The 72,089-nt window shown below is 35.2% G+C and overlaps 4 protein-coding genes across 7 annotated transcripts in view; 1 reads left to right on the forward strand and 3 right to left on the reverse strand.

The window, feature by feature from the left end:
- The first annotated feature begins 1,418 nt into the window (after positions 1-1,418).
- LOC132696268 (netrin receptor UNC5C-like) lies at positions 1,419-9,170 on the forward strand. The gene is made up of 3 exons (XM_060661007.1): positions 1,419-1,476; positions 3,403-3,660; positions 3,716-9,170. Exons 1-3 carry the CDS (start codon positions 1,419-1,421, stop codon positions 5,107-5,109), a joined length of 1,710 nt encoding a protein of 569 aa, XP_060516990.1. The 3' UTR covers positions 5,110-9,170.
- Positions 9,171-22,093: 12,923 nt separating this feature from the next.
- Positions 22,094-45,826, reverse strand: LOC132696640 (uncharacterized). Its single transcript, XM_060661589.1, has 4 exons — positions 45,387-45,826; positions 34,552-34,998; positions 25,781-25,919; positions 22,094-22,824 (listed from the first exon to the last, which is right to left on the reverse strand). The coding sequence occupies exons 1-4, from the start codon at positions 45,594-45,596 to the stop codon at positions 22,526-22,528; spliced, it is 1,095 nt and encodes a 364-aa protein (XP_060517572.1). The 5' UTR covers positions 45,597-45,826; the 3' UTR covers positions 22,094-22,525.
- An 11,806-nt stretch (positions 45,827-57,632) lies between these two features.
- LOC132696269 (uncharacterized) lies at positions 57,633-66,602 on the reverse strand. The gene is made up of 11 exons (XM_060661008.1): positions 66,481-66,602; positions 63,579-63,677; positions 61,697-61,914; positions 61,348-61,644; positions 59,248-59,455; positions 58,892-59,194; positions 58,519-58,839; positions 58,166-58,469; positions 58,037-58,111; positions 57,807-57,953; positions 57,633-57,752 (listed from the first exon to the last, which is right to left on the reverse strand). Exons 1-11 carry the CDS (start codon positions 66,542-66,544, stop codon positions 57,746-57,748), a joined length of 2,043 nt encoding a protein of 680 aa, XP_060516991.1. The 5' UTR covers positions 66,545-66,602; the 3' UTR covers positions 57,633-57,745.
- A 220-nt stretch (positions 66,603-66,822) lies between these two features.
- The window catches only part of LOC132697214 (uncharacterized), a 26,200-nt gene continuing 20,933 nt past the window's right edge, over positions 66,823-72,089 (reverse strand). For all 4 annotated transcript variants that reach the window (XM_060662526.1, XM_060662525.1, XM_060662527.1 and 1 more), the window contains 9 exons: positions 71,694-72,011; positions 71,256-71,573; positions 70,212-70,538; positions 69,873-70,154; positions 69,505-69,817; positions 69,090-69,161; positions 68,833-69,033; positions 68,607-68,771; positions 66,823-67,077 (listed from right to left, as the gene is read on the reverse strand). In XM_060662526.1, the coding sequence (XP_060518509.1) occupies positions 66,867-67,077; positions 68,607-68,771; positions 68,833-69,033; positions 69,090-69,161; positions 69,505-69,817; positions 69,873-70,154; positions 70,212-70,538; positions 71,256-71,573; positions 71,694-72,011 (2,207 nt within the window). In that variant the 3' untranslated portion in view covers positions 66,823-66,866. The remainder of the gene's footprint in view (positions 67,078-68,606; positions 68,772-68,832; positions 69,034-69,089; positions 69,162-69,504; positions 69,818-69,872; positions 70,155-70,211; positions 70,539-71,255; positions 71,574-71,693; positions 72,012-72,089) is intronic.

Here is a 72,089-nt window from a genome sequence, read left to right on the forward strand (position 1 = left end):
ATCTCTTCGATTAACAAAGTTGAGACGGATAGCGAATTATCAGGAAACACCCTGCTCACAGTATCACATAAAAATTGCGATATACATCATAACAACCTAAAGCTGCCAAATAGTCAGTCAGAGCAATATTCAATTCAATTCAATATTTAGTCTATTTATGGGGGGTAACAGGGTATATTAAATATAAATCTGAACAAAACTAACCAACCATACCGTTAAATGTGTTGTTAAGGACTTGGGGAATGTTTTCTTCACAAACTTTAAGTTAATTAATAACGAGGAGCAACAATTTTGGGTGGTTATCTCACAATCTGACGGCAACCATACTAATAATCAGAAAAGAGTCAAATAAAGATATTCCAATTGCAAGAAAAATAGTAAAAAGAACAGTAATAACTAACCCTTGATACTATATTCCATTTGCAGGAGTAGTCAGGATTTTAAGTTAGTTTCATGGATAAAACTAAATGATATTTCGTTACTTATGTTGATAATAAGAGAGTATTAATAGGCATTTTTCTAAAACTACTGTTAAGGTGACAGGGAAGCACAGTTGTGTGTTATTAGTCAGAGCGATACTTGTCTCGCCATCTATAGTCCAGAGGATGAATTATCATTTAGTAAAGTGCCCATGCCCTGATTTCTATCTAGAAATACTTGTTAGATGCCCATGCGAAAGATGCGGCGGCATGACAGTGATTTTACACCAAATTTTTAGGTTAATATTAGGCAGCAATCGTTATAATGAATATTTCCCAGATTTGTTTCTCGACAATAAGATTCATTCATTAAATTAGATGATGTCATTATAATTACATTTTGTAGTTGCTGTTTAGGGTAATTTTAGGAAGCCTATCCTCTAGAACACTAGGTTTCTATCTAATAATAATACTAACCATGATGAATGATGCTCTTGTATAAAACAATTACCGTAGCGATAGGGTAAAAACTAACTGTCGTTAAAATAACTTCCATATAGTCAAATCCAGTCTTAATATATGGTCACTAATCATAGTATGCTATTATATTGTATTATATATTATATATTTTAAATAATATACCAGAAGAAATAAGAAGTTTATTAGAATTAGTATTATTTTATCTAAGTATAGTCTTGTGATAGCCACATATCGTTATTTTTACAAGAATATAAAACAGTAGGTGTTGAAAAGTTAGAAAAAAATAGTATTGATTATTTCGGTAACTTAATAATAAAATGAATTTTATCTTATCGGTAACAATATTAAACAGTTCAATTTATTTTAGCATCTATCTACAACAACTGGTATTTAATCATAATAATTATTTCAAGTAATAAAAAGAGAATGAAAATTTGGTATCCAGTCCCCGGGAAGCAGTTGCGAAAACAGTTGAAGTCCGTTTAAGGACTCTACAAGAAATTATGTATAAAAAAAGTCATGACGAATGCTATTAACGTCGTCATTGTGGGCCAATACAAACCGGTTCAAGTTAGTAGTAAGGAACTTGAAACAAAACATTTGAATACATTGTGTTGTATTGTCTACTATCTAATTGTAATTATATAAATAATAAATACGTATTCAATAGAATTAGTCGCCAGATTTGTCAGACTCCTCAATTAGCTTACGTGTCATGTGTCGATGTCATCCATGTCTTGTGTAATAACCACTTGAACATCCGCGAATTATTCTGTTTTTTTGTTAATTTTTGCATATATTCTACTAATGGAACTTGTAACCTCCATACCCCGATAATTGTCACAATTGCTCTTGTGTCCCTTTTTTATGCATGGTTGGCAAGACAGTTTTTCGCTTCCGTATTTTACAAGTTCACCTGGGGCCGGAACTCTGCCATTTTTTAAAGTTTTACACACTTTCTTAATCTTTGCTAATGTTGGTCTTATTGAAGACGTTCTTATACCAACATTTGTCTATACCTTCTGTTTCAGTTCTATTGTCATGTTTCTAAGGAATCTCCTACTTTCTGTACGTTTTCTTCTTCCTTTTGGTTTTTTCGATTATCATTCTTCGTACTCTGGCTTGCGATTATTTGTACCTTAATTTGTCGTTTAAGGTTTTTGAGCTTAAGTATTTGTGGTAATTTCACCTTTCCTCTGCGGCTGGATGTATTTGTATTGCTTTATGTATTTGTATTCTTCTTCTATATCATTGAATTCCACCTTTTGTATTTTCTGACCCAGTAGGGTGTTATACAGTATTTTTGTACTTTCGTTTTTCAAGCTAATCGTGTTAAATATTAGTAGTGCTTCCTCGTTTGCCGGTTCTTCGTCTCGTTAAATATTGTCTGGGTTTTCTTTCGATTTATTAATTAAGGTTATTTTTCCTTTATCTTATCTTTCCTTTAGGTAGTGGTGACTCCCACAAGAGGGCACCTATTTGTACTTAAGGTCTATGCATGTTAATCGAGATTTTTGTCTTGTTATAATAAAGTCGATAATGCGTAATAAGTTTCTTGGTGACTGTATCCATGTGTATTTGTCGATCTCTGGATGTTGAAAATGACCATTTAGAACCATCAACTGACTTTGTTCGCATATGTCTCCCTCATTGCCTTTTCCTTTCTTCCCATTCTCAGTGTTCAAAAAGTAAGTCTTTATTATGGACTAATCTTAATCGCAACATTTCTTCCCAACACTTTGAGATTCATTCTTTTCATTTTTTCGTTAATTGGTTCCCATGTGGTAATGTACTTTCGCAACTTCCTGATGTCTTTCGTTACTCCATGTAGTACAATTCGTTTTCCTTTTTCTATGCTTGTTTTGTCCTCGTGGTTTTTCCATTGTGATTAGGTTTTTTAGGAAAAATCTTTTTTTTTACATAGAGCAGGGGTCCGCTGCTACAACCCTCCTCTTTTGCCCGGTCTTGGGATCAGCAAAGACAGCTTGAGGCTACTCCAGGCTGGATTAGTAATGTTGATAATGTTTACAATGAATCGTTTACAATTTCTTTCAAAATTGGAAGTTACATCGGTTGTCACATTTTCAATGAAATCTTTCATTTCTGTCGTTTACACCTTTTGTCTTGTTCTGTAATATACCTGTGTTTTTTTAATGCACAATTTTCTGCAGAATTCCTAAACAATTTCGTAGATAATTTCCACTTTCTATTTCATTTTCAAAATAGTTTATCAAATTTGAAATCACAGTTTTTGCTCTGTGACGCAAAAAACCAGAAAATTGCTTTTTATTGCTCATATTTCCCCTTAAAATTGTCGAAGTCTCAAAACTCGCAGCTCAAAGTCAAAGCTTTTAAGCCACTATAAATTATAAGCTTATCCTTTTTTCACGTCAAGATAGTATACGCCTGTAAAAGAAAACCAAAATAAGATCGGTTTTGACTATAGATATGTATCGTTAGACTAACATTCTCAAACGCATACGCTCTCTGTTCGCCTTTCCAGACTACCACCCAGAATTTTTTCCCGAACAGGACAAGAAGTCCTTGAGTTTGCAACCAGACTTGACGCAGACGGTACCCGCCTGTTACGAGTACCCTTACACCACCCCCGCCACGTCGATAACCAAATCGGCGTCGGAACATCATTATGACGTTCCCCATTTGGCTTCCGCTTCGGATATCCAAATGTCACCCGCGACAAGCTCGACTCTGGAATCGTCTAGCGGGAAACGGAGTCAATTGAGCGGGTGCACCAATCACTGTGAGTTATCTCAACATTTAACGAGGACGTCGCTTCACACTACGTTCTGTTCCAGCGGATTCTACGTACGAGGTAGCGACCGATTCCGTAACTCTGCCGCTGTCCGCTTTGCCGGCCGCTTACGCGGTGACACCTACGACCAGCGGCAACTATACCAGCGCAGCCGTGACTCACGCGGGCGCCTTCCTCAACCTCCCCGAGTCCGGAGTCAACCTCTTGGTCCCGGAAGGAGCGGTTTCCAGGAGTCGCAAACAAGAACTCTTCCTGTCGATACTCAACGAGGACTGCTTCAGGCCTAAACTGGCCGAGCACCTGACTCAACTGAGTCCGGTGGTCTCGTGCGGCCCCAACGTCTCCCTTAACAAGGCGGTCATCTTGAAACTACCCCACTGCGCGGAACTAACGAAGAACAACTGGTCGATCAGCGTCTTGCAGAGCGACTGCAGCGACTCCCAGTGGCAGAACGCGGTAACCCTCGGCCAGGAAACGATCAACACGATCGTGTTTTGCCAATTGGACAACGACGCCGCTTATTTGGTCACCGATTGCCTGTCGCGTTTCGTCATCGTGGGCAGATCCGTGAACGGCAACGCCATCAAGAGACTGAAGCTGGCAGCGTTCGCGCCGAAACTCTGTTTCCAAACCACCGTCGATTACTGTGTCAGGGTGTACATCTTGGAAGACACCGACAGTTCCATGGAAACCGTCTACGGGCAGGAAAGACGTCTGGGAGGGTACCTACTGGATGAACCGAGATCGATGCTGTTTCAAGACGGTGGCAACAACCTTTGCATGACGATGGAATCGGTATGCGACGGTTGGAAATCTAAACCGGGCTCAAACTACCAGGAGATACCGTTCATGCACGTGTGGCAAGCGAACAGCAACAGTCTCCATTGCTCGTTCACCCTGGAATCGTACGAGGTGAACCGGAATCTGAGTTTTAAGCTGAAAGTGAACCAGAAAAACTTCGAGTACCACCAGGTGTTCGACATCACGTGCAGAGACGACGTGTCCGATTCCAAGACCAAGTTTAACCACAACGAACTAGTGCCAAAAATAGCGTTGCAGCACGGTAGCGAGACGAGCCGATCGAGCGATTCGAAGAAGAGTGCCAAAAACTTGATAGTGACAGATAAGGGCGTGTCGACGTGCGACGACTTTACGTTTAGGTTATGTAAGCAAATTAGGAAGCAACTGTGCCACTGTCTCGACACTCCCGTACAAAGGGGCAACGACTGGAGAATGTTGGCACACGCGTTAAACGTCGACCGGTATATAAACTTTTTCGCGACAAAACCCTCACCGACAGACTGTATATTGGACCTGTGGGAGTCTAGGAACAGGAACAGTAACGCCTTAACCGAACTTAAGCAGATATTTAGCGACATGGAGAGGTACGACGCTGTGAATATTTTAGAAAATTGTTTGGGACCCAACTGGTTGTAAATCGTTAGAGACTGTATTTCCCTTTGACTTTCACGAACGACGCCGAGTATAACGAAACACACCGAAGCGGCCTAAAACAGGCACACGAGTACCGACAACGCAATGATTTACTTCTCGTTAACTGCCCAAGCTTACAAATAGATTATAATTGTGAAGCTAACCGAAGCGGTAATACTAGTTTTACACTGACAATAACTTCATGAAGTGTAAGGGTTTAATTCCTTGATAAATATGGAGGTTATGTTTTACTTTGTCAGTTGTTTTAAAACAGTTTTTATTCATAACAGTCCTTAGTTGGTTGAAATGTTTAAGCCCCAGTCTATTCCACAAAATTCTATAAGAATTAGAAAAATATATGCTGCCCTTGCTCTTATTGTTGCTGGAATTTTTTTTGTACCTATGTAACATCGAAAGAAGATAATTAAGATAAAAAAAGAGGTTCAATTTGGCCAAGAAGAGTTTACAAGTAGGGATGAACAGTTTACAGTAGTTTTTGAGGATATCAAATAAATTACCGTACCGTGTGAATGCTCAGATCGAAAAAATGAACATAAAGTTTCGACGCGTGAGACTTCTAGGCATAAGATTTCTAGTCACAGGTGAAAATACATTATACTGGGGGTCTCACACAAGGTGTTACCAAGAAATTTGAAATAGCATATTCTATTTATCTACTTGTATTCTTAACATGTATTTATGATAAAGCCAAATGCACTCTACTGGTATATGTATTTATATAATATATATGTTACAGTTAATGCGCAAACTTGAGTAGTTTGTAAACTAGCTGTGCAGTTTACAGTCTAACCAAACTGTTGGCTATTTTAATAGAAAACGCATTTTCATCCAACTTGGCTAATTTAGTTGAAATTATTTAGAAAACTATATTACCTGGTTAGTTTATAAACTAATCGTTACAGTCTAGCTAATATAAAACCATAATTTATAGTAATACAATATAGCCGAACATTAGGCTACTTTAGAAACTTACCAACCATGGTTTATGATTTACATACTAGCTGGAATAGTTACCCACAAAATGCTAACCTTTGTTTTAAATTTGTTTATTATATAAAAATTTGTGTGTTTCTTAAATTATTGTATAGCAGGTAGAAAGATTGTTTAGATATATGGCACATCAACTAAGGCGCCAAACAATTAAAAGTATGAAGCTAGCACTAATAATAATAATAATAATAATAATTCGCTGTTACAGGTGTATCCCAGAGCAATGCTTTTAATTTTTTTGTTCATTCAATGTTTTTTACACTGACGCCTTACATAACCTTGTGATGAACCTGAAACTAATCAAAAGCACTACTAATGCTTATTTCTGTGTCTTTTTTGAAATAATCGGGAAACAAGAAATTTTGCTTCCAAAAATCAATTCGTGAAAATATTTTTTCCCAATTACTTCCCGACAATCTTTTCTTATCTTTTCTGTCCTTTGTTTGTTGTGTGTGTAATGTGTAATGTAAACATAAATCATCTTCTTTGCACATTGAGCAGCTCTGTAAGCTTGTACTGTTTTCTATTTCTCCTATTTTATTTGGTCATTAGAAGGACTAGTGCTGTTAATATAGGAAACTCCCATTTGCAGTTTTTTCTTACCTTACTTTTTTCTTTTTTAACTGGCATTTCTTACATCCGTCAATAAACAATATTACAATTTATTGAGATATATTTGAACATTTTTGATTCATTAGCTTTGTTGTAGCTTGTCTTTCACCGGGTCCAGTTGACTGATGACATTCTTTAATAATATCAACCACATCATTCATGCAAGCTGTTATTTTGCCAGAAACTCGTTTTAAATCAAAATGCTTATTCCAATAATAATCAGATTTTTGCATAGTTGATAGTCTAGTGACACGTAAGTTCATTAATCTTTCGACACCACTTTTGTATAACTGCTGTCATAATGAAGTTTGGAATGATTTGCTTCTTTACAATTCAGATTTAATAACGTAGCGTTAAATGTTTCTTTGTGGTCCATTTTAGTATACTAAAAGTACGTTTAAAATGTAAACAACACACCCTCATAGTATAAAAAAAAGAAAAGTACTAACATAACCTAAATTTATTTCTCCATTAGCCACAGAATTGGTTGGAAATGGTTTGGCTATTTTGTATTATTATAAATTATGGTTCTTATGTTAGCTAGACTGCAACGGATAGTTCATAAAGTAACCAACTAATACAGATTTCTAGTAAATTTATATTAAACAAACTCTTTATTAGTTTATAAAATAGCCGATAATAGAGGTGAAAAAGCGTTTTCTATTAAAATAGTCAACAGCTTAGTTACCTTGTAAACTACACAGCTAGTTTACACACAAATCAAGTTTACACGTTAGCCGCAACTTATATAATACTTAGTACAATCTAGGTATATTGTTGGAATGTGCATAATGGTACGGATCTTCTACAGGTGTTGTACTAATCAAAACCTTATTTAGATGTTTTTAACAAAGTTTTGCCGAAATAAAAGTTTTAGATTTTCACTCACTATTTGGAATTGACTGACATTTAATTGGCAATTTTATCTCTGCTAGATTGAGGTATTTTGAAAAATTGAAAATAATGAGTTTCTATAATTTATTTATTCTTGAATATATTCAATTCTTGCTAAAACTTACGTGGATAAACTTTTCATATAGGAAATGCTTGATAGTCATATTTTATTTGTAACATTTGAAGCTATTTTAAGTTTGTCGAAGTTTACTACTTTTTTGAAATAAACATCAAAACCTTCTTTGGAAGAAAAATGTCTTTCAAAGCCGGACCGCGAACGTACACACGTCTTATACAAAATTGAAGTTACAACCATCGACAAATTATAACCTATTGGTTAGTTGCTATGCCCTTTGAATATAGATAAAGCAGATCGGTTATATACTATGGTTATTTACTAGAATTATTTATCCAATTGATTGTTAATCATATATATTTTTTTATTCAGCTTGAAGTTGTTTTGAGCGTCTTGTTTAGTAGTAGCTAATAGCCGTGTTTTGAAAATTTATGGAATTTGAATCATGATATAATTTTATTCGCTCCCAAATGCATTTCATCTTGGAGGCTTTTCCACCCACGATTTTTAACATCACATGAGACTTTTGTAATGTAATAAAAAAACTAAGTGCTAAAAATCTACTCAAAGAAATTTTCTTAGTAGAATATTTGGAAAATATTCCGAGTATATGAATAGGTGGAATAGATTATGTATAAACTTTTTAGGGATTTTTTCAGAAGTACTATCATTGCTGATAAAAAATATTCGTTTCTTGTATATTATGCGAATATACTTAGCGCGTTCTAAGACCTATACACTGAAAAGTATTTTAGCAGCATATGTGACGTATACGTTATATGTTATATGGAAATGTGAGACACCCGGTACACCTTTCGAATATCAGAGTCTCCTACTACCTATTTGTAGCAAAAGTTGTAATTATGTTTTATGTAATTATGTTTTTTGTAATTATGGTTTATGGTAAAAAAATGGTTACATGCGTGGGATTGACGTAAAAAGTTCGCTAATTTATTTGACTACTGTTTGATATCAAAGTGGTTCATTGCACTTGTCAAATTTGTTTGTTTGAACCAATTTCAAGAATTAATTCATGAAGAAATTGTCACTGTAAGCCTAGTATAAGTAAGGAGATGCTGTGCAATCCATTTATTTAATAACGAACTGTATTTGTATTAGATGTATAGTGGAGGGAAAAATCTTTCCTGCATACCTATAGTCACTTGTTAAGTATAGGCACTAAACTGCGAACATCTGCTTAAGGAATGTACGAAGTTATAAGCGGTACGATAAAAAAAAGCATTTATATACATATTATACATATACACGTAGAGTTTTATACAAAAAAATCAAAAATGTAGTTTTCTAGGTATTTTAGAAATGTTTTGTACAAAGCAATCACATGAATATATATATATATTCCTATGTATTTATAACTAGAAAACAGTTCTCCGTTGACATGTAATATTATGTATTTTAGATTCTAAAGGTAATGTATATAATATGGTCAATATATAAGATTTTTATGTAAGTTTGGTTTTTTATTTCTAGCACACCTATACCGAAGCTGGGGTCAGTTGCTTATTTTTTTGACCTTAGAGTTTTTAGAATTAAATAATATCTTTTATTACAAGTATCTTTTATAAATTTGCGGCTTTAATCATCATCATTGTAATTTGTCGTTTTTTGTGCACTGGCCAATTAAAGATTTTGCCGCTGTTTTACTTCGTTTTTCTTTTCTATTTATCATATAACTCGACCCATCTCTCTTATCATCTTTTTTTTTTATTTTCACGCCTATTTTCTGTGCTTCCTCTTCCCCTCTTCAGAAGAAGGAGATCGAAATCTCGTAGAAAGCTCGAAAGGCAGAGAGCAAATCTAACTTGTACTTTCTAACGAATTATATTCTCGATCCAGTAGTGTTCCTTTTAGAAAACATTTACTAATGCATAAAATACCTTATAACATATTAAACAATTATCACTATCCTAATGTTACAATATGGATAAAGACTTGGTGACATTGGTATAACTGATTCTATACTTTGCTGTGGACTTACAGGAGCAATCTTTAATCATATAAATGTAATGTTGATATAGCAATTACCTTTTAATTTTATTACCACATAGCAACAAGTGAAGTGCAGGATCAGATCATTTTTCTCTTAGGACTAACAAGAAAAATAAATAAAAAAAAGTCAAAATGTTATACTTTTTTTTGTCCACAAAGTAGCTAATTGTGACCCAACGTTGTAAAACTGAGTCCTGTTTTAGTAAGATATCATTAAATACATGCTTCATAGCATACACCAGAAGTTAAAATATATATAGAAATATAGATATTTTTTTAAATAAAACTTTTCTAATACTAGATGTTTGATTGTTGCACATTAAGGATTCGAAAGAAAGTATTTTTCACACCGAAATTCTTGTTTTACGTGACTTTTAACAACAGATAGGTTAACCTCCGTTCTGCATGCATCATAGAAGTTTTGTTATATCTTTTCTTTTATTTGTTATTCAATTCTTAAACGTTTTATTATGTTTCTGACATAAATTTTATTAAACGTGAAAGTGTAGTGCGACGAGTTGTGGTTTCCACCAAATCCCGCTACATACGTAATGTCCCAACTTGAGCCTGGGGTTTCAGTATGTCCACTAACTCATTGGCTTTTAGATTGGAGTTAGTGCTTTTGTGATCATTAAAAATTGTACTTTTCTGGTAACATGTGAGTGTAGCGATATCGAATGACGTAACTCGGCATTACAGTTTCCTGCAACAAGTTTCTGGACATTTTAAGATATTTCTAAAAGTTAAAATTTCTTTTCTGGTAAATACGGACATTCCAGTGGCCTGGTGTTAAGATTTACTCATTTTTTCTGGTTTTCAACGCAACGTGCCCGGTCCTTAAACGAAAAGTGTTATTCGAGACATCACACGCATTTAAACTGCCCGTCTCTTATTTATGCCTTATAATCTTCGATCGTCCAAAATGACTCTAGACAAAATTGCTGACCCTGGCCAATTTCTCCAAATGCGGCTCACAGGTTTTCTGGCAGGTCAGAAGAAGACGCCGAAGCCATCACTGTCTACAAGGATTGTTTGAACATTAGTGACGACAATGCTGTGAAAGTTTTACGCAAGCTACTAGATGGCTCAGCTGCATCTAGTAGCTGGTATCAAGGTACTAATAAATCAAACATCTTATGGGCTGAAGTTTCGGATGCATTACGTGATGCTCTTGGCTTTAACAAACCAGTACAACAAAGAATAAACCAACAAATCTGTTCCTAAACCTGACCTGTGCACTGCTTTTGAAATTGTACTCCTTTGCCGAACGAGCACAAGTTAGAAATGGTTTATAGAGCTGCCTCGATACAGTTTTCGTGATTTTCTAAAAATGATCGACAAGTGTAGAGCAATCGAAGACAGCCTTGCTGAATTTAACCCGAAGTTGAATTCCCCATCCTAAGTCCAGAAGCCCAAGCCCAAGCTTATGGACATAGTTTATTTATTTATTTATTTATTTATTTATTTATTACAAAGGTGCCCTAACATGAAGAACTAACTTCACAATTTACAAATACACACTAACAATTATACCATTATTTAATTAACAAAGTAAAACTTATAAGTAGGTACCTACCTATATCTACGATAAGCAGAAAATAATAACAACAGTAAAGGACAGTCAATCCTACTATTAATAATATTATGCAAAAATATAGCACTGGAGATAATTCTTCTAACAGATAACTTCAGTACATGGTAGAAATTAAGACTAGCTTCATACGAATGAGTTAGTAAGTTACGGTTAAATCTAAAATTTAAATGGAAAACAAACTTTTTTTGTATTCTCTCGATTCTGTCTATATATTTATGATACTGAGGACTCCATATCACACCGCCATAGTCAAGGTGAGATCGAACGTAGGAATTGTATAGAATGATAAGCGATTTGTGATCCTGAAATTCCTAGCTAACTCTTAATATAAAACCTAAATTTTTATAATGTGGATATCAAAACTTAATTTTACATCTATAGTTATTCCAAGATCCCTAATCTGCTCTACTTTTTTTATTTTTACACCATTGAATGTGTAGTCAAAGTTTATATCATTTATCCGCCTGCTGAACTTAAGACAGCAACATTTATCAATATTTAAAAATAGACGATTTTTCACACAGTATTCATAAAAACGATCAAGATCTTCTTGAAACTTATGACAGTCGTTGAGGCTTTTCACGGGCGCGTATGATTTGTGATCATCTGCGTATGATGCTGATTTAGCAAAAAGAAAACATTTACTGACATCTGCGATAAACAGTGAAAATAACAATGGTCCCCCTTGAGGAATTCCAGATGTAATGCGGGTCGTTTGGGATTTTGCAGAATTCAATTCTACAAACTGAGTCCGAGGACTGATGTAGGATTGAAGAATTTTATAAAGACAACCGTGTACACCGAAATTTTTTAATTTGATCAACATTGTTGGGTGGTGAACCTTATCAAAAGCTTTTGAGAAGTCGGTGTACACAGCATCTATCTGCACCCTATTATCTAACGCCTCAGAAACATCCTGGACATATAGTGAGAGATTAGTAGCAACCGACCTACCCCTAAAAAAACCATGTTGTGTATCTCCAAGAACATGTTTTAATTTGAAAAATAACTCATTGGTAATTATAGCTTCCAGCATTTTCCCTGGAACGGAAAGAATAGATATAGGTCGGTAGTTTCTGACGTCAACCTTGCTGCCACTCTTGTGCACAGGTATTATTTTGGCACACTTCCAAATAGTTGGAAACTGCCCTTCAGATAAACTTTTATTGTAAATAATAAAATGTGGCTGCACTAAAGATTCAGCACATGATTTGAATAATATCGGGGGTAGGTTATCAGGTCCAGGGCCTTTATTTATATCAAGCTTACTTAGCTGGATCCTGATTTGGTCCTCGGATATGAAATTTAAAACAACAGTGTCACATGGCGGTTCTAACAACGGGATTCTCGAAGGAGTTGTATCAGGTTCATAGACAATCGAAAAAAAATCAGAGAATGCTGCACAGATATCCGCATTAGCATAAAAACTACGATTTTGATACGTTACTGATTTTGGTATGTTTTTTGATTTTTTTTATTATTTACAAAGCTCCAGAATGATTTCACATTATCTTTCAGATTACTCTCAGTGTTTTTAACATAGTTTTTGTAGTCTGTGCTTATTGCAGCTCTGACCTTCCTTCTCAAATTAGAGAATATGACGTAATCAACAGGATTGTTGTACTTTTTCCATCTTTGGTGTAGTTTATATTTTTCTTTAATAAGCGCTCTCGTACTTGGAATGTACCAAGTATGAAATTTATTATTTACTTTTTTCTTCGGAACACTATCCATGACCACCCCGTAAACCCTTTCATAGAAAATATATACACAGTCCTCAACTTTCAAGTCTTTAAAAAGATCCAACCACGGAATACGTGACAGCTCTACGTTTATTACGCCATAGTTTGCATACCTGTATTTCAATTTCTCAAAACTTTCCTTTAAGTGATTCCTGTATGTTTGTATCAATCAAAATATCAATACATTTATGTTGAGTAACTCTTTCCACTACAAAAGGGTCCACAGACCTCGTCACGCTAACATTTTTAAAATTACTAAAGACCAAGTCCAAAAATCCTGCATTATCATTATTGAATTGATCAACATTAATTAAATTGAAAGAATCAATGAGTGACTCACCATATAATCCAGATATCTCTGAGGGTACGTAACAACTATCGCCACTATCGAATATCCACTTTACTTTCGAAGCATTGTAATCGCCCAAAATAACACATTTTTTTGCAGGACACATCTGCACAATACTAGAAATTTTATTTAGGTGCGCATTGAGATTTTCAACACTAGATTCAGGAGGAGCATATACACAACACAGCAGAATAGACACAGATGCTTGCAGCTTAATTTCCAACCACAGATCCTCAAAAATCCCATCACAGCTCCAATCAAAATGTGCTTCTGATTCGAACTTTTTCGCGACTGCAATAAAAACACCCCCACCATCTTTTTTTTGATCTAAGTAGATCTCGATCCAACCTAAAAACTTCGTAATAATTTGTATCAATGAACTCAGAGTCAAAAATATTATTATTGAGCCAAGACTCAGTAACACAGAAAACATCCGCTTGATCACTTAATGTAGATAAATAAAACTCTTGCAATTTTGTTCTCATCCCACCCACATTCTGATATTTAATTTTAAACGCCATTGATAAAAAAAAACTAGAAAAAACAGTATATTAAATTTACGTTAAAATTTCACACACAAGGTCATTTCAGCATGTTTTTAGATAATATTTGTATCACTTTATCCTTATGGTTCAAGTATATTTTGCAGTCAAAAGTCCAGCACTTGGCTCCTGGATTTTTTCTGCAAAAATCGCGGGTTTTCTTGAATAACCCTTTATTTTCAAATGTCAGCTGCTCATTAATGTATATAGCCGAATCATTTCGGGATAATCCTGTTTCATTTAATTTAAGACCTTTCTTTTTCCGGATAGCAGCAATGACAGCATCTTTATCATTTTTGGATTTCATAGTAACATTTATAGAACGCGGAGTCCTGTTATCAGCATTCAGATGGGCAACCCTCTTGTAAGATTGAAAGGTATCCTTTTCGGTACCAAGAGCATCAAAGACTGAGTTAATTACCATACGTAGATCATTTCCGCACTTTTCTGGGATATTATTTATTTCTAGATTATTCATTCTTGCTTGCTGCTGCAGAATATTAACGGATGTTTTCAATTCACATACTTGTTTATTTAGATCTGTTACCTTTGACTCAATCTTTGGTATCTCCTTGACTGAATTTTCCATTTCAATCATCTTTTTATTGAAGTCGTCGATCTTCCCTCCAAGGAACTCAATCGAGACCTGTAGATTTGTTTGGGTGGATCTCAGGTCACCAATATTGGACTGCATAACATCGAACTTGTTATTCATTTCCACTAGCAACTTTTTTATAGTATTATCGGATTCTGTGTTATCACCGGACAAGCATTGATTACACCGGTGAGAAAATCCCTGAAGTTTAAGTACTTCAGTTGGGTAGGGAGACTCCAAACAGGTATTATGATATTGTTGTTTACAAACAAAACATTCTACGGTCACAGCTGACCGGCCTAATCAAAAAAACTAAAAAGTACGATAAGAGATTTTAATTTATTACTATCTCTGGTTGTTTATACACGTTTTTTGTAAAATTACTAATGATAATGAACTAGGATTCACTTGAAACTAATCCACTAAAGTTCCGCGTAATTTTCTATACTTTTGTCGTCAAGATTCGAAATTAATCCGCACTTTAAAACCACTGTTTTAACCATTTTATACGGAGCGATAGATAAACGTGTTTTACTTTAACGTGTTAAAGGTGTTGGTAGTTAAGTTATTTGCAGAAAATTTAAATCCAAAGAGGTTGAGAAAAGCTCATCCTCCTGTTTTTCTTAAACAGTCAGCCCTTCTTACCAGTCATCCACAGTTATCACGTGTTATGGTTGCGGTAGTCCTGGATATACTCATTCAAATTGTAAATCTACGCCGTCAACGACCATCGCATACTCTTGAAATGCTTACTGTTGATTTTGGTGAACCTTCAAATCTACTGACATCATTGTTAAGACCTGTGATACCAAACAAAACAAATCCGGGTTTGCTTTTGTAGATTCCAGAGCAAGATGCAGGATTGCAGGTTCGAAATTACTAAGCCTCCTAAATGCTATTTAACAACCATTGGAGACCACTTCAGTGAATTTAGTATTTGCCGATCGAATACCTCATGAATGAATGAATATGATTGCTGTTCCAGCCTACAAAGACAGCAGAACTCTTTTGGGTGTTGACTTTATAACACAATTCCATATTGGCCTCAATATACCGAAGCTAAGAAACGACATATCCGAGAGGCTGAAAGACCCGCTATTGCTCTTTTAAATAATCAGGAACATACACTACTGGATCAAAACAAGGATTTGTTCGACAAAAGGACAGAGGCTACTCCGTATGTAGAGCCCAAAATCATACTAATTTACTTACTAACTAACTTACTTACTAACCGGATGTTCATATACCGAAAAAAAGGCGGAAACTTCATGACTGTGTGTTGATTACCGGCGACTGAATGCTATTACGAAGAACATGCAACTGGAAAAGCTAATTACATTGGACCTAAAAAGTGGTTATCATCAAGTACCATTCTTTACGGCGTTTGGGATTTAACTTTGCAAAGGTATGCTTTTTGGTCTTTTTTTCTGTTCAGGTTTGCCTCATATACAGATGCTAAGATATCTAGAATATTTGTTCATTCAATCTTCTACTTTTGATCCACACATTAAATACTTGACTTGACTTGAGTCGTCTACGACCTTACAAGCTAAAAATGAAGAAAACGGATTGTACGTTCTGCATTTCAATATATTGCCCACCCTATTGGACGAGATGGGATCAAAGCTGATCGTCACAAGGTCGCTGCAATTACAAACCTTGTCAATCAGCTTTCTTCACACCTGGTCGTGGTTACACAGATTTATTCCAAGCTTTACAACTCTCTCTAAAATACTAAGTCATTTGACAAAAAAAAATGATTCGTGATCTTGCGAACCATTACAACAAGACTCTTTCGAGAAGCCTAACGTTTTATTAACTTCCGCGCCTTTCTTATGTCAAGCTGATATTAACGTGCCATACATTGTTAAGACTGATGCTTATGTCTACTCCAGGTGGAGGGTCCAGACGAAAGATCGGTCGAATACGCCAGTCGTTTAGTAACAGTTGCCGAAAAGAATTATACTGATTGTACTGATTTCGACGGATTGTGATGCTGAGATCGCCAACTGGTAGATTGGCTGGGTGGGCTTTAGGAGTGCAAGCATTCGACTTGAAAATCGACAACATTCCAAGACGTACAAAACATCGTGGCAGATGCCCTATCAAAACCACCGACGGTCTCAGATAGTAATAATCAGTGAATAATGGCTGTAGACACAGTTTCTATATTGTTGCATAATAAATCAGTTGCTGGGTCCAGAACTCAACAGGTTTTGATGCTGTCGACTTTATCAAATGGTTACATTACGGCCAAGGAGTAGTGAGTAAAAAAAAATATTTTTTTGCTACTTCAGCCAGTTGTATGAAAAAAAGTAGGAAAAGATCAAATTTAGTCCAAACTGAATGAGAATTTAGAAAATATTCTATAAAATTAAGTAACGTAACAATTTATGGCCCAATGTTAATACTAAATATTTTTTTCTTAAATACTTGAATTTATTATATTTCATGAACTTTTGTTTGAATGTCAAATCAACCCAAAATGAAAACCCATTTAAACAAAATCAATCAATCAAAATCAATCTTTTTATATGGCTCACCGACTTATAAATTTGTGGTTATTAATAATAAATAGTCGAAAGTGTGCATCACGGGTGTTTCCCATTAATATTCAGTATTGTTCTCATCGATATAAGTGCTTTTTACGTGCTGATTAATGTTCAAACTTTCCAAGATGATTTCAATAGATTAAATTCATACTGTCATAAAAATAAATTGTTCTTAAACTACGAAAAATCTTCGTTTATTATTTGTTCCCAAACTCAACAATATAATATTTTATTAATGGGAACCTAAAACGTGTCAACAGCGTCAGAGACTTGAATATAACCTTATATGTTAAGTTGCATTTGAAGCACATATTGAAAACATTGTTCTAAGCGCCAATAAAATGCTAGGATAATTATTAAGAATTAAATAAGGCCATAAATGCTATAAATACCATATCTCTATGTTTTAAACACTTTAGAATTTTCTTCATAATGAATCAAGTAGAAACAAGATTTGTGAATGCTTTAAATTACAGATATAATAGGTACGGCCATTTTCTTACTTAAAAATCTAGGTTATGAACAAGATTTGTAAAAATCGATTCTCTATGATAGTTTCCACAAAATGCTGAGTCAAGTCATCAGTCAAGGATTTCTACTAATTACTTTTCTAATTCTCCATTTCCAAGATTTATGAACACCTATCACTGCTTGCAAAATGTTGACAATGAAGTGTCACTAGACCCTTTTATCAAATCGTCAAATGCCAATGTTTTGATTAAAATATGTTTCTTTCTTATTTTAATTGCCTTTTGAACTCATTATCTCCAAAACTATTAGAGCTATCGAAAAAATTAAGGAACATTTTCCACTTGGATTAACCCGTGATATACAAAAATGGAAAACCTACAGGGTGTTTCATTTAAAATAGGCAATTCGCTAAAACGGGAATTAATATTCAATTGTTTTGTATGTCAGACTGGAGCCATACTTTATTTATATTTTTTTGATTTGGGTAGTAATTTGTTGGTAATCGTAAAACGAACCAATAAAATATATCCTACATCTATGGTCCGAGGAACGAATGTAGACTAGGGTCTAGTTAAGAAGAAGGTTATGTCAGAATAAGAGACGCGTGGTTACTTTTTGTACTTTTGGATTCATCTTTTTTCAGTTGAATGGAGAAAATTGGACACTTTGGAAATTTCAAACATTGGTGTGTTTAAAATCCAAGGGACTGTTTGAAGTTATTAACAAGGCTGCTGTAAACGGATAAGAAAGTTACAGAATGGATTATGAAAGATGCAAAGGCTCAATAAGTAATTGTGTGTAGACTGGAAGAAAAGCCCCTTACCCATGTATTGCCATGTACCACAGCAGCGGAAATGTGGCAAAAATTAGTGACAATCTATGAAAATAGATCTCAGATAAGTGTACATTTATTGCAGCAGAAGTTTTTTGGCTTGGAGTATGGCGAAGGTGGCATATCTGGGTTGATATCAAAAATTGAAGAAATTCAAGGAAATCTGAAACTACAAGGAGAAGAAATAAGCGATAAAATGGCAATCACAAAAAAACTTATGTCTCTACCCGAAAGTTTAAAGTACTTTGTTTCAGCGTGGGAATCCATGCCAGAAGACAAACAAACTTTGTCAGAACTGATGTCAAGATTGTTAGTAGAAGAAGAAAGAAACAAACCTAGTAGTTCAGGGACAGCTTTAGTCACAAAAACATTTAGGTCAAACAAGTTTCAACAACAACGGAAAGATATAGTATGTTTTCAGTGCAATAAAAGGAGTCATATAAAGAAGAATTGTCCAGAAAAGACCAAGAAAATATGTCACTGCTGCAGAAAAGAGGGACACTTAATTAAAGACTGTTGGTTTAACAAAAATAAGAAGAAAAAGGAAGAAGGTGGTAATGCAGAAAGCGATGAAAAAAATGCAAAAGTAAATGTTACACAAGCGTTAGTAGGAGTATCTTGTTTATCAGCTTTGATTGGGGAATCAAATGGTGGATGTGACTGGTGGCTAGATAGCGGAGCCACAGAACATATGTTGCTCTAGATAAAGGTCTAATGATGCAGTCTAATAAACAAGAGAGCGAGTTCCGAGATAAAAACGGATACGTGAGGGCAGTTGCTCAGAGAAAAGAACGACTATATAAAATGAAGTTGAAACCTCCAGAGAGTATGTCACTATGCAGTATAACAGAAAGTCTGACAAACTGGCATCGTAAAGTAGCCCATGTCAATTTTGATCAAGTAAAGAAGGTATTGAGAAGGAATGAAATAAAATACAAGGATGTTGCCAACCCATTTTGTCAAGATTGTTTGGCAGGAAAGCAGCACAGGCTGTCATTCTCACATAGTGAGTCACGAGCTAAAAAAATAGGAAAGCTTATACATGCTGATTTGGAAGGGCCTATTGAAGTACCATCACTGGGAGAGGCAAGATATTTTTTTGATGCTGAAGGATGATTTTTCCAATTATAGATATGTATATTTCGTAAAGAATAAGTCAGAAGCAGCAGAGAACATCAAGAATTATTTGAATATGGTAGAAACACAAACAGAGAACAAAGTTAAGAAGTTACGAACAGATAACGGTTTGGAATTCATGAATTTAGAAGTGAAAAAATTGTTAAACAATAAAGGAATGCTTCATGAAAGGTCGTGTGAATATACTCCACAGCAAAACGGCCGAGCAGAGAGAGAAATGCGAACCCTTGTAGAAGCCGCTAGAACGTTATTGCATAGCAAACGTTTGGACAAAAATCTGTGGGCAGAAGCTATTAACACTTCAGTTTTTGTGTTAAATAGAATTGGATGTAGTTCCATTCCAAACAAAACACCTTATGAACTTTGGTTTGACAAAAAATGCGAGATGAATATGTTTCATGAATTTGGTTCCAAAGTAGCGGTGCACATAATTAAAAACAAGAGAAAGAAATTGGATTCAAAGAGCAAACTTGGAATTTTGGTAGGATATGGATAGGCAACTAAAGAGAAGAAAAATGAAGTTAATGTAGTTTTGTTAGATTTGGACACAGACATAAACAGTGAAGATAAACCAATACAAGAATCAGAATTTGAATTAGACAAAGAGAATGCAGAAGAAGGAAAAGAGAATGAACAGTTGGAAAAGAGAAAAGTTAGAAGGCCAGATTGGATGAGAGACTATGATGTGACCTTCTACACCGAAACACAAGAACCTATGACCTTCGAAGAATCCATAACCAGTACAGATAGTGAAAAATGGAAGAATGCGATGGAAAAAGAATTGGCAGTGCTTCGTGAAAACAATACGTGGACTGAAGTGCCTTGGCCCGTGAATGAAAACCTCATAGATAGTAAGTGGGTGTTTAAAAAAAAAGGTGACCGAGAATATAAAGCAAGACTTGTTGCGCGCGGTTTTCAACAAAGAAGTGGTCCTGAGTTGTATGACGTATATGCTCCTGAAGCAAAGTTAACAACTTTCCGCATTTTACTGGTAGTGAGCAGCAAGATGGGTAGACCAATACACCAAATGGATGTGAGAAGTGCCTTTTTGTATGGAGATATAGAAGAACAGGTATTCATGGTGTTACCAGGTAAAAATAAAAGTAATAGTAATACAGTAAGTAGGCTAAATAAGTCACTGTATGGTCTAAAAAAATCTCCAAAATGTTGGAACAAAAAATTTGACTCTTTCATGCGAAATCAAGGTTTTGACCGATCACAGAATGATTATTGTTTATACTTTAAATCGAATAAAAACAACAAATCATTTGTATTGTTATATGTTGATGATCTTTCAATATTATGTACAGATGACAGATAATTAGATAGGTTAAAGCTAGTTTTAAATGAAAATTTTCATTTGAAAGATTTAGGAGTTATTTCAAATTACTTAGGTATAGAAGTTAAACAGAGACTAAATGAGGGACTTACTGAATTAGGACAAAAAGAATATCTAAAAAATGTGTTAACTCGTTTTGGTATGCAGGATTGTAAATCCATAAACATTCCTTTAGACAGTAATATAGATTTGAAAATCTTTAAATGAGAAAAAGTTGACCTGGCATTGCAAAAATTATGCAGACGTATTGTGGGAAGTTTAATGTACGCCGCAATGGGGTCTAGACCTGATTTATTTGAGAGCATTAATTTGTTAAGTGGATTTCAAGACAAAGCAAACGAAAACTTATACAAAGCTTTAAAAAGGGTTTTGCGTTATGTTCAGGGCACACTAGATTTAAAACTAATGTTTAAGCCAGATGAAAAATTTGTTAATAGGATATGTTGATTCCGATTGGGGTGGAGATACGATTGATCGCAAATCTACCACAGGTTTTATATTTAAGATGTTTAATTGTACTATCGCAGCAAACAGTAGCCATATCATCAACAGAGTCAGAATACTTAGCGTTGAGTCTAGCAGTAACTGAAGCATGTTGGCTGAGAAAAATAATGTATGATTTTGGTTTTCATGTTGATAGCCCAACAACAATATATGAAGACAATCGATCAGCAATTTGTATAGCACAAATTCCTGAAAACAAACGAGTAAAGCATATTGATGTTAAGTTTTACTTTATCAAAGAAAAGATCGATGAAGGTATTGTAACTGTAACATATGTTAAGAGTGAAAATCAACTAGCAGATTTATTTACAAAACCATTAACATACGTAAAATTTAAAACGTTACGTTTGGGTTTAGGTTTAGAATAGAAATGCTAAAATAAGTGTTATTTGTTATGGATCATAACCTTGTAAGGAATTATTTTATTGAGGAGGCGTGTTGGTAATCGTAAAACGAACCAATAAAATATATCCTACATCTATGGTCTGAGGAACGCATGTAGACTAGGGTCTAGTTAAGAAGAAGGTTATGTCAGAATAAGAGACGCGTGGTTACTTTTTGTACTTTTGGATTTATCTTTTTTCATGTTGCGTTTTGTAGTGTCAATATATTGTTGAGTTTCGGACTTGTTTGAATATCCCGAATTGACCATTTCCTACAACATAATTTCATTGACACCCGGTTTCTTATAAAATAGTGAAGTAACACAATTAAACAATATTCGCTCTTAAAAGTGTTTATTTTGATAACAATAGTTTTATATACGCAAGAAAATCCATTAGTAAAGTTTTTTGTTACTTATCTGATTTCACAAAGCTTCCACTTGATCTTGGCTTACTTACTTGTGACCGTAACAATTTGATAAGTAAATATTTGACCTAAATAAATCACAAGTTTTTGACGCTACATTGGAAAAATACCAAGGACAAGTTTCCACTTGCATTTTAAGAGTAATTTTTTATATGGGCGTTTTGACTTTTTTTTATATTATTATTTCCCAATTGGTCTTTTTAGGTGCCATTTACCCGTTAAAGCGCCTTTCACAAGCTATAAATATCCGCTCAACGCTGGTCGCGAATGTTTCGGGTCGTGAGCCTTTGTCCACCAATCAAAACACTTAAGTCGAATATATCACACACGAGTATAAAATGTCCGCGTCCTATTCAAAATTGACCAATTTCGTAACGGCCATTCCGGGCTTGCCGATGATCTCTTTCCAGAACGGATTGTTTTTGTCGATCTCTATCCTACCGAGCAAGGTTTTCTTTCCTAAGATATTTTTCGCCAACAGTCTGATCACGATTTTCACGTGACTTAACATAAAACTGTTAACTCTAGCGCGCAGCGTTGCCGTGTTGGCTTCCAGCTTCAGACTTATCGTTGGATCGAACATGTCGCTCTTCTTCTTCTGGACGACGTCTTCGCTTTCGAAAGCCGTTATTTTGATATAGAGCTGACCTGCAAATTAGAGCGTGTTTAATCAATTCTAGACAGTCTAATTTCTAAGCTAACGCATCGTTGGTCCTTTAATGGCAATATGATTGGAAATCATAACCAATGAAACCAAGTACATTTGCTCAGTCGTGCACTCATGTCGAGATGGTAGGTGTGACGGTGCGGTAGTGTACATTTATAAAAAATACTATTAACTTTAGTGAAATATTTTTCAAATGTTTAAATTGAGTATGGGCGGCCGTCTTTTCAGGGTCAGTAATTTTTTAAAGAATTGGACATAATAATTTTTATTGCTAAATGGTTGATTTGGTAAAAAACGTAACTAACATAACATGGCAAACTAAGCAGATATTAATTTATGTTGAGCATAGGAAATTGGTATTGAGTGTAAAAGAAAATGTTGGGCGGTTTAAACCCAAAACGTACAGTGTATTATAGGCTAGTATGGTGTTTCATATTTCTAATACTGTCACTGTCAAATAAAATTGTCAGCGTGGTCACAAATACGTTAAAAAATAAAAGGAAGCCTAAAATGGCTCCACATAGGAGTAGAGAGTTAAAAGCAAGAATTGTGAAGTTAAAAGATGGTTGGCCAGAACAACAGTTTTTTCCATTAATGAAAGGTAGAAACAAGAAGAAACATTTTAAAGGAAAAAGGGATCCAGCAGGCAGTTAGTTCAGTTCAAAAATATTAGACGTTCCTTCAGATAGTCGACGATGACCCTTTCGAAAGAACGTAATTTCTGAGCAGTAAAACCACAGTGTGTTGAATAATTAAAGCATCGCACCTTAAGTACCGGACTAATGCAAATAAGACCGCATTCGCTCCCCAACAGAAGCAAGCACGGCTTATTTTCGCTCTTAATCCAGGGATAGAGTCATTTTTCGCAGATCTTTCAGTATTTCAAAAAGTGTAGAATCAAAGTATACAGGCCAAACAACCAGCGCTTCAACCCTCGATTTGTCGACAGGTGCAGAGCTGCAGGCCATTTAAGTGTAAATGCATGAGGATGGATTTTATAGAGAGGAATGGCTGGCGGATTGAGGAAAGATTTGTTGGTCAAACTTATACCGAAATATTTCAGAACGTCATGGTGTCCAGTGTGGAACACCTTTATCTGAAAAATAATTATATTTACCAACAAGGCAACTGTCGTATTCACACTGCAAACATCGTTAAACAATGGCTCTAATTTTGGACTCCAGTCATGACCAAGTAACAGTCCTGACATCAACCCAATCGAAATATGGTGCCCTCAAAACAGCGAGAAGCTATGGCAAGGTATTCAGGAAGTATGAGAAGCATTGTCACACTTGAAGAAAACTTTATAACTATTTCATGGCCATGAGCCGGAGACTCCAAGCTGTGACCGTACAAAATATTAAATTCCTTACAAGTGTTTCTTCTTATCCTGTTTATGTTAAAATATTGGGCTCTTGCTGATAATAGCGTGCACGTATTTAAGCCAATTCTTGAGAATTGTGTGGTGGTTAATGGAGTGCCTTCGGCAGAGTGAGTCGTAGATCATAGACCCAAGGGTCGATCCTAGGACCGCTTGTATTTTTTATACACATAAATTTCATGAAATGATGCCTCAATACTTAGCATTCGAGGTGAACGATTGTAGTTCAGAGTTGAAGTCTGGTTCAATGGCAACAGTATATTATTTAACAAGAATAAGACTCGAAAGTTTTGTTTTCTGTTTGAGAAATGTCGGTTCCATTTATGTGATACGTCTACAGTTAATCGCACCTCTAGAAAACACGAATATCATACCTTTCATATCGAACTACACCAAGAACTTCTAGACCGTGATTTTGAACAAAAGATAAACTTTCGCACCAATATACATGAATCAATACAGACCGATCCAATTTTTTTCTCTAAATTAATGTGTTCCAATGAAGCTTGTTTTCGCAATAATCTAAATCAGCCTAGTGAATCTTCATAACATGCATTACTGTGCAACAGTTAATCCAATCTGGGCAGGAAAAGTGCAAAACCAAACCAAATTAATTATTAGGACCAATTTTTTTTCGCAAACCACTCAATCTTTTGCAGAATGATTTACCTCAACTTCTTTAAGAAGTTGAGAAGAAGAAGATAACATTGAGATCCAATTAATGTAGTTTCAGCAAGAAGGAGGTGGAGAAATGGATCTATGCGATTTAACAACACTGAATTTCTTTTTGTGAGGACATGTTAAAGATGGGGTTTATGCTACAATGCCAGAAGATATGCTAAGAAACCTCCAAGAAAATATACGAAAAAGACTAGTGTTCAAGTAGAAGCGCATATTTTTGAACATTTAATAAGAGGTATTTAATATTTACTTTTTCTGTTGATTAAAAATTTTCCCGTTATTTTCACCAAAACATATATACAGAGATTGTAGGTTTGTGTAAGAGCTTTCGGAAAAATAATAATATATTTGGCGTGCCATTTAAGAAAATCGAAATTTTTTAATTTAAAATGATCCAAAATGAATAAATGGATATAATTTTTTTTAAACATCCTTTAACATTGCATTGCATATACCTTTTACTTTCTACTTTAAGAAATAGTGACACTATCATTATTTCTCAGAAGTGTGAAAACCAGTATTTTTTTAGAAAAATTAAAATATTGGAAAAATTATAAGATTTAGGTGATAAAAACGTTGAAGAATTTTAAAATATTTAAAACAAAATTTTAAAATAGGATGTTCCATTTATGTTTTCTGCATTACGCCATTTTGAGTCACATTATATACTTCAAAATAATTTAAAATGGTGCATCTTAACAATCTATATAATTTTTATAGTTTTGGTTAGTTTTCTTCTGACTCTTGAAACCAATGAGATAATGAACTTTACTCTATCATTGACTCACCCTGTACAGGTACCCATGTCACATTACGTATGATGTACGTGTTGTGCCAATTTTATGTACGATGTGTACGGAACGAAATAATCTCACCTCCAATTTTTTCGTGGTCCTGCATTGTCTGCAGACTGCACCGGAATTTAGTAACTGTAATTTCGATGACGTCATTAGCACCATCTTCGCTGACGGCGTATTGCAACGTCAGTTCGACGCAACCCTTTCTGCCTTCTCTCTGAAATTGAAAGTGCTACTTAACTCCACATCTGAGGGCCTTATCAATGATTCAAATATCCTGCTACCAGCATCAAAAGTAGAGAAAAATAGGTAATATTTTTATATAGCAGGCGGAGATACAAAACACACCTAGTGCGAGGTTAGCTCTTCGTGACGTCAGTGCTCGTATTAATTGTAACGGGTGATTCGATAAGAGTTTCGACATTACAATCTGAAATATTTTTGAAACGCCACTGTATTTGTTTTTTTATCATATGAGATTTCTAACCTCAAAACACAAACAAAATTAGTCATGGAGCAATATACGACTGAACAACGTGTAAAAATTGTGCAAGCCTATTATGAAAATGGTCGATCAAGAAAAAATGCATTTCGAGCTCTACGTGAATTATTCGGCGCGCAAAATGTGGTTCAAAAATTTGAGCAAACTGGATCTGTAAATAACCTCAAAGTCCCTCAACGTGCTCGTGCAGGTCGGTCAGATCAAAATATTGCCATTGTTCGCGAAAGTGTAGCCGAAGATCCAAACACATCGATTCGTCATCGATCGCAGTAAGTGGGCCTTACGTATTCAACCACACAGCGAATTTTAACAAAAGACTTGCATCTACACTCATATAAAGTCCAAATAACTCAGGAGTTGAAACCTCCAGATCATCAACAGAACGTGTTTGCAGAATGGATACGAGAACAACGAAAATCATCTTTAGCGATGAGGCACATTTTCACATTGGTAGCTTTGTAAACAAACACAATGCTCGTATTTGGGGATTAGAAAATCCAAGAGAGATTGTTCAAAAAGCAATGCATCCTCGAAAAGTGACTGTTTGCTGCGCATTTTGGTGCGGAGGAATAATTGGCCCTTTTTTTTCGGAGAACGCTGTTACGGTTAATGGTGTTCGCTATCGAAACATGATATCTGATTTTTTTCTGGGAGCTGTTGGAAGGTATGGATATTGAAGATTTGTGGTTCCAACAGGATGGAGCCACTTGTCACACATCCAGTGAAACGATGCAATTGCCGCGGGGCAAGTTTCCTGGTCGGATTATCTCACGTAACGGCGATATCAATTGGTCGCCGCGATCATGTGATCCTATTCCCCTAGTTTTTTTTAAGGTATCTAAAAAGCTGAGTGTATAGAAATAAACCAAACACATATTCCAGAGCTGAAACAGGAGATTAGACGCGGAATAGCCTGCATAGAATTGTGTCAAAAAGTGATAGGAAATTTCAATAAACGAATTACGTCATGTCACATGAGTCGGGTCATTTGAATGACATCATCTTTCATAACTAATTGTAATACACTAATCTAAAATGGCAAATAAAAATGTTTGTATATTTTTATATTCTTCCGAGTTTTTTTTATTACTTTACAGTTTAAACCCTTATTGAATCACCCTTTATTATGGTCCGCGGCTGTTGTGCAAATATTTCGAAAAATAATCCAGGGCAGGTATTTGTTGATGTACAGCGAAATTTCGTGCCAAAAAAGGAATGAAACAGTTCAAATGAATCCCGATGTAGTTCCATATTATCACTTGTCATTTGTCACTTGTCATAAGATCATTCTCAAGTGTAATAATTCTAAACCTGCAGAAGCTTTACCGAACATAAAAACTTTATCAGAAATAGAGCAACAATTAGCGTTCGACTTGTCAGGCAAATCCAGTGCATTATCTTAGTGAAGCAGTTCAGACAGACAAACAGACAGAAAAAAGCATAGAAAATATATAAATATAAATATCAGAATCACAATGTAAAAGAGAGATAAGAAAAATATACAAATCAATTTAGGGACTATTTTTTGTAGACATATATTTATGAAAAATTCTTGCTTTTGTAAATTTTTAATGAAAAATGAAAATTAAAAAATATATTGAAATTTGATGAGAATTTAAATCTTCGACAAATAGCAGAGTGGCTTGGAATGTCTACAACTTGCAAACATGATGAATTTTTCAGAATTTCTCAAATAATTAGTGCTAAACTTGATTTATTGCTAGTTTACGACCCAAGTTATAAAAACAAAAGAAATTACAGTGCAATTACTAAATTTTATAGGATATAAAACTCAGTAAGGATTTACTTAGTCGATTATGATCTAATAAATGCCATCTCAATTAATATTTGTGGTTTTATAATTGTAACGGTTGTCTTTCGATTACCTATTTTTATAAAACTTGAGAAAACCCAATGAAACTTAAATGGAGAATGTTATAATGGTATAGGTGACCAACTTTTAATCCCTTATTTATTTTTTACGCTACATTTTATTATTTTCATTGTATTTTAGTTTTACACTAAAGCTAGAAGCTACTCTTTTCTCTAGTCGCTTCTGGTTGTCGAACTTCTGTTGGACTTAAATAGACAGGGCTACTACACACTAACAGGCCTGTACTAACGATCTGTGCAAGCGCAAAGTGCAAATGCAAGTATCTGGAACATATGGCCCAGCAAGGGCAATGCAAGGGCAAGAGCAAGGGGCTCTCGATCGAACTACCGAGTACTGCGAACAGAAACGCTTGTTGATAAATGGAACTACTTTTTTCACTAACAATAGGAAGCAAAACGCCACTCATTAGCCTGTTGTGCAGGGACTGACATTCAAACCGGTTCGGACGGAAAGCTTCTAGAGGCACAAATCACGTTCTGGATGTACACGATAGTAGTAAGACAACTCGTTACCCACGTTGCCTACACCTAGGACTGGAGATCTTTAACTTTAGGGTAGGGCTTATAGCTCGAAGAGAGGTCCTTAATTTGCAGCCGGGAAAAGAAGGACACCGGCCACTGCAATCTGTGACAGACCGCAACTAAGATGCCCTCTCTGAATTGACGCTACATAAAGAACGAGGATAACTGGCCTGGGTAGGAGAAAATATTCTTGTGCCTTATGGGTCAGTATGGGGTACACTGGCGGGCCCAAATTAGACACTGCAGCAGGTAATTCTTCTATACCAGTATGTTTCAATCATAATCATAACCTCAGCAGAGGGTACTCAGAAGCACATTTATATTTGCACACAACTATGAAAGATGTACTGTACAATCTTGAGAGAATAGGGCTCTACTAAGGTATCGAAGGTATCGAAAAGTCTGAAAACAGTGGCCTGTCAATAAAGGACAGGGTACACTGCAGATAGAATAGGAATAAGACGAGCTAATAGCAATGGATTTTTAATTTGACATTTTTATGAAAAATTTTATAAATACTACAACAACAAACTTTACTATCACAACTTCATTTTGGTTGATACAAAAAAAATTATGGACTAATTTTATATTTTACCCTTCCTACCCTCGTTTGAAATGTAATTTTTCAAAAACCTGAAATTTAAAATTATGTTTAGTGAAATTTCTGTTTGCACTAAAATTGCAGGTCATTTGATGGTATATATCAACATTCAAGTTTCAGGAATTCTGCTGAAAATGCAAAATTATTTTTTTTCTTAAGCAGGTTTTTAAAGTAATTTTGGAATGCTTATACTTTTTTTTATTACTTTTTTAATAAAATATAATAAAACAATTATAATAAAATTAAATGTCAATTGTTACTGACAGAAGTGGGCTTAGCTTATCTGGATAAAGTTTTTGAAGAAGCAGTTGGCAAAATAGCATCATCTTTCAGGTTCGTTCCAGGTCTCATAGTAGCTGTAGATTTTACGGAGTAATTCTTAAGATTATATAAAACCTTAAGAGTAAAAATAAGGTTTTGAAGAAAAAATTTTTAGAAAAACTTAAGTAACAAACACCAAAGGTCTTGCAAAATTTAGGACACCGATGGTTTCCTTATTAAACTAACCAAAACTGTTTCAAAAGCAAAAGTTTCTTCTGAACCCTTTACAAATGTGCTGCTGTTAGCAGGCGCAATTTGTAAAGGACAAGCGAATCTGAACCCATATTCATTTTCTTAATTACAGTGGTCTTCTTACTAGGAATATATTATTAATACCACTTCGGAAACTCCACGTCAGATATGGCAAGAGACGTAATAAATTTGAATAGCTAATTGCGATGAACGCAAACTGTTTTGACCATGAAGTCGCAAAGCGCACCAAACAATTTAGTAAATTGGCATGCACTTGAATAATGTAATTATGCGTTAAGAATCGACCTGGAAAAACGAAAATATTCAAAACTCGACGTATTTACGAGTTGGTTCGAAATATTTGCACTTTAACATCTCAACCAATAACTTTCTTTTTCTTAAATATGTGTATCGTTTTGACTTTTGACGAACCCTCAAAAAGTAATTACAACATTCATGTCACAGTATATCACTAATTTATAACAAACAAAACAAATTTTAAAAAATGTATATTAATAGCAAATATGCTATGCTGTGATGATTAAGTAAGTCATAACGCTCAGGTCAGTTACTATGACTGTTATTAGTTAAAGACTAATTGATGCCACGTTTTCAGGAAATGAATGTACCACTGTTAGCCAGGGAGAGAAGATAGGAATTGCTGAAATAATAAACAAAAATAAGCCCGAAGTTCCACCAGGAACGACAAAACGTTGTTTTCGTTGCAAAAAAGATTCAAAAACAAAATGTTACTGTCAGAAATATCGTAAGTTTGTATGTCTAAGTCTTTTTGTTCCCTGTTATACCACACGTTCAAGTGTTGCCAAATGCCAATAAACAACAAAATTTTATGTTATTTTAACATGTTCAGATGGAAAAAAAATTGTTTTGAATTTTTTTTGCGCTGTGCTTTGGAATAGTATAAATTAAAATTACGTTTTTTTTTATTGTCAAAAACATTATTAAAAGTTAGTTCTATTTCATACGTTTTTTTAGCAAAAAAGATGACGCCGGGTCTGTGAGACAGAACAGGCAGCGAAAGATAGAAAAAAAAGAACAGGAAGCCAGCAGATCATTATCCTCAACAGAAACTGAGCATTCAGGTTCTTTGGGAGACTTTAACCAAAGACTACTAACTAAGGGTTGCGATTTTTGGGAAATTGAAAAAGCAGTTTTAAATTCTGTTGGCGAAAATCCTGAACTTAGTACTAGAAAAATTGAAAAGAATGTAGGAGTCTCGCAACGATTTTCTATTGTACCCATATCATATACACCGAGTCCAAGTGTTACTTAGCAGAAATTTCCCCTTGCGTGTTAATTTTTGTAAATGGTTGTTCCTTGTTTGACCAAGAAGTACCATTTAAAGATGAAGCTAACTTTTCGAGAAATGCAATCAGAAATTTCCACGATAACCACTTTTGTGCCGATGAAAACCCCCATGCATTGTGGAATCCACACATCATGAACAGTTTTCAGTAAATTTTTGGGCTGGAATTGTTGGAAATTATTTAATTGGACCGTTTTTTCTGCCAGAAAGGCTAAATGGCCAGAACAGATCGTGGTTAATGATGTATGATGGCAGTAAGTGTATGTGTTGCAGTAAGGGAACATTTAAATCTTAGATTTAATAACCGATGGGTAGGTCGCGGCGGACCTCAACCATGGCCCCCTAAGTCCCCAGATTTAAATATTTTGGACTTTTTCTTATGAGGGTATCTTAAAAGTCTGGTTTATCGCATCCCAGTTAACACTGTTGAACAACTGAAGGATCGTATAAGAGCTTCCTGTGATTTAATAACAAACTCTGGAGGTATACCCCAAAGAGAGCGCCTATTTTTTTTTGTTGTTGTTAGGGTGTTATCTTATTTCATTAAAACTGTGAAAGTAAAAAGAACAGTTCACTAATTTTTTTTTATGAATAACACTAGTTGGTAACCAAAAACTAGATATTTTGTTTTAGATAGATATTTCCTCTCCCCGTATAATCAGCGTTATTTATAGCTTTATTAATTAATAATAATACATACCCAAGCCTAATAGGAATGTTTTAATGTTTCTAAAACAATACCATAATAATGCCTCTTGATACGTGTGTGCCAAATTTCATTAAAATATCTAAAGTGATATTACAAATATTAAAAAAATTGATTTTATTTTGAAAAATTTCCCAACTTGTATCTCAAAAGTTAATACATTTAGGGCATATATTCATAGGATGTTTTCTTTTTAAAATGAACCCAAAAATAGCCCCTTAATTATTAACATTCAATTAGAAAGCGGTATTCATATTTACGAAAATCCTTAAACCAATATTCAAAAGTTTTAGGTATGATTACAATTTTTTATTTTGATTATATCTTAATAATAGGAGAGGTTGAAGAATGTCAAAAAAACCTAAACTACATTAAAATCATTTCAGGAATTAGATTATTCATCATAAATTGGGACAAAAGTGTGTTAACACTCAAACAATTTATAAAATTTGTAGGCTTTAATTATGATACAATAAACATGCGTATCTCTTTTCCGAAAGCGAAAACTATAATGGTACAAAGACGGTTTAATTCATTAAGTTAAGGAGTTTGCCAGGTTAGTAGGCACATTTGTAACTTCTTGCCCGGCTACAGAATACGGTTTTACTCATTTAAAAGTTTTTTTAAACTATAGAATACAACTCATTATAGGGCGAATTAATTACAGTAAAAAAAAGGTATTCCGAAATGGTTGTTGCCTGAATTAGAGATTGGTGGCAAAAGAATAATGTTGAAACGTGAAATGTGAAATATTTTCTGATGCCTCACAAACTGGGTGAGGCGCCTATTGCAAAAAATCTTGCGGTCACGTGTTATTGGATAGCCAGGAGAAAAAGCAGCATAGAAATAAAAGCCGCACATTACGCACTGAAATCCTTTGCCAATGAAAAAAAACTCATATTCGCCTCTTATTGAGAATAGATAATGAAACTGCCATTCTTGTATAAGTCGCAGAGGAAGTCATGTTTAAACAATATGGTAAAGGAGTTGGAGGTTATAGACAAATTTGGATACCCTGAGATAGAAATTTTTGAGAAAAGGTTAAATAAAAGGTGCTCAAAATTTATTTCCTGGTTTCCAGACCCACGGAGTCTACCGATGCTTTTACCGTGAGTTGATCGGAATATTATTTCTACGCTTTTTCTCCATCCTCTTTTATCACAAAACCGTTAGAGAAGATGAGGCATTTGGAGTTCTAGTATTTTATTGGCCACCTCAATTCTGGTTCCCACCATATCATAGATTATTACTTCTTCCTTTGATCTTTCGAGCAGGAAAGTGTTTGCTTAAATCTCCTTTAAGAGAAATTTTCTTGATGGTCCGGATGTTATGCAGAAGGTATTCTGAAGGCGCAGTAGAGGTGCTAATAGCATCCTCAATAGAGAGTACCCTAAAATAGTATTCCTCCTGTTTCAGAAAATAAATTAAAGATCAAGATCCACCAGTAAATAATTTACAAATGTATTTATAATTGTTTACATTGAATAATTTAATTTCCATTTCGGTAATTAATTCATACGTATTTGCGCAAAATTTTCTGTTTAGTCTTACAACAATGAAAATATTATAAATAGGTATGTAAAAGGGGTGTCCAATATTTTAAGTTGCTGCGGAACATTATACCCCTTACAAACCTTAAGTCTAGAGCAGTGAACGCATAAATTTGTCATTCTTATTTCTCTGATAGCAGCAAATAGAATTCAAACACTTAGGGAGCTATAAATCTTTATTACTATTCCCTTACTTTACAGAAAAACTGGAAGTATGTGTAGCGTCCGCTATCAACACCTATTTAAGAGCGAAAAAACCCATTCACACAGCATCGGCGCAAACAATAAGTCGCTGGACTACAAAGAGGTTGTATAGAACAGGAATAGATACTTCGATATACTTTGCGGCATCAAAGCAGACGTGAGTGTAGAACAAATAAAGACTGCAGCAGGTGAACAGCCTCTGCAAACACATTTTTGACTCCTATAATAGACCTATAAGGGAATTCGATGACATCGCTGCTAAAGCCGAGATAGTAATTATTAATTACATCAAGGATAAGCCAAGGAATATTATAAAATTCATCGACTTACTTGTTCAAAGATTAATTATAAAATTCCGAGCTTGTCCATAGATGTATTCACTCTATATATGTATATCTAGCTCCCAGTTGTTTGGAGAATTTCTTATCAGGCACTTCAACGAAATGAGGTGTCATTTTCGTGAGACTGCCTATACATTCATTCTGACCAGCTGATTTCCGGGAAACTACAAGGATAGGCTCGGAAAATTATAATTAATCTTGATTCAGGTAAGACAATCAATTTCATAATTTAATGTAAGAAGGCAATCTTTCAAAGTCGAGAATTCATAAAAACATGTGGTGGTAAGTGTTAACGAAATTGTTACATCAAGTACATCAAGTAATAAAATAATCTTTGTAAATAAGTACAAATATTGTGTTAATAAGGACGTATTGTTTGTAATTGCGTCTTGATTCTTGAACAAAATAACATAGAACCCATTGTAATTAATCTTAATGGCAACTGTGAAAGTAGAACGGATAATTCGTATATTATTAGTATTAGTACTAATGGGATTTTGTTATATCCAAATAAAAGTGCGTCCCTGTCAACGACAGATTATTTGGACAATTGCCGTTAAGCGCCAGAACGATATACTTTGACACGAGGTATACAAGTGCAACTAATTTCATATTCACTCGCGTTGGTTAAATTTCGTAAATACCCAATGAACGACATTCGCAAAAGGCGGATCGAATTAAAGCATTTACCGGTTGCGACGGGATCCCACTCGTTATCTCCTTGATACTCCTCCACACATCTGCGGTACTGATCAAATCCTGACGCAAGACCTGCGTGAAATTCTTCAACTCCAAATTGTACGTCACCGCGCCGATCGTCTTCCGATCCCTCATCAGGGAGTTCCTCAGGCTACGCCTGTGGAATCTGCCGCTTTTACGAATAAAGTCGCTTTCGTCGTTGAAGGAAAAGAACCTCTTCATCACGTTCCTCGGTTTAGCCTTCTCCGTAGGCGCGTCGTCATCGGCCGCATCTTCGAACACGGAGTATATCGTGAACGAAACGAACTTGCCTTTGAGAGGATCGCAGGCCCTTTTCTCGGGGATGTTGACGTCGAAGCTGAAATCTTCGTTTATCGACGGCCAAGAATCTTTGACCACTTTCGTCTCATATTTTTCCTTGTTGGGAAACACCGTCACCTGGAATACAATTACAAATAACATCATCAGTGCATGCAGTACAAAGTATAGTCCATCACAATGTTCATCTTGCTGACTTTTGACCGCAATTATGGCAGTTACCTTCCGACAGCAATGAAACTTGAGTCCGGTAAGTACTAAAGGACATTAGGGACCGACTCTCAAAGGTTTTAGTAATAATATAATTTTTTTGTTTAATTAGATGGGTATAATCTTATTAAATTACAAGAGAAAACAAGGACATAACTAAATTCAATAAATTCATGGCTAAGAATATTTATACATAATTACAGTTTTGTTCTTAATATCTAAATCTAATTCTGTTACACTATCAGAGTCGCCATTGAGATTACTTATGACAGGATTTATGTTATTTTGTATACAAATGTAAGAGTCCTCAATTTTAATAATGTGCTGTACTGAATTTTTCAAGCTGTCAATTGGAATGTTACTAATTGCATTCTTTATCAAATTTATAACACTAGGACTTAAAGTAGGAGTAATATTTTCTGTTCTGACTTTTGATTTTACTTCGTCCCATAAATGCTCTATGGGTTAAACATGCAATGATATGGAAGAAGACGTAAAACAGTAGGTATTCCCAGATTGTTCAGCCAAATTATCGCATACATACTATTTTTTAGTTGCATGTGAATTTAGGACAAAAGTTGCGCTTTTTTATAATCGAATTCAAAATAAATATTTTCTAACAAATATTCCTGAGTACTAGTTTTTGAACTTGATGAGGCTGGTGGTTTGATTACCACACGGCTGTGGTAGCTTGGGTTTGTTAATTTTCATTTGATTGCTGATTAATTCAGAAAAAATAAAATAACATTTACACAACGCAACTAAGTTCAATTCATAATTCCGTATTGAATGGCTAATATTAAAAATAAACCAATTTACATTATTTTTTTCAAGTATTTTGATAAGCAAGAAAAATTTGGAAGCGATTGATCCTGATTTGAGTTCCAGCAATGTTAATTCGATTTGTTAACTCTTCTCAGCTATCTACTTCAGTGTCATAAGTAGAACTAAACGTATCTCTGAATAGTCCAATGTACTGGACCACCTCGACTTATTTACTGGAGAATTTTCATCTAACCAGTTTCTTACACCCGGTTCATCGTGTTGAAAAAATATCTGCTCTCGGATTATCATTATTCCCGAAATACGAGTGTAAGGGGAGTGGAGTGAGAATACCAGAACTGCACAGTGGACCAAAGGCTGTATGACAGAAGTGCCGAAATGGATTAAATGTCACCACAGAACGACTTTGTTACCCAGATGCTCTCAGGTTAGGGTTGCTTCTGATCCTAAACAGAAAGGTTCAGTAACAGTTAGGGACGATACGGAGTATACACTCATCTAATGCAAAAGATGGAAGCTGCAGCGGAGAGACAGTTGGGGAACAAGATGTTGGTGGACAACCTCGGGAGCACCACGCTGGAAAGCAGCAGCGGAAGGCACGTCACATTTGAAATGATCATCAATATTATGAATCAAAAAGACATGGAGGACAGAGAAATTAGCAAGCAAAGACGTCTTGATTCGAAGACAAATTACCCACGAGGAATGCCGCAAGGTGATACCGGGGTGTCGGGTGGGGAAAAGGGTGTGTTTAGTAGGTACACCTACTACTTCCTACCACTACCCCGGAAGAAATGGTACCTGGTGCCTAGAAAAGATTCCCACCATTGCCCAAGGATGTAGTCTTTGCATTTGGGTGATTCTGCTTATAAATTCATTTAAATACGTCATAAAACGGCGAAACTTTTTGTTTTCAGTGCAAATTACCGTCGATGCGTACAGATTGAAACATCATATCAGTAAACTTATATTTCCTTTAGGGATATTGGTGATATGTGTCAGGGATCTTAATGCTATTTGAGGACTTTCTTTAATTCTCCCTCATAACCATGAGTTCTCATAGGCCTCTGAGAACAACTAAATGATCCACGTTCTGCAAAATGTCTATGTGTGTTAGAAAATATTCTCCGATGTGGTTATTGTCTTTTGTACTACCGTACAGCAGATCTAACCTCCATAAGAAACAAAATTAATGAAACATCAGAGACAAAAAAACACCATAAATGTCAAACTGGTAACAAAATAATAATCTTATTAATTTTGCTTCAAGCCCTACTTTTCAAATTTTGATGAAGAACTAAGATAGGCATACCAAACAGTTTATTTTTGAAAGCAGTTTCCTCGAAAACGGTTTATCCTAGTGATATCAATCAAGTATACCTTTTTTTCATAACATTATCCGATTTTACGTGAAAAAAAGTCTAAAAGACAATCTACGAAAAGGATATTCGATACCCATTAAAAGTTACATCCGTGACTGAAAATTGATATTTGCGATTTTAGAAACAGGTTCGGCATGTCAAAATTACTAATTCGCTAAAATTTCAAAACTTTCTCTCTATCTGTGTAGGAAATATTAATAAAAAGCCATGTCCAGGACCCTTTAGGGCCTGTGGCTGAGTTAGGGGGCGTTTCTTGACCTATGTTCGTATAGAAAACTAGGTTCTTAAATCTGCTGTTTTAGTTTGGCGCACTAATTTGGGGACACTCTTTATAAATAGTAGATGCAAATGATCAAATCGTAATTCTCGCCGGTTCCAAGATTTTTGACTAATGACTTCCACAGCGTTCCCGAAAGCATCCATAAAATTTGTTGCAAGTGTTGTTTAGATAATAAACGATTGCTATAAACAAGCTGGCACATGTTGGGTCGGGGAAATTAAACTATAACCCAATTTCGAACGTAAACAAATTTTCAATCGTCGGCAGCGGTAAGAGAAGAGGCGGTTTTGTTGGTTTTAATGTAAGGCAATTGCAATTTTTTTTTCAAAATCGATATTTTTATATTACAAATGAGAAGGTATAATAAGAATGTAAGGAATCGGCAAGGCAAATAATAATTATCCTATGAGTTAATACCGACTGACACAGAGTGATCCAAAAAAACCGGATAGTGGAATTTTTGACAAAACCATAAACAGAAAGAAAAAATTACGATGAACTAAAATAAATCTTTAACACCTTCCTTAACTAGCCGATAGGGTTTTGGAACCTGATTTACGCGGAGCAAAACTAGAATCGCTAAAAAAATTAATTCACCTAGTGTGATTAAGCTGACATCGGCGTCACGATTAAATTTTGACGTGACAGAAAGTTCGCGTATTCGCGAGATATTTTCGATAAAAACTTTATAACACTCACTCGCGCGATTAAATTTATCTCTCTTTGCAAAGATTGTTGATTAATTTTACCTTGCAATAACACACTTCAAGTACCGCAAATCGTTACTCAACTGCAGTAGATAAATAGAGGAAAATCTTACATGTCGATTTCAATGAAAAAATTATTTAAAAATACAGTGTGCTCTAGTATAAAGAATTACAGAATATTCTGGATTGTGATGTTCGCTAAAGTATGTTAGTAAGTTAGATCTCCCGAAAGCCCACTAAAACCTTATGATAGGGGGGAGGAATTGAAAAATAAAGTGTCATCGAATTCTTATTCAGGTGCTATCTAAAACCTAACTATACTAATTTCCATGAAGCTTGAAGCTTTTTTTTAAATAGTATCGAATAAGGACCGTTTTTTGGAAATAAAAATAATATTAACATTTATAAATTGATTTAAGTGGAATACATGTTTTATTTCAGTATATTCACAATATTAAATCAAACCAATAATAATTGAAATAATAACAATGAGGCAAAGAATCTACTTGTTACATTTATAGTAATATAATATCTACTCATACATGTAAGTAAAAATAAAAATAAAAATAAACCGAGGATAAAAACATTAACTCATTAGGCATATGGATATACATAATTTAGGATTTAGGTAAAAAACTATGCTTGATTAAATATAATTCAAATCTTATTTACCTTTGATATTTTAAATTAATGAGGTCATCTGCCCACCTGAAACATCCGTATTTTGACATCTCTTTTAAATTTCGTAAAGATGGTTTGTTCTCTTATATATGCTGGTAGCATATTATATAACCTAGGAGAGAAATACGTACATGATCGTTGTCCGTGTGTTTTTGTTCTACTGTGGGATAGACGTCCTTGTTTTGTCTGTTCCGGGTATGATAAGTGTGATTAGCATTAAGAACAAGAATTTTTCCTTTTTGGATGTCAAAGCACTATAGCGGATTTTTTCAAATTGAAAATGACAACATATTCGTATTCATGGCTAGTTTTTATGCTTTAAAAAATATACATTTACTTTGTAAATAATGGTTATTTTGTGTGTGATCTTAAGATCTTATAAACAAATTTTAATTCTACAAAGTTTAAAATAATGATAAAAAAGGTTTCGATTATTTTTTAAGGGACACATATTTTTTAGCACCATTTTAAAACAACAGCATTAATGAACCTGTAGTAATCTAAATTTGTAATATATCTTTGTAGTTAGTTTTGGTTAGTTCTCTTAAAGGACTAGAGATTGATTGATGAAATTCGAAAAAGTGTCCGAGATATTTGAATAAACTCGATTTCATTTAAACCGATAAAATTTCCTAAACTCCGCCTGAATGACTGCTGTGTGAATTGAATTGAACTGAGTACCTTAGCGGTCATTTTGCCGGTCCCAAGCTCTGAAAAAGGAGGAGGGTTGGTGGAACGGGTTAGCAGTCTAGCCACCGGAAAACCGACTAAAGCTCATAGACCCACAGATTTGACTCGGAATAGGACTGGTTTTAAGAAGAGGACCCATGCGAAAAAAAGATTAACGAATGGGAGGAGGAGAGATCTTCTACCTGGAACATAACAATATTCAATAACAAAGAGCAAGTGGTTATGATAGAACTGAACTGAACATCGATATCTGCGCCCTTCAAGAAACAAAAATAAAAAGTATGCGACGATTACATAGTAATATATAGCGGAGTGAGTAAAGACGAACGAGCGAAAGCGGAAGTGACGTTGGCGATACACAAGAAATACAAAGACTATATAGAAGAATGTCAGTATATATCGTCCCGCATACTTATCATTAAAATGAGAACAGAACTTCAACTTCTGAATATAATATCGGTTTCTGTACAAACAATAAACCGCAACGCGAAAACCTCTAGGATCAACTTCAGAATATTCCAGAATCACACCCACTTTATAAAACATTAATTATCCTGGGAGATTTAAATGCACTTATGTGACCTAAGAATCAATAACAACTTCTTTGACCTCAAACCGCAATACAAATTCACTTTCACAAATTTTTGACGACAACAATCAACAATAGATTATTTTATAACTAATAGGTGTATACAGCCGAAACATGTACAAGAAATAAGGACACTGAACTCCGCAAACATCGGAAGTGATCAGAGTTAACTTCTTGGGAAAATCAAAATAAAATTTAACAGGAGAAAGAAAAAAAAATAAGAACACTTATACAAAAAATAAATGTGGACTTGATGTAGAACATCACCATAAAAGAACTTTATCAAAATCGACTAACAGAAAAAATCAATAAGAACCCGATAGATGAAAATGAAGATATTAGCAATAAGAGAACATAATAGAAGCAGCAATCGAATCGCTAGGAACACGAACAGAAAAATAAGGAACGAACAAAATACCCTGGTTCTGTAATAACATTAAAAAGCAATGCAAAAAGACAAAGGAAGCCTAAGTAAGGTATATGCCATCAAAAACGGCAGAAGTATACGAAGAATATAATAAACACTAGTTAGACAAACCAAAGGCCAAAACTGGGAAATTTTCTCCAAAGGGATGGAACGTGACTTCTATGGACTGCAGAAACAAATCTGGCGGCTAATAAGAAGCCAGAAGAAAATATCAAGAGGGTTTAAATCCAGTCTATTAGCCTGCGACTGAATTGTACCATGCCTGCCTATCCGATGATCCTATCTGTCATTTAGGTAACTGGATTGGTATTGTGGTTAATGTATTGGCAAACTGGAAGACCTTCCAAATAATTTTCAGTATTATTAAATTAAATCTAAATATCGATTGCCCCTCAGATACCCATAAAGAAAAATTGGTTCGATTATTTGTATTTTTACTGGTTGAATTCTATGTGGGGTTTTACTTGCCCAATATTACTTATTTTTCCGATTAAACATACCTACCATCGTGAAGCTTGCTTCATCGGTAAAGACAGTTTTTTTCAAAAAATTGGGATGCTCTGTTATATGCTTCGACATTTGTAACCGTTGAATTTTATTTCTTTCGGATAAGCCTTGAAGTAGAATAAATTGGTAATATGACATTCCCAATTCTGCGGCAACACTCGAGATTTTCTAAATATTTATATGAAATTAATGTTATTTTTAATTATTATTTATAGAACTAGAGCTGCCTTCAAAAGAAAGCAAAATATTCGTGTCATGTCTTCATTTCTAACAAAGGTTCTCTTTTTTCAAGTGAGACTTGTGGTTTCATTAAGCTTTTTTTACTCTGAGTAACCTGTTTTCTTAACTGAATGTTTCGATTTAAAGCAGAACGACACAAAATGTGACACTGGATGCGTAATAATATTATACAACTTTTGTATTAAACGTTTTTCTCGGTGACTTCCATTAACTCCTGTTAATGGAAGTCGCCGCGAAAAACTACGCAAATATAAAAAATAATCCTGTACACGAGTTGTTTGACTCCGACTTAAAGCGGTAAAAATGTTCAGTTTTTTTTTTCCTAAAACCAGGTGAAACCACACCCAAAACATTAGTGAGGTCGTTGTACATACGAAATGGGCCATTACCAGTTTTTTTAGTGGTACCCAGTTTTGGAATATCGAAAAAACTGTCAAAAATACAGAAATAAAAAAAAATACTTTTTATAATTTATCCTCTAACGAAATTAGGAAAATTTGATTTTTTGTAGTCAAACTTTTTTAAGTGGAAAATTTTCATACTATATAGTATATACTGCGAAAGAAGTCTGGTAAACTATATGAGAAAGTTTAAAAAAAAAACGCAGCCTCTTATCTATAATAGTTTTTGAAATGCGATTTTTTTCTACTACTAAATTTTACCGCACTGCTTGAATCTTGATATTTGTCAATTCTGAAAGTCATATCAGTGAATGTATTCGTGTTGTTTTGCAAAAATTAAAAAGTATAGAATGCAACACGTTTAGTAATTTTTTTCGGAGAATTTTGACGTTACTCAATTCTGACGGTCATGTCAGTGAATATACTATTGTCGCTCCGCTAGTGTCAAATAAACTCAAATGCCGTTTACCACACTTGTTGCATATTATACTACTTTGAATTGTAACTCAGTGTCGACGCCCAACTTTGCTCATTACGGGCCGTCTAAGTGAACGCGAATAGTTTATTTAAACATTCCGACGATAATGTTTTTCCCAAAATCCAAGAGCATCACTGTAATGGATCAAAACGCGTCTTTCTTTAGTAATTCAGAAATAATTTTTGTACTATTCACAGATGCGACATTTAATGAAAATGCAGAAGATAGGCCTCAAGGAATAAAGTCAGCTCGTAGAAATGAAGAGGTAATTCAAATGTTGAATGCAGTTGAAGCCAATTGGGGCAATCTATTCGATTCGGATGATGTTCCCAAACAACTAATAAATATATTCACGGGAAAAGTAGCCACAAAAGAAATTGAAAAAAATCTATCTGATTATTTACAAACACCTGTTGAAAAAACAACTAACATCCTCGAAAGTACTGTTGATAGTTTGTGAAGGTCCATAAAGAGGGACAAAATAATGACATTTATGTTTCGTAGAATAAACTGTGCAGCAAAATTCCAAGAAATTGATTTAAATGACCTATTATCCTATAAGCTATCTTTGGTTCCTTCAGAACTGCTTCATGAAGATGGTTCGATGCGAAAATCCGCAATGGCTGAATCGTGCAACAAAATATTGAGAAAATGGATTTTCATCCAAATATGCATTCTTCTATTATTGATGGTATGGTACTCATTCAGGAATTCAAATGTACTTCTTCTATGACATTCAACGACTTAGGACAAATATTATTAAAAAAAATATTACAATGGCAGAAGATTTTCAGTTATTTTTGATAATTATATCTCCCAGTCATTGAAAGCCGCCGAGAGACTAAGATGTTGTGAATCAACTGAATATAATGTTTCTGGCTCCTGAAGGGTTCCAGTTTTTTAAGATTTTCTCAAGAAATCCGTATTACTTTTTATGGTGGGTAATGGTTTGAAGAATGCAACATTTAAAATATAAACTATTTTTATTAATTCAGAACATAGTTCAAACAAGTTTCAAAAAATATTTTGGCAACATATTGTCTCGCGGGATGTGACATAAGTGCATTTTCCAAATTGGCAAGAAGACAGCCTTTGATGTATTAATCAAGAACATCGAGATTTTAGAACTGTATAATTTGCCGTTTTTACCTGACAGTGAGGCAGTGGACCTGAGAAACAAAAACGATATTTCAGGATACAGTTGACCACAAATTCAAACAGACCTGCGATGGAACTGCCAACAGAATTAAAAAAGGAGACAACATATTATGAAACGTAGGTATATTTTAGTTCAATACCCTAATGTTTTTTTTTTTAATTCTTTTAAATGCATATATCAACTGAAAATTTGGAATTTCAGTCACGTACCATATAAAATTTTGTAAGCCAAATATATATGAATGGGCAAATGAGAACAATGCCTGAAAACCAATATTTTGCGACACAAGATCTTGTGCAACATAAAATCACAAACATTTTGTAACTGCAAATTCTGTAGCAACAAAGATACCATAGGCGCAACGGAATCTTTGGATGAAGATTTCTAAATGTTTTTGAAAAGAATATATATTTTGCCTATTCAAATTTTCAGAAATAAAAATGTTCATCAGTTCATTAGAATTACGTATATACTTTCTTGATTCTCCTAATCATCGGCTTATTATAATACGTTCCTTGCTTCGATGACTCTGCGTAAATGTATTTTTTAAGTCGTAAGTACCCATTTAGTATGTACACCGTGTACCAAATACAACGGTCTACTATACGGTCTGGAAACCCATAGGCGATACGAAAAAAAGTTTCATACAAAAGTGTCTTTGTCTCTCCAACATCTACTTTGTTATTTTAAATGGAACACCCTGTATATATCGACATTTTTGGTCAAAATAGGTCACTTGTTGGCCTATTAGGTATTTTTTAAAGCACAAAGACACGATACTACTTCTTTTAAAGATATCATGCTCCAGACTAAAACCTATTGCTAACAATACAGATTTAATAACACTTCAAAATTCATATTTAAAGAAACATTTACCAGTTAATTATCTAGGGTCATTGAAAATACTAAATGATAAAAATAAATAATTAAAGTTTATAGGCTATCTAACCAAGGTAACAAATTTGCATTGATAAATCTATAAAAAAAAGTTAACTAAAAAGTGTTCGTTAATCCGGTCCATAAAGTTTTGTTACAAATGTTTCTCTTAAAATGCTCGTTTCAGCTGGCATCAAAACAACAAAGAAATATCAAAAATTTTAAACATGTAGGTGGCTATAACATCACAATCTTTTTTTTGACACATTAAGCTGTTAACAAACTTTGTTGTTGTGAAGTTTTTTGTTAGTATATATTTTATTTGTATTTTAAATAAGTTATAGTTTTTTGGTTAAACTATAAACTTTAATTATTTATTTTGTTATTAGGTATTTTCAATCGAGCTAGATAATTAAGTTTTAAGTGTTTCCTTAAATATGAATTCTGAAGTTTTTTTAATCGGTTAGAGAGCATAGAGTCGATTTTTCTCAAAATCTCCCTGTATTGTTAGCAATACGTTTTATTCAACAAGAATTTATACGGGTCTTACCTTAAACCTCGAATATCTCAAAAAGTAAGTTAAATTTAAATATAAGATAAATTACAAACTTACCTTGTTTTTTGTCCTAGAATTGATATCTGAATAAAAATATAGGTTGTTCCATTTGAAAATCTTGAAATTTGGTTAATTAAATTCGCCAAAACGGCACCACCTATTTGGGACACTCTGTATAAGCTGAGGCACATCTGTCAAACAATTCTATATGCGACAATCAAAACATGAAAAAACAAAACACATAACCTCAATTTCTGCCTAAACTATGCAAAATTCGAATAGGAATTTCTTAAGAATGTGACCTTTATTTTAACCAAGGATTTCCTGTATCAAGAAACTTATGTACGACTTTTTTTTTGAGTTTCCAGATCGTATAGTGGATCATTTTATTTGGCACACGGTGTACAGTAAGCTAACTAATGATTTCAGTCAGATTTCCTCTGGTTCTAAGTCAATTAATTTTTTATTCAAAAAAGGAGCGACTTTTGCAGGATTTTTTACTCCACTAAACGACATGTTGATAGCCCGCGTAAAAACCGCACCTTGACGCAGTAGCCCTTGGCTTTGACAGATCCGTATTCGGTCGGCAACTGTCTCGCGCCGATCACTCTCACTTTCAACTGTTTCTGACGCTCGTTCAACGCCACCCTGAATCCGATCTGCGGATCCGCGTGCGGCCGTTTGTTTTCGCCGCCCGACGAAGGCTTAAACAGCGAGTTGAGGCTCAGCAGGTTGCCAAACTTCTTCTCCATCTGGAGGACGCGGCGCGTAACTGCCGTAAGCGCAGTCCGACTTTTAGATCATAACGTCGCCGAACAATTGAACGATTTAAGTGAATTAGGGTCGCGGGGATCCGGCAAACTGCGCGTCGTAAAAAAGATCAGCCGAGACTTAATTAGTTTATTGGGACGACCGTCACTTTTATCTTATCGCGGCTGTTTTAAATAGTCGGCAGATTAAAATGTCTCGCGCGCACGGATAGGGAAAGCGAGACTGAATGCTTCAAACTTTCCGAATGGGCGTTTATAAACAGAGACGGTTTTATGACGTATAAACATAGAAGCCGCCTCTGGATTTATCGTTTGAGCGCGCGGGTGGGAACTTCTCTCTTTCTCTGACTTGCGCATTTATATAGTCGGTACGATTTGTGATGGCTTAGTCTTCAATAAAATGCCAGACAGAATAAAATTGATTGTTCGTCTTGCTTCTTTGGTACTTCAAGAGATGTTGTTCCCCCATGAATGTTTTTCTGATGAATGAAAAGATGATGAAAAGAGACAGAATCGATCGCACCTGGCATTTATTAATTTACTTAGTACCCCCATCCTCAGAGATGGATCCATGTGTTTTCTATGTAATAATAGGTAATGGTGTTCCTTAATATTATTGCTAGAGCCTCTTTTCCGAATTGGGAATAGGAAAGTTTGTTTTTATTTAGCAACCTTCAAGCGAACGCGATGGGTCGCTCAGTTCCGTCTGTGTAGGTATGACTAATTATTGCCCCTAGACCTCTACTGCTGGCATCTACCAATAATTTGATTGGTAATTTTGGGTCAAAATGGGCCAGCACAGATGGAGATACTAACATATCCTTGATTTTATCGAAGCTATTTTGGCAAGCCGGTGTCCATTCCCAAGGGATGTTTTTTTTTTAATAAACTGTATAAAGGATAAAGGATGGACGACGCGTTCGGTAAGAATTTAACGTAATAATTGACGCCCCCGAGAAATGACTTAAGTTCTGTGATATTGGAAGGTACCTTGGGTTTGACCACTGCTTCGACCCTCTTATCGGTTTTGTGCAAGCCGAACCTGTCAATTAAATGACCCATGTAAGTCAAAGATTCTTACATGAAACTACATTTTTCTTTTTTTAATTCGAAGCCACATTCCGATAATTTTTGAAAGACTTGTTCTAATCGCTCCAAATGCTTAAGATCGTTTCTCCCTGTCACAAGAATGTCATCTAGGAATGATATAACGTCAGTAATATTAAATAATTGCTCCATGATTATTTGGAAAATGGAGGGCAGTGTATGCCGAAAGGCAATCTTTGATAAGAAAACAACCCCTTATGTGTGGAGATGGTCACCAACTCTTTGGACTGATCGTCGAGCAAAATTTGCTGATACGCTTCTGAAAGGTCGATTTTTGAAAATTTCATTCCCCCCTCTAGTTTGCTAAATAAGTATTCAATTCTTGGAAGAGGAAACTGCTGAAATTCCAATTAGGGGTTCAAGGTCACCTTAAAATCGCCGCAGATCCTTATACCGCCGTTTTTTTTTAATATTGGGACGATAGGTGTTGCCCACTTTGAAAATTCTGTGGGCACTATGACCTTGTTTTTGACTAGCTGGTCCAGTTCTTGCTCAATTTTCGGTTTTAATGCTATTGGAACCGGCCGAGGCTTAAAAAATTTTGGGGTGGCGGTTTCTTTTAATTTTAGCGTGACCTTGAACTAGCGTACTGCTGAATATTGGTTCGAATTTTTTTAATAAATTTTGCAACTTGGCGTGCGAATTTACATATAATAAACTGGTATTGCTATCGACTGATTTACAAAACCCGATATTTAGCATTTTCAGACCATTGCGACCTAATAAGGGTGGCCCGCCGTTCTTAATTACATATGTTTTTAGGTTGTAATTTTGACAATCATATGTTATTTTTAAGTTTACAAAACCCAAAGGTTGAAAAGATACACTGACATAATCTTTCAAACGCAAATCATTACTGATTAACGGATATTTTTGAAAATGTTTGTTATACATTTTTTTCGAGATTGCCGCGTGGGCGAAGCCGGAGTCCACTTCAAAATTAAATTGCATTTTATCTATCTCTAATTTAATTAAAATAGGGTTTTCGTTACTTATTGAACTGCTAAGCGGTCACTAAAACGCACATCATTTAAGCCAACCGTGAATATATATATAGAGGCATCAAACCCACAAAAACTTGCTAAATTTTTTACGCGAGCACTTGGCTCCTTTTTTGCTGTGTAAAATTTTGATCTTTCCGAAAAATACGAATGCACGGGAGAAAAATGCTTTAATAACAACTTGTCTAACTCTTCAAACTTCGGCTCCGGCGGCGTTTTCGGCACGCACAAATTTCGTAAGAAAACATTCTTCGTTTAATGTGTTTAGAAGTGTTGCCCGTTTTTTATCCTCATTCGTTATCTCATTCGCGACAAAAACCTGTTGAAGTCTCTCGGAAAAAATTGCATAATCTGACTTTTCCGAGTCAAATGAACCGAGGTTCCCGAGAAAAGTCGACATTTTAAATAATATTTTGGTTGGAGTGCTGACTGCGCCACTGTTATGTATTCATTTAACAAGAAATGAAACTCGACCACGACAATGCAACCGTTTACTCACAACTCCGTACAATACGCGGCCCGGCAAGTAACTACCGTGGATAGCCCTAGGAAAACGTACCGCATCACGGTTTACAAAAAAAACCTAAACTAAACTGCGATATAAAAAACTCGCATATAGAACACAACTGATCCAACTTTCTTTGGTAACTATCTGGAAAGCTCGCTTCCAAATAGATACTACTGCAATATTTTTATTAAAAAATATTTTGCACTGAGCCCACGCCAATTCCATGGCACTTGATGACCCATTTCAGCAATTATATCGTCTGTAGCATACAGCGAGTTTGTTTTGTAATTTTTAACAACTCACATTTCGATGTCGATGTCGATGCATTTGGTACACTTTTATTAAGTCTAGAATGATATATGTCGGTACTAAGAGTGCAGCGATAATTTGTTACTTTTGCTTTCAAAAATTCACAGTGTTAGTTATCTTCCGACGTTTCATTTTACCGAAAAATTGTGTTGATGAAAATTTCTGAACAATAACACCCAAACAATAACAACGACCTTTTGAGTTTCATCAGCAGTTTTTGAAAAATCCCTGTTTTGTAGTAGAAACTACTCTAACTATCTGGTAAATGGTGCTATTTTTGTTGAGTGTACGACACCGGGCGTAATAACCAAACACTGAGAGGTACACGGGTGGGTTTTGCCATTCTCAGAATACGAGTGGAAGCAGCTAAAATACAGAGGCACAAACAGGCCCTTTGTATTTAGCTATTTTTCATCAAGGTAGTATTTATTGGTGGTAATAAAAACTGCTATTTAATACATGGTGTTAAAAAACCTTTTTCTATCAATCAATATCCTTATGTTGGACACATTGTATTTGTTATAAAAAGTATTTAAGTTGCCCTAAACTCATTGGAAAAGTCTTGATATCCTGCTGGTTCAGATATTTTTAATTTTAAGCTTTGAATTATTTCAAGCCATTGCTTATACTTTAAAGTTAAACAATTCCGATCTAAAACAGAAATAAAAAATAGCACTGATCTTGTGAATTCCCTTGTGAAAAATAGAAAAAAATATATAATTTTTAGGTAGTTTTTCGAATTTTTTTCCGAATTTATGAAATTGTAAAATATAAGTATTTGAATAAATACTGGATCTCTTGGTAATAAATCGGTAGACGATGATTTCATTAGCTTATTTTATGACTAAAATATAGATTAAACATAGGTCTGCAATTATTTGATTACCGACCTATTTTTATCGAAATATTTATTAATATCAAACATATCAAACGGCGCTGCTGGTAGATTCTAAAATACAAAAGCCATTTCCCCATTTTTACATATGCCGCAGATATTGCGAAAAAAAAAATACAAACCAGTCCGAGCATGTCTTTGGATCACGATAAGCAAAATTAGATATATAAGTGATTTGTTTTTTCACAAACAAAGTCTGGCAAAAAACTTGAAGAGAGAAAATAGAAATGACAAAAATGTGCGAACATTTTAACCAATTTTAAAATTACTCGCCACTAAATCATCCATAAAAGGTGGAGCAAACTCGATCAAGATTCTCTTCTTGTTTTTTTTTACTAGATTCGAAATGTACACTTTGGGGTATATTTGAAGTTGGATATATCACTAAAAAATTTGGTTGTATTATAAACTTATAACATTATTTCAATCTCTTACATTTTAATTTACCAGCCCTATGGAATAGGCAGAGACATTAATACATTACATACATTACATGTTCAAAATAATAACGCAAAAGAATAAACTCTAAACCAAATTTGACAGGTCGCAGTAATCTAGCAACGAGATTGTCAGTTATTTTGTTCTAAGCCAACTAGAGTGTCACAAATAATTTCGTCATAAATTGGATTAAAAATACCGCAAATGGAAATATCATTTTTAGCCAGCATTTTTAGAAATTCCACCAGTTAGCCAATGCATCAGGAGCACAGGGTACTTTACTTTAGGATATTTCGGAAAGAAATTATTTATACAGCGTGTAAGCAATTAGTTGGCAAAATTATAGCAGCATATTTTACGTAAAAAGTAAGCACTAGTTCTCTATAAAAATATACATATGTCGAGAAACGCCCTCTAACAGAGCCACGGACCCTTGAACGAATCTACCTGAGAATGTTTTTTTTATTAATATTTCCGTAACAGGTTGAGAGAAAGTTTTGAAATTTTGAATATTTATAGACTACAAAATTTGTTTTTTTTTTACATTTTCCAAAATATGTAATAATTTTTTCTTAGAACAAGCAAATAAATCATGGAATCATGGATCATGGAAAGTCAGGACGCGGATTTTTGACAACTGTCAGTCAGATAGATTATATTCCGTTCATCATGGAAGTTTTGTTTACTTATTTTGTATTATTGATTTTTTATTACGTGACGTTAAATTTTGTTTCTGACAAATTTGATTAAAATCAAGTATGTGGTGCAACGAGTTGTGTTTTTCATCATCCTCCCCACATTATTTTAATAGAAGGCTATGAATAACAATAATAAGCAATTGAAAGTTAGGCATTGCTAACGATTTTGAAGTTTTATGTTAATAGTAAAAACACACAAAAAAAACTATATTATTAGAAAAAGAATTTTTTTTTAAAGGTAATGTTTAAACTGACAACCATTTTCTTTAATGCAAAATTAGCAAATTTTGATAATCCTTTGAATAGCGTTAAAAGAATTATTGATCTCATTCGAAGTGTTTATATGCTTCATTTTGCATATGGCCTGTACAAAAATCTAAAATTGAAAGATCTGTAGATCGCCGAGGCCATCCTACAATTCCGTTGGTACCGATCTTTGAACAAAGGTAAGAAAATGTGAAGAAATTCCCTATCAGCTTAGAGTTATTACACATCTTGCTCTAGGTAAGCAGCATTTATTATATTATATATATTATATTGTTTGTTGTCATACTAATTTCGAAGGCCAAACTGGTCTCTACGTGAAAAGTTATATAAGACACAGCTTCGATAAGTTGAGATACAAGGGGTGCCTGAAAATGTAATTTTCAATTGCGCTCTACATCTTAAAACCCGAATATTAAAAGTGATATAGCTAAGGGAAACAAAAATAGATTAGGGTACCTTCGGTGCGGCCTGTCTTCTTCCATATAAATGTTATGAGAGTATTTAATAATACCTATTAAGTAAAGTCTGATACGAATTAAGGAAAGACCCGAGCAAGTTGTAAGAATGAAATATGGCCGAACAGGTCCGTACTTTGCTTAGAATTTAATTATTTGGGGTTTTGTTAGGAAAGATACTAAACAATATTTATTTATGTTTAAATATAAAATAAAATTACAAATTATTTTTATTACCTACTTAAATTACTTAAAATTATTCACATGATACATCAGTATCACTATCGCTACCATCGCCTGTTCTAATTATTAATTGTTCTATATTATTTGCTATATTTTCTTTACAGATGTCATTAAAAAGGGAGCACAAAGTTCATTTGCACTTTTGGGCCCAGGGTGCTTGAGGAAATTTGTGGCGCATAACAGGAAAATACAGAAAAATGGTTTTGCACCTACCCGGTCTATTGTACCTTCCGGTTAGCTGAGCAGTTAAAGTTGACTCACAGGTTCGATGTCAGTAAAGTTAAAGCTTGCAAAGATTGCTTGTATTATTTTCTCGAAAGAAATACGGATTTGTATATAACAAACAAACGTTTCATGAAAATGGTTTAATTAACCAGCATAGTAATTTGTGTAATATGGATGAAACCGGCCTCTAATTAAACAACCAGCCGGAGTACATAATTGCTGAACGAGGGTCTCAGAAATGTGCCCACGTTGCCACCAGGAGAAAAAGGAGAAACAATTTCTTTAATGATGTGTTTCAAAGCAGAAGGGACTTACATCCCTCCACTATGTATCTTCAAAGGCAAAAAGCAGAGAAAGTCAATATGAAGATGGTATGCCCCCAGGTTACACAGTTACTAAGTCGGAAAAAGCAGCATACGCAAATACCTCAATTTCTCCCTTATGGCTGGAAATACAACACATTCCTCGAAAGCCTCAGGGGCGGTTTTAATTGGGCATTCGTCGTATGTAACCTGGGTACACTACATTACTGTCTGCCCAGTCACACGATTCAATTTTTACAGAGTTTAGACCGGACTGAAATCATATTACTACTCAGTATGCAACGCATCTATTCGAGCAAACCCAACCAGTACTATCAACAGGATGTAGCTTGCAAAGTTTTTGGGAGGAAACGGATCAAAGGCGGCTACTGCGGACAATGCTGTCTCTGCTTTCCAATCCACGGGAATCTATCCTGTAGATCCCAACGTAATCGCCGAGTATAATCCCATAATTTGCAAAAATCTTGGAGAAGACAGACATTCACGATGCTGACACGCCAATAACTTCAGACATCGTGGGTCAGGGTTAATAGTGTTAAAAAGCGTAATCGAGAGCTAGCTACCATCTTAACTCCGGAAGAGAATATTTAAAGCAATAGAAAGTTGGCAGAAAAAAGGGCAGCAAAGGAACGTTGTAAGGAAGAGAAGAAAGATGCAAAAAAGCAGTATTAATGCAAGGATAACATACTTAATAGTGGACTGTATGAAAGTTGTTGCACTAACAAGTTGGTAGAAAATTGTACGATATATATACATTTTTGTAAGATGATTTCGATTATACCGACGAAAACATAACGAATGTGCTGGTGACAGAGTTATTCACGTTCTGTTTTTTGTGCGTAGGAGTACCCTGTCGCTTAATCGCATTTGTGCTAATGTTTAAAAGTTGAAACGTAAATGAAGTTGTTATTTTTACATTAACAGGCACAATCAAGCAGTCGATTCCCCATAATTAGAAGATCAAACAGAAGTTTTTTAGAAAACGAGGATGATGAAAACTACAAAAAGCAAAGAGGACTGAATCAAGTCCATCGAACGTTTGAAGTGGTTATACATGTTCTTGCGTTTTGGAAACAAAGAAGCTCCAATAATAACCCTTCATTATCGTTCTGTTACTTTTTATTAATATTGAGATGATTTTTCTTGTGTTTTTTTTATTAAGCCAACGTGGGTTGCTATTTTTACTAAATTACTGACAAGTACACAGAATTAATATATCATTAGACGCAATAGATCTAATTTTAGGAAGGAAAAGTTTTTATGCTTTTGCACGGGTTCTGTTCAAGTAACCAGTCGAAATTTGGTGGTTCGTCGATGCGAAATTATTTTGACTTTAATCTAAAAGGATCAAGTAACAGAAATAAATGTCAAAGGATCCGAATAGCATCATGCTCTGAACAAAATGGAGGAACGGTAGGAAAAGAAACTTTCCGAATATCCCCTTACGGAGTTTGTAGTACTTAAACGAAAGGTAACTAATCCAAAAGCAAGATAAGGCATTACGACCAAATTAAATAGCAGCAAACGGGTTCCAAATCGCTGAAATAAGTAACATTACGAACCTGATGCTTGCAAAACCTCGACCAACGGAAAAGTGAAGCCAGAAAAACGGGCGATTTGCATAGTTGGACCAAAGAACAAAATAGGGCCGGGCACTTCTAACGAATCGACACGGCTAATGGAGACTAACTGTAACTGGAAATTTTTAAAATAAATTAATGCATTTGGCATATATATTATTGTTAATTTAAGGGGAGGCGTAAGGGTTTCAACCCTGAATAAAAGTATCCCCAAAAACCAAAGCACTGATCTATTCGTCCACCTATTACAACATTGGCTTTTGGCTCTTCGGCGTACGTCATCTTGTCGTTCGTTCTTGCATAGCTGGAACGGCATGTCGCTAGTCCGTCCTGAGTCAGTATACGTGACTTTTGGCGGCCATATAAAAGATATCGCTAACATTATTATGGCTCGGCCCCACAGGCAACCAAAATATTTTAATGGCTGGTACTGTCGATCATTATTATTAGTTGCGCACATTGCAGTGTCATTGGAATGTAATAATTACTAAAACAAATTACTAGGCAATATTAAATTATGTGCTGGTAATAAATGGTATGATGACAGTTACGGCATTTAGGGAGCGAACTAAATCCCTTCCGATCATGCAAAAAAACGAAAATTATCGCGCTTTACAAACTCGCATACCGGCTGATTGACGTATGAATAAATGGCCTGTCGTTCAGATCAAAAAAATTCAATATTATTTATTGCCCAAAGATTGATTTTAAAACATGCAGCCCTATGTAAGTAAGCCAGCGAAGCTTCAAAGGAGTCTTTTTGTCCGAACACAGAGGAAAGGATAACATTCACAAGGAAGGACAGCTATCAAAAAGCAGTATCTGTAATAACGACTGGTTTAGCTTCCCAGTCAGAAAGAAGATCCGTGGAAAGGAAAGTAGAATGGAATTAGCACGAGAAGAATGATTCGATAGATAAGACCTAGACACACAGTAATTTTTACACTGATCCGAGTCCCTTCATACATTTCCGGGATTTTACCGCGGGGGTTTGGGAGCAATAGGATATTTTCGAAGATATTACGGCTTCAATTTTGACGTTTGTCAATTCTAACGATCATGTCGGTGAATGGATTCGTGTTGTTTTGCAAAAAAGTACCCAAAACTAACGGTCATAGAAAAAGTATAATGTGCAACACGTTTGGTTAACTTTTTAAGTCACTCGTTTATTAAACACTCGCCCAGCTGCACTCCGCTCGTGCCAAATAAACTCGTGACTCTAATTCCCTATACCACACTTGTATAAAATAGTATTACCTTACTGCAAATATAACATAAGGTCGAAATTGGAACTTAACAATTTCTGAGGTTGATTTTTAGGATTCGAAAGTTTAACACTCTTCAATGAGTTACATATGAAAAAAAGACCAGTTCTTCATTCTGTAGTTCTGTGTGCAACAATACTAAGCAAAATATTTCTTTAATAAAATAAGTTATGATGTGACGTACATAATCTTAATATACTATTTAAGGGAACGCTTATTCCGCCTGTTCCTTTTCATAAAATATTCATGTTTAATTAATTACACAAATAAAATAAAAAACTGAAGCATCCTTCAACGTTGAAAACTAAACTTTCGCGGAACTACCGGAAGAACAAATAAGAACAAAAAGAAATATCTAGGTAATTGTGGGCTAAATGAAATGAAATAATCTTATTATTTTGTGTTCTCGCGAGAACACAAATCATTTTTGTTTGATATACAAATGAAAATTTATGAGCTCTTTTTCTCTTTCCTCGGGTTAGAGGAATTACAAACAGCGGAAGAGAAGTACCAGTGAGTCAAGAAGTGCATCCACGAAGCAGCAAAGGAAGCTTTAGGATACAGACATGAGAACAAGAAAGCGAACCTGAATGGTGATCGGACGACTTAAAAGATTTTGCAAACGAAAAGAAAAAGGCTTATATGACTTGGCTAAAAACTATAGACCAAGAAGATCGGAAAGCGTATGTCAGACTTAACAGGGGGACAAAAGGAACAGTATCAAAAAAGAAAAATGAGCTATGGGAAAGAAATTCTTAAGACGGAGAGAGCAGAGTAACACAGGCTATTTGGTATTTTAAATTGCTTCTACGTTACCGAATATATAGACATTTGATAAAGACACGGTGTTGTAGAAACAATTGTCATGTTATAATATATAATTTCGTGAAAATCTGAACTTTTAGTTCTTATTTATTTTGATAAATGGATTTTCATCAAGCAAAAGCCACCTCAGTTCAAAATTTGGGAAATATAAACCTGATTCAAAAAATGGGAAGTACATAGCAGAACTAAACTATTGAGGAACACAGAAATGGATGTTATTATCGATAGCGGGATTGAAATTCAGGTAATTAATAAGAAGGAAGTAAGAAACGAGCTAAAAGAAATGAAGAATAGTAAGGCTCAAGGATTGAGAGACTTTTCAATCGGGTTGGTGAAACACCAACCGGACATACTGATAGAAGTGTGTGTAGATATGCCTTACAAAAGAACATGACATTCCGAAAAATTGAAATCTAGCATACATTAGCTCTATCCATAAGAAGGAGGCAGAAAAGTATGTACAAATTATAGAAAAACGTTTTGCTCGTAACCTCACTACTTGTCTTCATTGATCTTGACAAAGCCTACGACACAGTACCCTTAAAACTTTTATTTAATATTTTGACGAGAACGGACATAAATGAAGGATATATTAGAGCTCTACACAAGATGTACAAGAATCCATGTAGTTAAAACCCAAATCACCTTGTCAGAACCATTTCGGGTGACAGCAATGTTAACTGTCTCCTAACTTGTTCAAAAAATTTTATACAAGAAATACTACAAAAATGGATACAAAAAGGCTCAAATATGGATTGCCGACCACTACTTGTCAACATTATTCTTTGCTGATGGTTAGGTACTAATTGCAAATGGTGAAGAGGATATAGATTATTTCTTAAGGAAACTACAAGATGAATATAATCTAGCGGGAATGAAAATGAACATGACCAAAACAGAATACTTAAAAATAGGTAAAGAAGACGAAGGTCCCGACTTGTGGATAAGACAGGTTAATCAATGACCTTGGTGGAATTATATCTAACAAAGGCTCATCTGTACTACAAAATTTACAATACACCACACAATTTACCAATCGTAGAACCAATAATGACATACGGATCAGAATGTTGCCAGCTAAAGGAATCAACGAGGAGGAAAATACATGCTGTAGAAATGGATTTTCTTAGAAAATCATGTCGCCTATCTACGTTAGATCGCATACCAACTGACGAGATTAGACGCCGCACAAATCGAATACACAGAACAACTGAACGAATTGAAACAAGACAACTGGTATGGTATTGGCATGTTAGATGAATGGAGGAAAATGAATGGCTAAGAAAAGCTTTTGAATATGCTTCAACAAATAAAAGAAAACGAGGGAGACCAGCTACCACTAAAATGTTTGCTCTATTAGTATAAGAAAAAAAAATGTCGTGTGATCTATATATCTCGCTAAATTTTGAAGTCTCAAAATCGATATTCGGATTTAACGTAATTTTGGTTTATGGCTTTAATATTATTGAAAGGTATTAATTAATTTGAACGAAATATTTTACTAAGGTCTTTGCAAGAAACGCCATTTATAAGCAGAAAGAAAAAACCGACTTGGCAACATCTGCTAAATAAAGAATATTTTAGAAAAGGGAGATATTTAAAACTCTATTTTAGTTTTTGGAAAATCATTATGTATTTTATAATCTATCTATCTAGATTGGTGTCTAAAATATCTGAATATGTTTACTTAAATCTTTAAAGCTTAAAAGCGTAAATGTTATCTGGAACTGGATTGGTCAATTTTAATGTAACGGAGAGCAAATTAGTGTCTGTAAACTTGAAAAGTTATCAAGGGTATAGGATAAGGATAGTAGCTCCCTAATAAACACTTAACAGCCTCAAACAAACAAACAATTTGCTAAACTATAATTAATAAATATCTGCTACACCAAAAAAAATATAATAAATTAATCGTCTTCGAATATTCGATTGTCTCTTTACCCGTTGTTCCAATAAATTACTCTGCATAGTCCTTGGACTTCAGTGAATAGTTCACCTACTAAAATATTAGTGAAAAAAAAGTAGATAAATAGGCTGTCAAACCAAAACCTACTCTGCGTTTAAACGTTTCAAATCAACGGATAAAATTTCAACAGCCCTGTTATCTCTTATAGGCATTCTGTATTCGCTTCGATACGTAACGCCACTGTTCGTGGTTTGGTCTCCTGGAACTGCGTCTATCATTGTACCTGAAGGTCTTCTAGAACGGAAATGATTATAAAATTTCTCGTGAAACACAATTATCGAGTCTGACTAAACAGAAGGCTCTATTAGTATACCTACATATCTTGTTTAGGTGTTCCTAGTAGTACGTCTTTGACCATGGAAGACTCCATCAATTTGACATATAGTGATAACCTTTAACGAGTCGTGGAAATATATACACGTATTTAGAGCATTATAGTTTATTACCGTCTTTTGAGGCACCATAGATATAGAGCAACCATAACCACAGCAAGCAGCAGGATACAGAGGACTATTACTGCAGCCATGTAAATATTCGCATTGAAAGCGGAATTGTCCGTCGCAACATCACTTGCGGGTAGATTAATAATCGCAGTTGCATAAGCTATATTTCCTTCACTGTTTTGAGCAACTAGCTTCAGAGCGATGCTTGATTTTGTCTCTAACGCGTCAGAAGGTAAAGGCCGAAGCAGCTGTAAATGAAACCCGGATCCTTGCTTTATAACGCTGAAGTATTCTGCGTATTCCAATCCTAAAAAGCACAGACGGAGCTTTCCAAAATAACCCCTTCATTATCTTACCGTCATCGAATGTGACATTAACTTCATCCTCTGGATTTGAGGCATATATCGAGATGTTTCCATCTGTTGAGTTTAATATGGGTTGGCCGTCGACAATCTTGTACTCAAAGGTGTAGAATACCCTAGCAAAATATAGCTGAGAGGAAGCTTTCTCTTCTATCGTTACGATTAAAGTCGTTTTTGCAAGCGCATCAGTCGTCAAGCTTAACTCTAAAGGAATTACGCTTCCAGAAGTCTCAGGCAAGACAACGTCGGAAGGTACCACCTTAATAGTCTGTTGATCATTTTCCACTAAAGTGCAAATGAAATACTGCGCATATTCTGAAAAAGCAATTGGTCAACATAATGGAAGTTGGTAACAAGAATGTCATACCTCCGGTTAAAGTTAAGTTTGATACACCATCCGGTTTTGAAGTGAATAAGATGACCGGTCCGTCGATTGCTTGTATCTGTAAGGCTTCACGAACATAATTGAATCTGTAGAAATCTTTACTAAATGTGGGGCTGTCCAATTCGACGGCTTCTAGGGCAATTATTAGTGTAGTACTTGCAAGTACGTCTGTTTGGAAATTCAGCGTCAATATTATAGGATACTCGGTATCAATTGGCAAACGGCTGTTGATCCTTATAGTAAACGTTTCACCCTGTCGATCTGCTTGAAAATACGAAGCGTACACTAAAATAGGGAACTTTAGGGAAATGCTTCGCGAAACCGGAAAAGACACTCACATCCGTTCAAGCCAACGTTGTCAATCTTGTCGACCTTGTTGGTAACGGCAACGACGCTTTCATCTGAACTCAGCGACCCAGTGGTTTCGGAATACGTAAATGCATAGGTGGTCCTTGAAAACGAGGGTATGTCCAGACCTGCACTCTGGTCTACCGTTATAATTAGTGTGGCGTTGGTTGACAATGGTCCTGGAATTTTCCCGGCATCCTAGACATGCGTCAGACAACTTTACAATTATATACATTCAGTAGCAGCACCAATCTCTTATTTCTTAGATGAAAATTTTGATGTACAACTACCTAAATCTAAGACTAGCTGGGTTCGCATGACTTTTTTTCTAATTTGACTTATGAGAATATTGATAGAATTTTCCAGTTCCGAATTGATAATATTAGTTTTCAAACAGACTTCCACATGCCACTGTAATACTATTAACTATTCTGGAGTCTTTCTGCGTCGGTTGTCGAAGAAATGAACTTGCTAGCGTTTCGCCAATCACCATGTTGGCTTCTTCAGAGCTTAACTGAAACTGATTTGCATTCCATGCACGGAATGAATGATTCCAATATTGGCGAGACCTGCAAGAATTTTAGTTTGGTGTAATAAAATTTGATGCCCTGTTTCATTATTGTTTTAGCAAACAATATTGAATAGGCTTAATTAATATCGGCAAAGATAGAGAAATACACTGATACCATGACAATTAAGGTACAAGGAACCAACATCACAACCTCGAACAAAAATCCAGGAACCTAATGGCCACAAGTTGTGCTAATACTCTTTAATCTGCTAACCTGCTAATCTGTGTTCCAGCTGAAGTTCCGATCAATGACTAGTCCCACCTAACAGGAAAGTCATACGTAACTTTCTCAAAAGCCAACACCGACGTGTATTGATCAATATTAGTAATAAAATTCCTCACCATTCTTAGAGAAATTTGAGAGATTGCGAGGGGTTGTGGTTGCCACAGAGAATATATTCCAATGGGCTGACGAATTGCTTAGGCTTGGAGGTTACTAAGGAAACTCGGTGGAAGCGTACAATTCACAAATCTACTTACTACTAATTTGACTGCAATATCAGCATTTATCAACATTCTTCAAGCAGTGGTGACTACTTTCGACAACAATAAAAAACAGGTGTCCTGGATTCATCTAGATAATAGACTCTCGGATTCTGAACTAAATATCATCTTCAGCAACACCCGTTTGACATTCAATAATTGGCCTAAATATCTAGGCATAATCCTAGATGGTACTCTCTCTTTCAAGAAACATTTTTTCAATCTATCGGCTGAGTTGCAGTCGACGAACACTATGTTCTATGTGTGCTCTAACTCCCGCGCTCCTGTTTGGCTCAACAGTCCCTACGCAAGACTCGTAGATCGGAAACTGAATCAAAGTGAACGCCTAATTTTAAGTGTACTATTCGCTCCACCAGAACTTCGCAGGAAAGATCCATTCTATCGTCGGTATAGACCTTTCTCAACCAAACTAGTCTTCACATGATTATCTCTTAGAATAAACTGATTGAAATCTTGTTTCTCTCGTTTACGGAGCCATCGTCTGCCCTTTTTCGGAAATAATTTTCATACACATTCCAGAGATATTAGGCATTCTATTGCTTCACCCTACTACTGCGGTCTTTCCTTATATTCAAAATATTACTCATCACAATATCAAAATTTCTGATGAAATATAATGTTAAAACCAGAATTTCCCCCTGATTCAATATCCAGCAAAGACAAAATTCCGTTTGAGACACTAAGAGTATACAGTATTCCATATGCGCACAACAATTCGAGACATGACGAAAACTAGGCAAAAAGAACATTAAACAGCCTTAAGACTCCATAGAAAGCTCCGCATCGTTCAAGCATTGCAAAAGCAGGTACAGACTAGAATACAATCCAGTTTGAGTTAATCTCTGAAAAAATCGATAGAATGATTGGCGAAATAGGTCGATTCATAACAATCGAAGTAGGTATCCAGGAGATTTGTTTCTCTGTTAATCGTCGATAAGGGTAATACGAAAACTCAAAATAATTAGCCTTGTTATACACTTTGTAACAACGGAGGCCATGACTACACCTTACTTACCGTCGCCACAATGGTATATGTTTTTGGTTGGGATAGCCACATCAGCGATCTGGCACTAAAAGTTACCGTGAACGACTTGTTACCAGTTTGAATTCCACCCACTTCGAAGTCATCTGGTTCCACCATGAAACTTATCAAGGTGTTGGAAAAATCGATATCCGTAGCTTCTACGACCGTTGATCCGTACAATGAAAAATCCATTTTAGGCATGATGGGCATAGGCACGTTAAACTCGAATATGTTCGCGGAAAACTCAGGCGGGTGATTATTCGTGTCCAACACCGTTACAAAAAAAGCCTGAGGCACCAAGTCGTAAGAAATCGCTTTTTGTATGAGAAATGTAACTCACCAAACTGAGAGGCGGGTCTCTGATAACTTGACATTCGAAAATAAAAGCCAGACTGATAGCCAAGTTTTGTCCTGCGGTGTAAGAGTCTTGGTCGACGTTTGAGAATTCTTTGGTGCTACTCAGAGTAAAATTTCCATCTAGACTGTAGTTGAAGTAAGACATCGCCATGGTTTTTTCTACTGCAGAATCGGAAACATATAGGGAGAGAAGGGACACGCCTGAAAAAGTTATCGCAATTATAACAAACGGCTGGCAGAGGTTAAAATTGGCTCTCTGTTAATTCCGATTTTTGAAAAAAAAGTATTGAGGATTTCTTGTTGTTTAGAAAATATTTGTATATCAGGGTATCAGTATGGTAATTTCACTTATCTCCTATGTTTTATTTTACTGCATCCATGTATACATGATATAGAATATTCGAAATCTTAAATAAATAAATTTGAAAATTAAGGATGCGATAGTCCGCCACTTTTTAGTAAAATCATTGAGATAATTGTCAGTCTTAAGTATGAAAGCACAGCATTTCTTTATCAAAGATCTCTCAACAGTAAACTTCTCGGTCCTGAAGAATACACGCTTGACTACGTCTATGAGAACATTATAAGGAAGCCACACAAGAGATAATAGTAGTAAAGAAAAACAGCACAAAAAAAGAAACGTTGGTGGAATGGAAAGATAGACACAATGGTTCAAGAAAAAATAAATCTGCAATGCCTAACTATAAAAAATGAACGAGACCTTAAGAGTGGAAATACATAAAAAGACAGCTAAGAGTTCAATTTAACATAGAAAAAACTAGTCTTGGCCTAGAAAACGTGAAGAAATTAACAGCTATGTAGGAGGAAGAGAACTTTGAAGAACCCAGGAAAAGACGGGTCAAACATTCAAATGATTAAAATGCTTATGACACTATAAAAACCTAATTCAGGTATTGAATATCAGAATATCAGAATATCAGGTCAAGAATATATAACTGAGTCTTGAAGACTCAATACTTCAATATTCGATCGGAGGATATTGATCGGAGGATATTGAGATACCTGAGGAAACGGCGAGAAAAACTGTTATGAACCTTAAACCAGGTAAATCTAGTGATCCAAAGTTCCGAAATGTTATGATAAATGAATGCTTGAATGGGTATCTCGTCTTCAAAGATTGAATGCCTAATCTCCTTCAACCACAAAGATTAAAGGGGGCTGGAATAATTATCAGGGCTTCTCGATTACCCGCACAGTGAAGCAGGTTCGATGGCAGAATTTACCTGATCTCATTGAAGAGGATTATAAAGAAAAAGAACAGAAAGGACAATGAGTTTTTGCGGTAGGAAGATCATGTACACACATCTCTAAAACAAGTTATAGAAAAGAGAGATATTTGAATTTTGATACCCCCCCAGGGTATCAAAATCAAGAATTCGGAAGAATTCATGACGAATGAAGCCAGAAAATTACTCTGTGCTCGGAATAGAATATTATGTAAAGTTATGAGGCAATGGTAAACAGGACCCTCCCATATGGCTCAGAAATCGACAGACACATGAAAAAAGTTGAGGCCCTTGTAACGGAGAAGGCATAATCGTAAAACAACGGGTAGGAACAAAAGTCGCAGAATGCAGGATATTGGGAAGAAACAACTTACGTGGTACGAACACCTGAAAAGAGTGCCATATATCCGATGGCAACAGGCAGAAGAAAACGAGGACTACCAAAATTAGAATTGGCCAACCTGAGGACTGTCGGGCAACGTCGAAGGACGTTCTAAACTGACCTATTTTACTTCAGGACAAATACGTACTCAACTATTTAAAAAACTGTACCGACTTTTGACAGTTTTATCACCGGCTACCATATAATGTGCTTATCTTTTTAAGAAAAATACTTACCGGTAATTCCTGTTGCCAGTCCAGTAAACATTAGTTCATTTACTTGAGTGTCGTCAATTGTGAGGGACACTGATACGTCACCGCCATCTATTGAGCATTCTGTAAGTAAAATTGCAGGTAAATAACAATTAACAGTTTTTTTCACTTATTAATAATTCCTTATCTGCTTGAGGCGAGAAAACAAACTGCCCCTTTTTTTCGATTTTTTTTTTTAAAGTACTCCCGAAAATTTGAAAAATATGTACGCTGCGTAAGTGTATATGCTCCTCACTAAACTCGAAGTCTGTGTACGGGACATCGTACGTTATCGCCTTTGGTACAAATCGATTCAGCGTTGGATCTCTGTTCTTCGTAGAGGACCTGCCGAAAATTTTTGAAGCCGGATAACGGTCAAACCCTTGGAAGTCCGAGCTTCAAATTTTCCTGCATACTAACACTAGGCGATGCGTATCGGCGCACATTTTGTCGACTATTAATGGTTTTTGCCCGGAACATCGCTATGAAACAAAGTGAGTGTTCGAAATTTTAAGATTCAGACCTAAAATTCGGATCTAATTTAGAACTCCACCCCCAGATGGAACTGGGCGGGATAGGAAGCTCCGAAGTATTTATTAAAAAAGAATTTTTTCAGGGACAAAAAAAAGATTTTTTCATAAAAGGTATGTCCGATTGAGAAAATTTTTGAACGAGAAGACGCGCGAGATTTGGGAAAGGAACGTAAAAATGTGATTTAGTCAAAAATGCACCGGGTGTCCCAATTATGAACAAAAAACTGAAAAGTGCCATTTTTTGAAGTAAATCATTGACTGTAAATGGAATTGAATATTACCTCGTAAATCAACTGTTTACGCGTTTCGTCTATTACTTCGCGATAGTGCGGAATTCGTGTAAGTGCCTTTAGGATCCTCAGGAGCTTATGAAAAACAGGAGAAAACTTTATTTTTAATTAAATAGTACAATACAACAAAAAAAAAACTATCCTTTGTGCTGTCAACGGTTTCGTGAAATCAACTTGTTTAGTTCTCGAGATACAGGGTGAAATAGAATTTTTGCGCTTTTTGGGGTGGCATCATATTTCGGATACCTTGTAGGATAGAAAAAAGGTAAAAATTGCGACAGCAAGCCTTGGAAATGCAATTTTATAAGAAAAACGTAAGTTATCACGAAAATGTACGTTATTGAAGGAATTAGGAAAATATGAACCAATTTGAAAATGGTCATAAGTATGATATGATGGTTTGGTTATTATTATAGTGACTTATTATTAATTTTTATGATGCTGATTTAAAAAAAAAACTTTTTTTAAATTTACCTTATGTTATAGAATGATAATAACTAGAAGAATGAGGTGTTGTATTAACAAATGTTGAGGCCAATCACGAGAAGGAAACTGCTAGGCTCTCAAAATCATAAACGCAAACGATATTAATAAAATATACACATAAACTCTATGGAGCTGAAGCTGGAGAAAGCCGCCTAATAACTAATATCTTAAAAAAACCCACATTGATCCCAACTTCGGTAGAAAGGTGATGTGTTCCGACGAAGCCTATATAAATTGTAGTGATATTTTCAATAAGGTTAATAATACGCATTGGTATATGAAAAATCAATTTTTAACAAGAGAACATCATCAACAATACAGGTTTGGGTTTAGCGCCCCTTGCTTTAAATTGGGAACAAAAATTAAATTCCATATTAGATAGATATCTGGCATTTTAAACCAAATATTACCTGATTTTTTGGATAACGTGCCCCTAGCAAAATTTCCACAGTGCATAAATTGAAATGTCACAAATGAACCAATAACTTAGTAAGCAAAATGTATCTGTAATCCGCCAATTCTACGGAGCAGCTATAAAAACATTTGGGGATTTAGATCTTTTGAAAATCTTGATCTTGATATTGGTGTTTTTTTGTCAACTATTTTTTGACAGATTTTTTTTTAATTATAATACTTAATAAGACTTAAAAAGTACAATTTCCGGCTAAAACGTAATGTTGACGTTTTAGTTATTTTTTACTTGAAAATGGTTTACCGCTCCAGGTTAAAAAACTACAACAGTTTCTGCTGCGTTGAAAAGATTTATTAAATTAAGTATTTCAGAAAAACGACGAAAGGTATGGATTTGTGACGTCACAACTTACGGAGTAGCGGCTTTGTGTGTCAAATTTAAAGAACTAGGATTTTTTTTTGCGAAAAATGTTCTAGCGTCAAAGTAATTATCAACATTAAGTTTATCAAGTTCGGAGTAAAAAATGGTTAGTTAATTATCCTCTATCTCAGTTATGAGTAAACTTATGGAAAAAGTGGAAGTTTATCTCAATCAAGTTTTTTACGTAGAATCCAGTGGTGTAGTCAGTTCTGAAACTCAAAAAATTTGATGCCTATAACACGCTTGTATTTATTTTACGGTATGACTTTTAATAATTTGATTAGAATGCTGTTTTACTTTTTAAAAACCTAAAAACACCTAAGGTTTATTTTAAATATAGAGCGTATATCTTAATATTATTTCTTAAATGTTATATTTTTTAAAGCAGCTTTTGTATGTGTAATATATACTAAATGCGCATTGTTATTGTCATATTTTGAGCCACAGCAGAAGGAAGGGAAAGTAGTAATTAATATAATTACAAAATGTCATGACAGCTCAAGGATATCTAAAAATAAATATAATAAAAGATACATTCCGTGTCTTGTAACATTAAACAAACACAAGTTAATTAGTGCAAGACAAAGATAACATTTCTGTTTATGTAAGCTTCTATTTAAACAAAAAGCAAGGTACAAAGAAGCGACAGGCCAGCTTTTTTTATAAGGGAGATACGCCGTAAAACCATCAAAAACAGAACTCGCTGTACAAATAAATTAATAATAACAAGAACTACTGACACTCACCTTGCGCATCTGCAAAGCTTCCAGCGCAAACAACTAGAATGTAAATGGCGCGCCACATCTTCATTATTACCAGATGATTTTATTAAAGCGCAATAAAAAATTTCCCCGAAAGTGACAAAAACGCCGAGGTAATTTTCTTTTAATGAGTTTGCTTCGAGTGTCCCGTTTAAATACAAACAATTCATGTCACACCGCAAATATGTCAGTAGCCACTTGAAGTTTCCCGAGATAATCACGAACAGATATACTAAACTAAATATCGAAGTGATCTAATTCTGCGAGTTTTACAATTAAAAAACGCACGTACTCACCAAACTATGATAAAATCGGAGACGTAGAAAAATAACGTTTATTAACAATACTTAATTTACAACGTTTAAATCTGTTTAGATGGCCCTGTCTAAGTTTTCGCTGTCGCTTATTTCATCCTCGTCATCCTTCACCGCATCTATCTGCATCCTTTCGATTCTGTCGTCGAACGCAACCGATTTTTTTCTCTCCTTGTCTATGCCTAGCGAATCCGATGTTTCGTAGAGACCCTCTTCCATCGGATATCCGAACGTCAGCCCGTTTGAACTGGCGTCTATTTTGCTTAACCTACGAATGATCATAAACGTCTATGCTAAGTTTCTTAATAAGACAGAATAATAGAATACGTATTTGAAATAACAGCGATCCTTAAACTTAAACGTTATATCGTTGATGTAAATTGCAATGATAGTTTCCGATGAATTCTGTATTTCATTTTTTAGCCCTACACACCTCGAATCGTTGCTACGGTCATACTAATTTGTACACACTGAAAACTGAAAAGACTAGTTTGGTGGATGAAAATAATGTGACAGCGGCATTACCGCAGGTAGTTTATTAATATTTCAAATTCTGTATAACATAATTATAGAAATAGGTAGATAATCGAGACCTGTCGTCATCAAATCTTACTGAAATCGCTTCGTATTTAATATCTAGTTATTTTTTAGGATTTTTCAGACTGGTACCTGACAGAAAGAATAAAATGTAGTATTTGCTAGAAGTAGGCAAATTCATTAGTCTTAATGGTGTCATTCGTATTCGTTTTGATTGAAATGCTGCTATGCCACAACCGACAAATTCATTTTTGTACCAATGTGAGGAATTATTAATCTTTTACCTTTTGCCGAGGATGCATTTAATCGTGGGGATCTCGGGCTTTTTAAACTTTTATCCTGGCCCGTTTTCTCAACGGTATATCCGTCATATACTAAAGTTCCATCCAAGTAATAGATATTCTTATTTCCCATTCGAAACTATTATCAACTGCCCAACTGCTCTCGAGTATCGTCGTAGCTAGATAATTTCTTTATTCTCTATTAAAAGTGATTTTCTGTTTTGATTTTTTTTTAACGAAATTTATTTTCTTCAAGGTTTTCCACAATTTCTTATTACACGCAATGTAGGATAATTAGCTTAATCAAGAAGAGTGTATTATTATTATTATTGGTCTATCTGTCTTTTCAAAGTTTCATCATCCTTGTGTATTATTCCTCTGATAGCCATCTGTTCGTCCTCATTTATCGCAGCTGCTGTTCTTTCTGTACTTCTCTTTGTTGACTTAATAACGCCCCGTTCACCTTCCTGTACAAGTCGGTATGTTGTTGACGATGCAACTGTCCAACTCCGAATGTTAAGATTTTGCTGGCGAAGGGCTTTGAACACGTTGAGAATAATAATTTTCTCATTTTTAGAGAGCACAGGTTTACTAATTCAGACACACTAGCCATTTTCGATAACGAAATTTGCCAGCAACTACCGGAAAGTAACTGTAATTCTAATTTTAAACAGTCAGGCATATAGGTACAATACTATGATACAATACTATGGCCTATACGAAGAAGACCTCAAAATTTGGCAGTTGAATAATAATTTTAACTCTCTAACATTAAAGAACAGACCATAGTGACTTGATATGATTCAAAATTTGAATTATAATGTGGACAAATGAACAAACCTTAATAAAAATAACGCAACAAAAAAAAAGCAATATGCAACACAAGTTAAAGATATTAACCCGGGAGTTAAAGATGCAATCCACAACAGAGAAAACTTCTCTTTATTAAAAATAAGGATTCTAAGTGCAAAGTCTCTACCTGTCACTGTCGGCCTCAGCATAAAGGATGTTGTTTTGCCCAGCATCTATTGGAATCTCATACTCGCTCTTGTAGATTGGATTGTCTACGCTAACAGTGTCCTCTTCCGGGGGAGGGGGGTTAAAAACAAAACCCGTCGGACGCCTACGCGGGAGATTGTTACCGCTACCGAAAAGAACAAAACATTGGCAATGCTCTAGTTGAAATTTAGAATAGTCTTAATCACCCTTCAGAAAGTTCTCTATCGACGTCCACATCTATACTTTGAACCACGTTGTCGAAGGCCACCCTTTTCCCTTTGTTGAGTTCAGGGTCATTCGGAATGTCATACTCGTTAGCCGTTTCCTCTCCGGACACGGTGTACGTCGCATCCCCGTGTGGTCCGAACGGATATCCAGTGGGTCTTCTTATCACGTCGTCAATGTTTCTAAAATACCCGTGAAATAGAAATTGGGCAAATGGAGGGTACTCTGCAGTACGTACACGTTTGAGTTTTTTTTGCCGAAATTTGTGTTGCCGCTTGAAGTTTCCTCGAGCTCCACGTAACTCGTATTCCTGAAGGGAAAAACATCAAGATTAAATTTTTAGTTTTATCGTTACCTCGTCTTTTTTAAAACTTTTTGTTTGTTTTTTTTTATTAAGTGGTAACCAATACATTTTTTGCATTTTTCACTAAATAAAAGACTTGCAAAAAATGAACACTACACTAATATGGCGTTTAAGCAACATTCGTCTTCCAGGATCGCAAGCTTCGGACATTGTGCAATACATTCTTCAGCCATGTTACCTATAGCTGAGCGTAATACTCCCAAAAACGCGATCATGGATAATGTTGGTATAGAACCTGCTTAGTCACACTACTTACAACTTTGCGTTTTTTTGGCAAATCATCACTGACCTAATTTTGAAATACCACAGCAAAATCATCGCCACTATTATACTGGTCAGCACAATGCACAGAACTATAACGGTTATCATATAAGCCGTAATGGTTGAGGATTTGTCGTCGGATTCACTAGGGGGCAGCATCGATTCAACAGGCAGATTAATGACCACTGTCGCGAATGCGACGTCCTTTCCATTTAACCGGGCGACCACAACTAGAACTAAACTAGATTGTTCTAGTACGTCCGATGGTAAAGCTTTGGTGACAGTTAAACGATATCCAGTGCCGTCTTTTACCAAATCGAAGTACGACGAACAGCCAGAGTCTGCGCAAAAAATAGAGAGCTGCTTCTGTGCTCGCCAATTGGTTATGAAACTTACCCTCGGATATTTTCAGTGTTGGATTCCCTGTTATTTCGATTTTGTCATCCATGTCGATCTGCTTGGTGGTTGAGTTGTAAGTTCCGATGAAGTAAGGGCTGCTAAACTGTGGGGTTGAATCTTCATTCTTGATGTTCACGATGAAGTTCACGCTCGTCTCGACATCAGTCTTCAAGGTCAGCATCAAAATCACGGGCGTGGGTGTGTTATTTGGCAGAGTTCGCGAGACAGTTAATGTTATTGTCGTCTTATCCACTTTTATTGCGAAATATTCCCGGTAATCTAGGAAAATATCCATTTTCGCTAAATGTTGCCAGATCTTTTGTTGATAATTCTTACCTCCCAACAGCTTCACATCGCTAACACTATCAGGTTTTTGCGTCGTTACCGTGACATCACCGTCGTTAGAGGCAAGCAGAGCTTTTCCATCATTTTCAGTGTAGGTGAAGGAGTAGTATGACCGGGAAAACCTTGGAATATCTATATCTACCTCGGGCGAGTCGTTACCAACAAAAACGATAAGGATTACTCTAGCGGTTGTGTCCGTTGTCACACTGAACGTTAGCGTAATCGGACTTTCCACATCGGATGGTAGATCAACTTCTAGCGTGAGGATGAAGCTTGTTTCGTTTTCGCCTTGCTTGTAGGAAAAGTATTTCGCGTAGTCTGGAAGCAGTCCAGTTCATTAGCGAATCAAATGAAAATAGAAGATAAAATAGGCCGCTGCCTCTGAATATTTAGCTCGATAAAAATTGTTTTCTTCAATATTAATCTCAAACCGCAAAATAATTAAAGAAGCAGACAGATAAGAGCAAAACATAGCATGAATAAAGAAATCTTAGAGTGGTTAATTTTAAAAGAAACTTGAAAAAACTACCAAAAGAATGACAGTTTCAATAGTGAGATTCGTTGGAATGGTTGGACAGTAGAAATAGTCTGATTTAAAGCTACAGTTATGGATGTAGATCCCTACTTTTTATGTTAAAAGGTAGCTCAAAGGAGCATCTTAAACAAAAAAGAAAGCAAAAAAAATTGCGAAGCTCCAATTTTTCTGGTCGATTTCGGTCAAATTCAACAAAGTTATTTATAACCAAAAACTACGTCAAAACATTCTAAATGCTGCAATGAAGAGTAGCTCCAGGGAGGATTTTTGTCGACAAATGTGATAAAAAGTGACTGAACTTCCAATTTTCTCGTTGATTTAGTTCCGTCAAACTTAGTTTGTCTGCCATTTATTGTTATGAAAACTACCTCGAACCTGCAGATATCTACCTAAAACCTCTGGCTGGAATCGCAGCTCAAAGGAGGATTCAACGTCAACCGCTTGAAAGTACCTTGCTTCGAGAATAAATAAAATTATAGTTATTATGGTTAGGTACGTACCTCCATCGATTTGAACGTCGGTAACGCTATCTGGTTTTTTGGTCACCACGTAGATCGGTCCATCGTGGGGTGCCAATGACTTCTCGGAGTAATTAAAAGAGTAAAAGCTTCGCGTGAACACGGGCACGTCCACTACCACTTCAGTCGATTCATCTATTGCTATGACTATGGCGACACTGGCTGCACGGTCTGTCTGGACACTTAGTGTTAAGAGTACTGGGCTTGGTGCATTCGACGGTAGCTGTTTTTCATCTTTCACTGAAATTTCGAACGTTTTCGCATCTTCCGCGTGGGTAACGATAAAGTAATCTTCATACTCTGAAACAAACAATGTATTTCGAAGCAAAGCAAGAAAATTAACAACTCGTAGTCGAATAAAAAAAATACAAACCGAAATTTAATTTAACTAGAACAAGTAACAGACGGGTCATTATTTACCTCCTTCTAAACGAATTTCTGATATGTCGCTTGGTTTTTCTGTCACCAAGGAAATCGTATCGCTGGATGTTATGACTTCTGTTGATAGGGAATAAGTAAGAGTATAAAACGCTTTAGAGAACACGGGAACATCAATGTCTAGTGCGGTTGCGTTTTCTATGGAGACGAGTATCACAACGCGGGCGACGTTGTCAGTTTTAAGGCTTAATGTTAGCACGACTGGACTGGCTGTGGTCTCTGGAAGAGGTTCGTCCTTCAACGTGATTGTAAATGTTATATTATCGTCCCCCTGATGCCACTCGAAATACTTCGCGTAATCTAAAAAGAAAATTCATGTCGGTGTGATGGTCTGGAGAAGGTTTCTCAAGGTAAGTGGTAAAAAAGTTTTTGTATTGA

Source organism: Cylas formicarius, unplaced genomic scaffold (genome assembly GCF_029955315.1).
Source record: "Cylas formicarius isolate icCylForm1 unplaced genomic scaffold, icCylForm1.1 PGA_scaffold_1__22_contigs__length_36826433, whole genome shotgun sequence".
Taxonomy (NCBI): Eukaryota; Metazoa; Arthropoda; class Insecta; order Coleoptera; family Brentidae; genus Cylas; species Cylas formicarius.

Excerpts from the sequence above, each read along its gene's own strand:
- LOC132696268 (XM_060661007.1), top strand. The coding sequence starts at position 1,419 with ATGACGAATGCTATTAACGTCGTCATTGTGGGCCAATACAAACCGGTT. Across the intron at positions 1,477-3,402 it reads CAAACCGGTTCAAGTTAGTA|ACTACCACCCAGAATTTTTT; the intron begins GTAAGGAACTTG and ends TCGCCTTTCCAG. Across the intron at positions 3,661-3,715 it reads GAGCGGGTGCACCAATCACT|CGGATTCTACGTACGAGGTA; the intron begins GTGAGTTATCTC and ends GTTCTGTTCCAG.
- LOC132696640 (XM_060661589.1), bottom strand. The coding sequence starts at position 45,596 with ATGGAGAAGAAGTTTGGCAACCTGCTGAGCCTCAACTCGCTGTTTAAG. Across the intron at positions 34,999-45,386 it reads CCAAGGGCTACTGCGTCAAG|GTGACGGTGTTTCCCAACAA; the intron begins GTGCGGTTTTTA and ends ATTGTATTCCAG. Across the intron at positions 22,825-25,780 it reads GGACCACGAAAAAATTGGAG|GTCAGCTCTATATCAAAATA; the intron begins GTGAGATTATTT and ends TCTAATTTGCAG.
- LOC132696269 (XM_060661008.1), bottom strand. The coding sequence starts at position 66,544 with ATGAAGATGTGGCGCGCCATTTACATTCTAGTTGTTTGCGCTGGAAGC. Across the intron at positions 58,840-58,891 it reads AAACTTAACTTTAACCGGAG|AATATGCGCAGTATTTCATT; the intron begins GTATGACATTCT and ends TTGCTTTTTCAG. Across the intron at positions 58,470-58,518 it reads TAATGTCACATTCGATGACG|GATTGGAATACGCAGAATAC; the intron begins GTAAGATAATGA and ends TGTGCTTTTTAG.